Here is a 62200-nt window from a genome sequence, read left to right as displayed (position 1 = left end):
GTCGATGTTTGCTAATTCATTTTTTTTTGGAATTTTCAGCTCTTGGCACTTCTGCTTTTCCCTGCGCTTCACCATTTTTTTGTAACCACTGACGCTTTTAATGGCGCCGAGGGTCGGCTCGCACTTTTCTTTACCGTCAATCACGAAATCTATATTCACCTCCTTCAAGTACTTGAGTTTTTGCAGCGTCGTTTTGATGGAATCTTCGTTAACGCCGATCAGCTTCTCATGAACACATTCTTTTTGTCTTTGTTCCTTATACACATGGCTCACAAAACTCACCAGCTCGTTCAGCTTTAAGGGGAAAATGTTCTCCGGCACCGTCTGCGACTTGGCGTGCAGCAAGTAGTTCCTGACGCCCGTCAAATCGTTCAGTTTACCTTCAGTCATACAGAAATGGTCGGAGCCGCCTTTGATGTTCCTCAGATAAGAAACGAGGTTGGATACGTCATAGAAGCTCGCTCCGGCTCCTTCGTACGTTATGATCCAGCCGGTGGTCATGTAGATGCACGCAAGGATCCACTGATCTTTTTCTTCGTCCCGGTCTCTTTCTTTGTCCATGATGTTCCTGGTGTGCAGCAGCGGCAGCATCCTCATTTTCTCAGTTGTTTTATCATCTCCAAAACGCTTTTCCAAATACTCGAAAAACGGCTCCAGCTTTGCCGAAAGACCGGCGCATTTTGATGTGTGTTTCTCGTAGGAGGGTAAATTCTTGCTCTCCTTCATCATATTTTTCATGTTGTCGTGCGTTTTTTCTAAAAATTTGTTATCCTCTTCGTTAAAATCTACCGGTTGTACTTTTTTCACAAAATTCTCATACTCATCTTTGACCAGTTGTTCTACGAGCGGCCGGATCCATTCCGTTACAACCTCAACTCCCAGCGCGAGCTTGAACCACCGGTCGAAGCCTTCCATGGCGAAAGCTTCCCTGTAAAATTCCCTGTGGTCCTCTGCAGTCAGACCTTTTTCGTCGCAATTCTGGATCATCTTTTCATCTAATTCTTTAACCTCGATGTTTTCCATCCTCAAAACGCTGTCAAGCGAGTGGCGCCGATCGGTGCCCTTGTAGGGGGTTTCATTTTTGTAGTCTTTCTCGCTGCAGTGGCTCGGAGACGGGGACGGCTTGCATGTTAAATGCTGCTGGTTAAATTCTATGTAGATGTTATTTAATTCTAATTCTTTGACGTTAAACCAAATACTTATGAGATTGTTTGAATTATTTGAGACCCCTGGCCGTTCAGGCTCATTGTTACCCACGCTTTGCTGCTCCTTAAATTGAATTTGAATGTTACCTCCCATATTTTTATTCCCATTACCGTTTTTGTTGTCAGCAGCTCTGCTTCCGTTTGCACCGGCTATGTTTTGATCGGTTTGTTGATTGGTGGCCAAAGGTTTTGGGCCTGCAGCAGTTACAGTAGCTTTGGTTTTCTGATTGTCAACACCATTGCCTTGTGGTTCACTGACAGCCCTATTGCCATTTGCGTTGGTTGTCTTTTGCTTAACCGAAGCAGCATGTGCAGAAGGAACATCCGTAATCACGTCAACATTGTTGTTCTCTGCTTTATCGGCAGATCCGCTGGTGACAACTTCAGTTTCATGGTTGACCTTTTTAACTTTGAACAAAGAAATAAGCTGTTCACCGATCGACGATCGTCGGCGCTCCTTCCTGATGACCTTGGAAGTTTGCGTCTCCTGAAACAACCCTCTTCCGGACTCGTCGGCTTCGTTGTTTTGCCTCTCCATTTCAACGGTGCTTTTATCTTTTAACGATACTAAAGTGATGTGGACTCACGAAGAAACACTAAGATACAAATATAGCTTTTCTAAATTAATGGTTTTTAAAAACTCGATAACAGAAAATTTATAAGCATATAATGATGTCACAGTTCTTCGTAAAAACGAAATTAGAGCTTTTAAATTTCGGTGTAAGAATTGAAAAAAATGCAGTTTTGTATGCTATCAAAAATTGTATTACTGCGGTCAGCGAAGTCAAAATTCTGCAGGCCATGAGCTATTTTTGAGTTAAAAGCAACAAAAAAGTTTTAGTAAAAGCTGACAGTTAGGCTCTCAATTAAATAAAAACTCTCTACTGAGGTGCACTGTTACTGCATACTAAGAAGAAATAAAAAAAATACAATTTTTGTTGTTAGAGGTCGGCAACTTTTCGTAAGTAACAGGCCAAATTTATTTAAAAAAGTTTTTTACGGGACATAATAAAAACAAAATAATTTCAGAAGCTACAATATTTAAAACGAATACTTTAAAAGTTATATAAATGCAAATGTGTGATAAAAATAATTTAAAGTAAGCATCAGTTAGAAGCATGAAAAGCTATAATTTATTATTTTTTTATAAAAAGAACTTATTTCTAGTGCTACAAAAGCATTTTAGCTAAAAAGCATGCCGCAGGTCAAAAGCTTCTACTTAGCAGGTCAAATTTAGCCAGCGGTTTACCGACCTTTGTTCTGTTTAATATCATGGTTTTTAATTCACGTAAAGTTTACTTTCATCCGCGTAAACAGTAACTGAAAAAATGTTAAACAATACATAGAATTTATATTTTTTATCAATTACACAGTGGGCTGAAAACGGGGATCAAGCGGCCATTGACATAAAACTGTCATAAAAATCATTATAATACAATTCAAAGTTACACTTAGTGTTACAATAAGAATAATGTTTGTTTTTATTTAAAAAATAGTTAAAATTTTTACTTCTAGTGAAACTTTAAAGAAAGAAACTTAAAAAAAAGAAAATAATAATTGGCTCCCTCAAGATAGTTACATTTACTCCCATTTTAGTTTAAATATGAATGAATTTTCAATATCAAGCCGGGTGAAAATATACTCTAAATACAGTTTATTTCTAATTTAAGGCTGATCTTTGTATATCAAAGTTTGTATTATTAATAACGTTACATTTGTACTAGTTTATCAAAAGAAAAAAACCTTAAACATTTTGAACAATAAAAACATTTATTCGTTGCAAAACAGTGCAAAAAACAAAATAATTTAGCCTGTGACTAAAAAAAAGTACTTTAAGTTTACTAGAAAATATAAGTCATATGTAAGTTCTTAAAACTTCTTTGAAATTAAGTTTCTAAAATAAATAAAACACTCTATTCAGTAGCACAAAGCATATGTAACAACGTTTCCCGTTCTGAACTACATGATGAAATTTTTTCATTTAGCTGCAAACAACTTCGCACAGTATGTCCAACTTCTTTACAACAAGTGCAATTCAGTCTGTCTTAAGTGTTGTTAACATCGTAGTCACTCTTGTCCCATAATCGATTTAAACAGTCTGTTAAATTTTCATACTGAGAAGTTTTCCTTAAAAAGCTCATTCTGTACTGTCTTAGAAACTTGTTGTTAGCTTCCAATCCACTTTCGGTGTAGTTTAGCAAACCTCTACCGTTGTTTTGCTCAATTAGTTCAGCACTATGTGCAAGAACAGTATGCGCAGTTGGTGTAAAGCGAATCCATTTAACCGACATGACCAGCATCATTGTTTTTTGACATAAAACTGAGTTTTTCTCTACATTAATCTTTTTTTTTGAACAGTTTTTGGTTTTTGAAAAGTTCGTATATTTCGATGCTAGTTAAACTATCCATATTACTGCTAGGTTTGAATAAGTTATAGTGATAAATCTACAAAAAATATGTTACTTAATCAGATGCAATACTCTGGCTATATTGTATCATAAATAAAAACACTATTTTTACAAAAACTACTATAATAACTTCAATAATAGTACTACAAAACCTTAAATTTGCTAAAATAGTAAAAAAAACTATTTCAATAATTAAAACATATGCTAAGCTACCATGTTTTGACCAATACTAACTGTTCTCATCATTCTTGGAGCTTAAATGATCTGTAAACAAAAGTAAGTGAATCTATACACATTAAGAACCTTCTAGAACATACAAAATGGTCTTTTTTGTCATAGTGAAAAACCAGGGATAGGATATTATATCAATTTTTTAAACAGAAATATCGCTTGTAAAAACCTAAAAAAATAGTTATATTCCACATGATATATTTATCTGTAAATTTGTATATAGATTCCTTGTCATTTTTACTAAATTATTTAAAAAAATATTATGTTGGTTCTAAGGTGGTAAATTGAGAAAATTAACCCTGAAGAATACCCTAAATTGCCAGAAAATCATCAATGAATTTTCCGCTAGAGTAGAAGATTTTTTAAAAAAGAAATAATATACTTTTACATTTAAATATTCAAAGAATTTTGACTTTTTTCAATTAACACTAAACCAAAGAAATGAAAAAAAAAAAAAAAAAAGTGTTTGTATAAAAGCTTTTAATGTGTTTTTTAACAGTAGATGTAGACCTTAATTTTGACAAAAGTTTAAGCATTTTTCGAGGCTTTTTTAAACTTAAAAAAAGCTAACTTTGGCTACAATTAAGCTTACATAACTTTTAGTATACTTTAAACAGAACAGTTTTTAAAAGACGAAACCCCGCTCTAAACAATTTAAAAAAAATCTTGCTTTAACTGCTTAGTCGCGAAAATAGTCAATGGCCACTTGCCAGCCCACTGTGCGTTATATACTATATTTAAAAAGCTAAAATAGTGTTTACTTGTAGTTTTATTGTACAAGTTTTAGAGAAAAGAAAAAAAATAGTACAGCATCCTCTTAAAAACCTATTTATATATTTTGAATAAGGCTGCTTATCAAATTTTGATATTGAGGGTTTTTACAATAGAATACGACCTTTTAAAATGTTTAGAACTTTCAAATTGTTTAAAAAGCGTTATTAAATACATAAACTTTTTTTTAAAACTGCTTAGTTGGAATATTCCTTTACTGTAACGATACAAAGTAAGTGAAACAAACTTTATTAGTTTTTTCTATACAACTTTTTTTAATGTAATTTACTTTTACCAACGTGGCTTAAACGTTTTAGTGTTACATAACATATTTGTCCGATGAATCAATATGTCAGTTTTATTCATAACGATAAGTTAAACTTATAATAGTTATAGTAAAAGTTAACAAAAAATTACTAAATGTTATTAAATTAACTTGTATTTTTTTTATAGAATCTTTTATTACTACAGCTAAGTTTTACTAAGAAGATATCAATTTATGTAAAAAAATAAAAATAAACGCTTATTCATTTTATGACAGTTTATTGCATCTTTTTTAAGCTAAACAACTTTCTATCAAAAATAAGCAAAATCAAGAACAATTGTTATTGATAGCCTTATTCATATAAACTACAATAATAAAGTTTAAGTATTTTGCGGTAAATGTTCACTTTAAATTATTTTTACAATGCTGAACACATTAATCCTTTAACGAACATTAAATGAATTAGAGAAAATGACAAAATTTGTGGTGCCTAAATTCAGAATTACTTCAAGCTTTTTGAGGTTCTATAAACACTCTTAGAAGTTTCATTTATTAACTATGATAAAAAGTATCTTAGTTTATTCAGTTGCTGTACTTTTATTAAAAATGTTGTAGAAGTTAACAAAACTTTCCTAGGGGGCTGACTTTATGCAAAAAATGATAATCAAAAAAAATAAAATAAGGTATTTAAGAGGTAAACTAGTAAAAAATCTTAATAGCTAAGTTCTGCATTTATGAATATACACCAACTGACACGTTTTATACTATTTTCTTTTCAATTTTGAATAAAAGATTTTAGTGCCAAACTTATAAGACGAATATGCAGCAAAAAAGAATTTTTTTGCGGGAAATGTGAGTGCAATAGGTGTTAGTAATGTTTACACAACCATAAAACTTTTGTGGAAAGCTTGCCGCTTTATTGCAGCTTTTGTTTGACTCAACCGAAGTATTTATAATAGTTGAAACTATCTGATGATAAAAAGCTTTTAGTACATTAAAAACTATTATTTTGTTAATTTCAAAGAAAATAGATTTACATGTTTTTTATAAATGCCATTTGAGTAAACTGCTATTTTGGAAATTTAACAACTAAGAAAGTAGTTAGCTTCAGTTTTTAAAAGTTTATAGTTTTAATGGTAGACCAAGATTTATTTATAAAATAAAAGTTCCCTACAAATCTTAAAATGTAAATTAATATGAATATTTTTTTTTGAGTTATATTTTTGTTAAAAAAAAGCTTAATAAAAAATGTAATTAAAAACTTGATTTATACGGAACAATATTAAGTTTTGAATACAGAGTGAAAGACAAACCGTAAAAATCAATTATACTTTTTAGGGTAACTTTTAATATAAAGAGTATGGAAATACAAACTAAACTAAAGTAAAATGAGTATAAGTCTGAGAAAGTAGAATATGTTCTACCTTATATTCGAAATACAATGCGCATAACGAGATAAAGTATACCGCTACGAGAAAAATTAGTTTATTTAGTATTAAATAATTTTCATACACCTAGTATTTGAAAAAAGAAAGAAATTAAATTCTATAACATCTTTTTAGGAAAATAAATTAAAATTGTAGTTCTTGGATTAATTTTCTATATTTACAGACAAACTTGAGTGTTAAAACAACTACTAACTTATCCTTAAATTTTAAATAACTAAATTACAAATAGTTTAAGAAAAAGTTTTTTAAGTGTTATAAAAGCTTAGAAGAGGCTGAAAACCCCTTCTTAATATTTAAAGTTACAAAACTGATCAAAGCCTAAGATATATAGCAAGCCGTACTTTACCCCATTTATTGAAAAAGATTCAGAATAATATTTTATGATATAAATTGTTAGTGTCTTTTCCTTATTTCTTTTTAGATAGAACACTAAGGTATAATTGCAAAAAAAAGAAAGTGAGATAGTTGTTTGTTTGAATATTAGCATGGAGATAAAAAAAACTTGATAATAGATTGAAATAAAATATGTAGAAAGCTTTATCTAACTAATCGAAAAGATATAAATAAAAATTACAGCCTATATTTGATCGACTACTGTTTAAATGTTTTTGTAATTAATTTTCCAGTAAATAAAATAAAACAAGTTTAGAACCAAACTTTAATTTTAACAAAACATCAAACGAATAAGAAACTTCCTACATTTAAAAAGAAAAACTTTAAACAGATTCCTTTCAAAATCCAGCCTGTGTTTAGTTAAAAGTTTAAAAACATTTATATACTAAATTGAAAGCATAACATTTTATCTTTGATAGTTATAATAGTTAACAAAATTAAAATATTAAACTTTAAAGTTAAGAATACTCTACAATTTATTTTAATTTAATCTATAGATTTGAAAACGTGATTTTAAAAAGTTTGCTTTTTAATTAAATGAGAACACAATTGAAGAAGAAAAATAATATGATATATACACAGATAAAGAAAATAAAGAATTATAAAAACATTTATTTTGTTATATAACTAGTATATACCAGTTGTAAACTAAGGATTGTTAAGTGTCTCTGGATTAAAAAAAGTTTGATTTAGCAACATTTAATTTTTTTAACATTTTATTTATTATCCTAACACTTACTTTTAAAACCTCTGTAGCACGGTGTTAAAAACCTTTTTAGCCAAGAGTAAAGATAAATACTTCAAACATTACATAAGTAAAGCTGTTCACCAACAGTAATAAAAGTGACATAAAGTTTTGTGCAGGTTAAAACTAACATTTGAAATAACTATCTAAAGTACTAACGTTATCAAACAAATTTATTTAACATTTTATTTCTTTATAGATCTTAACGTTTGATTACTAAACAAAAACTTTATAAAAAAATTAAAAGCTAGACTTGATTTTTCTATTTTTAGATGAGTAAAATTTCTTTTTTGCGCTAATACTATAAACTTTTCCTTAAACCAAACGCGAGTCGTGGTAACTTTTAAAAAACCTCATAATAAAATTTGAACAGCTTTTTCACGAAGAAAAGATTTGAGTCTATTTGTTTTAACTAAACTTTGTATGAAAAATGCACCCCTAAAGTATACTACCACACATTTAAAAAGGGCCGGTATATATATACTGAAACTAATAATCACCTCTATGATTTCCTTCAAAAAGCTACCAAGAACATTGATTCATTACGGTCAAACGAGACACAAAAAAAATTATTATACCTTAACCCTCATTTTCAAACTAAACTGCATAAAGGTATCATAAAAAACCCCCTTACTGAAACTTTCGCTTCTTCCGCTGGTGGGTCTTCTGGTGGGTCTTCAGGTTGCCGTTGGAGTAAAACTTCTTCCCGCACTCGCCACAACTGTACCTCGGCTCGTAGTGCAGCTTCTTGTGCGCGTTCAGCCGGTATACGTTCTTGAAGTCCCTCCTTCTGTCCTCCGGGCAGATGTCGCACATAAACTTCTCGCCTTTGCTGTCTTCACCGGCCCTCCTCTTAGGGGTGATTTTCCTCTTTGCCCTCTTGCTGGTGCCTCCAGCGGCCGCTTTCTTACCGCCGACATCGCTCTTCTTAGTCAACACTTCCTGGGACTCGGCCTCCTTCTTGATGTTGTTCAGCTTCTCAACGATGTTTTCCCGCGTTTTTTCGCTCGCCCCTTGACCCGGCTGGCTCAGGAGCGGTATGTTTTTGAACTTTTTGCTGCACGTCTTGCACAGCGACGGCCTCTCGCCCTCTATCGGTTCGTCCGGCAGGAAGACCTGAAGAAAAACCCCTTTTGTTTGAATATTTTTTAACAAACAAAAATCTGAATCAAAACAAGTATTAATAAAAACACCGATACATAGTGAAATGAGCTACAGTTGTATGTTTCTACAAAACCTTCTTGCATATGGAGCAGGTCGATTCACCAATGACTTCTTCCCCTTCCTGTTCCTCGTGCTGCTTGAGGTGTTTTTTGAAAGGCTTCGATCGGATGTACTTCTTCTTACAGATCTTGCACTCGAACTTGGTCCTGTCCCGATGCGTTTCCTGCAGTTCTGCGAAAAAAATGTTGTTTTTTTTTTATGGTAACTTTGAAAGAGCATGTTAAATTTGGTTGTTTTTCGTTTTGAGGTGAATGTAATGTAAAATAATCAATAGCTTGTTAAGATTAAACACTGGTGGATTTCACTGCTGTTTTTATATAGCTTAAAATGCATGTTTTACTTATAAAGAAAAATAAGTAACTTTGTTGTATCAATATTTGTAAATTACATCCTGAAACACTTATTTGATGACGTTTAGAAGCATTTAAACTATTGCTTTTTTTATAATAACAAAATACTATTCTGATGAGATAACATTTAAAATGACCACTTGTAAAACTAGTAATTTTTCCGGTGCTTTTTTCAGGCTGATGTTGGCCGACAATCGAAAGTTTATCTACATTGCTGGTTTTACCCCTGGTAACTCCTGTTGTAAAGATGGTACTCATAAAGCATATAACAAATTGTTTATAAAACAAATATTTTTTATAGCTTATCATGCAGGGGCGCCGCGTAGGATGGAGCAAATACTCCACCTAAAAAACTTATTATAAAACTGTTAAAGTTTTCATTTTCCAACAAACTTTGCTTACAAACTACATGTTGTAAATGCAGTGTTTTTATCTTTCTAAATTATTTTTTTAAAATATCAATTTTAGGGATTTTTTAAACGCTTGTAAACAAAAATACCACGCCTCGCCACCGCTACACTGCTTCAACCAAAGATTTTACAACGCAATAAAAATTTAAACATGACGAAAATAACAACGAAAACCAGCTGTTTGATATCAGATGAAGACAACTGAAAATATTTCTCACAGCAAAAACTATAAAATAAACATTATCTAAAAGTTCCAACTTTTTACGCTCGAAGCTGTGGCTTGCGTGGCGGGAGGCACCGTGAACGAATCGAACGGCACCACGGTGGTTTCGCTCAGCTTGAAGTTGAACTGGCTTGCTGCAGCGGAACAACCTGATAAGAAAACAATTGAAAATATACAATGAACCATATCTTGTGGGTGATTTAAATTTTACAAGAATAGTTTTTGTTGTTTTTTTTTTTTATAAAAAACTGTTAAAATTCGCCACTGAAGCAAACAAACTTTAGAATAAGAAAGATGACCTGCATCAAATTTTAAACTATTTAAAATAACCATATTAAAGTTAACAATGACTTTTTTAGAAAATTCGTATAAAACTTAACTGGTGGTGTATCATAAGCATCTTACTACATTTTTATGTATATTTAAGTTTACGCTTAAACATAAAACTAGTTAAAAATCATCACTAACTTATTAAGTGTACTAAAAACATGGGTAACTTAATAGAATCTAAAAAGTAATTAAAAAATATGTACAAAATAAAAGAAGAAGTTTTCAAAAAGTATTAGCAAAACCATCAAAAAATTTTAGAAATTTTATGCCTTTGACTTCAATAGATAAGTTATTAAGCAATTTGTTTAGGACATCATGATTTTAAAAAGTCATAAAATATATAAAACTACGAACACAATTAAAAATTAAACTCAAAAACACTTATTTTTTCTATATTAAAAAACTTAGTTTGACAATACTTGTCTTATAGTTTTTAACTCATTGTTGTTGCGGCTATTTACTGGTGTAAAATTCTTTTCTCAAAACTATAACAATGCATTGCTTAAAACGGTACATATTTTAAAACATTTAAACACGGTTTGTTGAAAAAAACATACAGTACAAACAGTTATGCTTTGATAAAAGATTTTGTAAAAAAATATGTACGTATAATGTTAAATTCTGCATTAAAGTTTAAGAAAAAATCAAGATACTGCTAATTTTACGAGAAAAAATTTAGAAACATTATTTTTAATCAATTCTAAAAAACATCAAAAAACCAATGATGCAATATACAAAAACAGACTAAGAAAGCACATTTGATATTAGAACTTCATTAAAAAATTCTCACTATTTTTTTTGCCAATTTAAACTGACTGTGAACTATATTTTTGTATTAACAGCTCTACTAGCGTAATAAATTTTTAACTTTTATAAAACTCAGAACAATCAATAAGATTTCCTATTTGGTATTTATAAATCATCTCATGCTATCAAAAAACATAAATGAGTAGTACTCTCAGAATTTCAAGCTTTAAGTTGTAACGTTTTAACAAACACTTACTGCTTATACCGGGCTTCGAAACTTGGCTGGGAAAAGATGTTTTGGGTACAATGTAGATCGGATAGTTTGTTCCACCGCTAGTTTGCTTCGTTGCCATTGCTGTTTTAAATTGTGTGCTGGTTAATAATAACAAAGAAAAAAAGTTGATATTTGATACATTTTTCAATTTATCTTGGGAGCTGTGCTTAGATCACATTAACAAAACAGAAAAGTTTATATTATGGAAGCAAACGTATTCATTTCACTTTTTAAGGAAATACAGTATATTATTACTTTTAACTGAATAGTTGAATATCGTATTGAAACTTAAAACCAGAGTTTCATATTAAAACTTACTTAATTTACTAGCTAGTAATAACTAACCCACTTTTTTAGTTAAAAACTTTTAGTTACAGATAAAAAATTATTTTCAAAATACAAAGCTCGGAAGATTTTATTAAACATATAACAGGACTTCTACTTTATGAGGCAAAATCACCTGAGTCACTATAAAATGGCCTAATTTTACTAAAAAACTTGTTTAAAAGTTGCCATTCACTCTTTATCATAGAATAATATACTTATAAAATGTTAAACTATTAACACCAAGACTGTAAGTATACGCTTTTACTTCTGATTTACTAATTAAAATTAAATTCAATTTATTTCTATGTACTTAAATTAATTGCTAATATTATCATCATTATTTTCAAATTTATCAATCAAATAAAAACTGAAATGTTTTATAAAAGGAGATAAAACCGCAAGACACGAAATTTTAGCAAGTTATTGAAAAAAAAACATTACACAATTATAAAAGTTAAACAGAAAAATACATATTACCTATTAACTAACACAACATTGAAAACTTAATCGACTCAATCTAGTTTGAGTTCTAGAAAAATAGCCTGAAATTTTCAAAACTTTGACAAAGCTTGATTGTATGGTAAACTTGGTATAAATATTTAAAAAAAATACTGGAAAAGATATATTTGTTTCTAATACTATTTTTAATAGACATACATTGCTTCAATAAGATTATATTAAGTGACTCAGACTAAATATTGAATCTTACAGGATAAAAGCATCTAATACAATTATTTGATTTACATCAGGGCCAAAAGTAGAAAAAACATAAAGAGTTTGGGAAAGAGGGAATAACTATTTATGACCACAATATAAATTTCAAAAAAAAAAGAATTAAGTACAGTTTTAAAGTTGTGAAAAAATTATTTTATTTTTAAAGCATTATATAAACTGGATTTTCTCATAAGCTTTTATTTTTTAAGATTTTTCGCTTTGTTGTGTTTTGTAGTTAATAAATTTATCATTTAATTGTACTAGCTTTACTTACTAATTTTTATGCTTATTATTTGGTTTTTGTAATGTTATTTTAAGTGAACAATTTAATAAAAATGTGTTATAAACCTACCTAAATTATTTAGGTTTAACACTAATTTTAGTTTTTAATTATAGGCGATGACTTATGAAACATGATAAGATTGATTGAAAAATGTGTATCTGTTACAAAAGGGAACTTTAGTTAATATCAAAAATAATTAGTGTAAAAAGAATAATATAGAAATTCTTTTCTTGTTTCCTGTATGTAACTACTACTTGAGCATTGCAATGGTAGGTTATTTTTTTATTTCCTCAAAGTATTTATTAAATCTTTCTTTTGCATTTGTGCTTACAAAGCAGAACACAAAACTAAATTTAATTCAATGATCAAAATTTTAGAGATTTTTTTTTACAATTTTAATTCCTGGCTATTATATGTACTAATTTATCCTATAATTGTATAATCATTAGAGTTAAAAACTTGACTTTTCAAACTTGTATTTTAAAGCAAATAGCTATGAGTTATTTTTAATTTCAATAAGACACAGTAAAAAAAGTATTTTAAAATAATTAAATTCGAAAAATATGCTAAACTTAATAGCGTTACTAAGAATAATGTTTTACAAAGAATTGTTTAAAATCTAGTCATTTTTATCGGATTATATTGTGTTACCTTAAAAACTTCAAAACTAAAAATAAAATAACCGTATAACTAAAAATTGAGTTTATGTTTAGGTTTAAGTACAAAAAGCACGAGTTAAAGTATATTAAAAAAAACACATATTTGAAAATATCAAAATTATTGATAAAAATTTCAGTCTTATTTTATATATGTTTTTTCTTGTAAAACATAAGACTTTCTTTATTTTCTTGGTATTTTTATGCATATTTATTTCTGCCGATTTCCAACCTAATACTTACTAGATGAGTGTCAACACATTGAATGTTCATATAAATGTAATTAAGCTTTTTCCATGAAACTTTTTTTTTTATATTACTATTTAAGAAAAATTAACGACTTATACATTTATACAAAACTTTAATTTCTTTTCACAGTGTAATCTTAAGTCAAGGCAATAAGCGTAGGAGTAAACTTTTTACTTGTGCTCTTACAGTGTTTTTAAGTTTTCAATTTTACTGACTGTAAATATTAAAACAAAAAATAAACTGTATAGGGTTTGTTATCACCTATATGCATAGATCTTGATGAAAACTGCTTGTTTAATGAAAATATTTACAAACAAAGTTTGCAATTATTTTTGAACAACAAGCATGCATTCTATTTTCTTAACTCAACATTATGGAGTATTTCACAAAAATAAGCTCAATAACTTTTTTTCAAAGTGTAGATAAATTAGGCGAATTTTGTTTTCAATAGTTTTTAACAAGATTTTCTAGACACATAAAAGTGGTTTAACTCAGTAAATAATGTTTCTACCATCAATATTAAACAATTTCAATGGGGTCAAGGTGCAAAATTATTTAAGATAAAAATTCAAAGGATGCACCCTGCTGTATATATGCCAAAAACATTATCATTTATATTAAGGTCCTGTTAAGGTGTTTAATAAACTTTAAGTTTTTTAAGTAAACTTTTATATAGTTATTTGCCTTAATTATAAAAGAATGCTCAATTTACTGGGATGTAAAGAGCTTATTTAAATAGATTTATGCAAATTATATATTTGATTTGCGACCGGTTATATTAATATTAATTCAATTCCTTTTTGAAAACTAGTACCAGTTTTACCTAGTTATACTCTTACATGCTTGAATTTTCGAATATGCAACATTTTATTTTTTGTTTATATTTTTTACGCATGAATAAGTTTCCAAATAACAGTATAAATAACTAACATTGTTATGTACAGTTTAATATTTTATTTTTGCTTGAAAAGGTCGCAATTTTTTGCCACAGAAACCGGTCGCGAATAAAATATATAATTTGCATAAATCTATTTAAGTAAACTTTTAAAATATTATCCGATAAAAAAAATTAACTAAAGTAGTATTTACTTTCTTTATATATGTACAGGGTTGCCAAATGTTTTGGCAAACTTTTTCCAGATTTTTAAGATTACACGTTTTAGTTTTAGAGTCTATTTTCAGCTTAGAATTAAATTCAAGGTAAGAACTGTGTTCACTATCATAACGACATTGAAAAGATATCTTTAAGCTTCTTTAAATGTGCATTTTAATTTAAAAAATTTGATGATCACAAATTTTTTTATCTATATGATAAATTTTTTTCTGTCAAATCAAAATGTTTCTACTTAACATGTAAAAATTATTTAAAGTTCCTGATTTTTCAAAATTTTTTAGTGATTTTTGTTCAAAATTCCATGTTTTTTCAGTTTTTTTTAGCCTAAATTGTCCAATTCCAGGTTTTTCCAGGAGTCAAGGTTTTTTGGCAACCCTGTATGTATTCAAATTTTAATAGCATTTCAACAAGGACTTAATCTTATAAAAAACTGAGTTTTTATAATTATATTTGCAGGGAGAATTATTATTAAAAACAGTAAATAACAGACAAAGAAAAAATACCAAGTACAATGTTAATTTTGAGAAATAGCAACTCTAGTAAGGTCATAGAACTTTCCAACAATAAGCTTAATAAAAAGAAGTTAATTGATAAGTGTTACTAAAAACTTTATTTTTGTTTTAATTGATTTTGTGGTCATCCTGTATTTATTAATTACTTAATAAAATAATTTTGCAGCTTTAGATTTTTTGTTTGTAATTTCGGCTTTTTAGAAAAAATAACAATAATTAAATTTTCTAACAATTCACTTCATAAAACAATTTCCTAAGTATATTTTTACTACAAACAGGGTTGCCACTCTTCAAGCCAAAAAATCTTCCCTGAGTGACCAAAAATTTCCCTGAGTAACCTTAAATTTCCCTGAGTTTCCCTGAGTATTTTTCAAATCTTAAAAACAATTTTTTCTCTTCTAACACAAATTATTAATACCTCATTCTCATTTTTCTTCTTTAATAATAAAAGGAAGGTTGTATGTGTATGCTTCTGCATTAAATTTATGAAAAAAACTGTTTTCAAAAACTCAATCTTAAAAGGTTTAAACCAATTAAAAATTAAAAACTAAATTTTTGCACAACTTTGTGTAAACTTGTTAGTTAACTTTCTACATAAAAGAATAAAGTTTAATTTGTTTGACATTTTAATTGACAAAATTTAATTATACTATAATAATAATTTCACATGAAGAACTCACTTAAATGCATACATAATAACTTCATTATGACTTGTATGTCTTTCCTAGCAACTGTTCTGAATGCAGTAAATAAAACTTAAAAGCTTAACATTATTGTAAAAAAACTTGCAAAAAGAAAGTTTAAAGAAATAGCTAAAGAAATATCTCATATCAAAGTACAACTTAATACCTAACAACTGATACAAAATAATCTAAAATTAAATTTTTTTTTATGTCTTTTAGATGTTCATACACAATATATTTTAAATAACTGAAAACATAATTTTGATTTTAAAACAATTTCACATTACCTAATAAAAAAATCTTAATACTGTTTTTTTAAGTATGCAATTTCTAAATCAATAGTTTTAATTTTATTTTCAAGTTTATTTGCGTTGTCCTTAGCAGCTATTCCTCTTGCTAATAATTCTTTCATTGCTTCTAAATCAGACTGTTTGTTGGCATCTGCAGTATATTTGTCATAGTCTTCATTCAAACATTTGAGTTGCTTTGTAAGTTTACTTTTTTGTTCTCCTAACTTGCTCAAAGCATCACCTTTATTTAGAACATTTTTAGCAAAGCGCTGTTGCTCAAGATATGCCAAATATTAGGCCCTAGAAGATTTTACAAGTTTTAACAATTCAGAACTTAGTTCAACTGTGCTTGGTTCTAGACTGTTTGCATATAGATGATCTTTGATCATTCTTCGGGACCTTATTGTCATCTCTCCCATATTAGTTGATATTACTTCCTTATTTAAGCTAAAGTCCCGTTCAACACTTGCCTGGCCATTGTTAAGCACAAAAACAGCCTCAAGGACTCTTGTTAAATCTTTATACTTGCTTTGGATATCGAGTGTGTCAAAATAAAAGGTGTCTAAACTGTGACTTCTTTCAAGAAAATTTTCAAAAAGTATTTGAGTGTTAGAAGAACTTAACAAATCAATGTATTGATTAATGCTGTCATCACCTTCTTTTGCTTTTAGTATCTTCATGCTGACAAGTTGTTGGACCAACCTTAAAAAGTTTCTGACACAACGGTCTTTACCCATTTCAATTAGACATGCCAGATTTAAAACAGCAGCCCTTCTTAAAAAGTTCAAACCAACAGTCATTCTTGTTTTAATTTTTTTTATTATAGCAAATATAAAAAGTTTACATTCATTGTGAAATGACTTGAACAAAGTGTTAGAAACTTTACCTTGATTTAGCAAATCTTGAATTAAAGTAGAAGCAGCACAATACAGAAGAAACTACATAAGTAACTAAAAATAAAAAGTTTATTAGAACTTTTCAATGAATAGTTAACAACAACTTTCATTTCTCTAAACTGTTTGATTTTACTTAAGTAAATATAAATTTAAAACTTAAAAAAACTACAATGTTAATACTAAGAATATTAAAGAACTAGCCGCAAGGCTAAAAAAAATCTAAATAACCACTTAAATAATAAAAATTACTACTTTTGAACAAAATATTGAAACTGGATTAACTAAACCTCATTCTAGATCTAGAAAAAAAATTTCCCTGAGATTTTCAAAAACCTCCCTGAAATTTAGAGAAAAAATCAAAACTTCCCTGAATTAAAAGAAAAATGCCAAAATTCCCTGAGATTCCCTGAGTTTCCCTGAGATTTTCTACAGTTTGAAAATTCCCTGAGATTTCCTGAGTGTGTGGCAACCCTGTACAAAATAAGTAAATGAAAATAATAAAAAGAAAAATATTATATCTTTATAAGTATACGTGAAATAATGACACTTTTTTATGTATATAACAATCACATTGTTATTTACAAACTATAAAAAAATCATAATAAACAAAATACTTGATAAAACAGAGCTGGAGGCTTGGGTCGAAGGACTTGTTGACAAAATGTATGCTTGAGAGGTATTTTCAACTGCACTATACTTTCCTGTGAGTAAAAAAATTGTTTCGAACTTTACAATGCTAAAAATATTTTTGTTTTCAATCCACTTACTGATGTTGGTGCTAGCAAGAACTTTTTTCCTTTTGTTCGGAACTACCTCCACACCATTGGAAGGAAATGGAACGAGTTCGCTTCCAAAAGCCACTAGGTTAGTTTTATTGATAACTTTACTGCAATTACCTGTTTTGAGAGAAAATAAGTTGTAAGATAAAGCTTAGACACTTTTCACTATAAAACGTAAAAAGTTTGTTGTATTTGTTGTAGTTTAAAAAATAAAACAAAATTAAAACAATGATAGCCAAAATGTAAATCTAAATGGCCTTAGTTTAGTTAGGTATTTTTATTTTTAACTTGCTTTTAAAATAAATAAAATTCAAGTATTTTTATTTCGAAGGTTTACAACTATTTAATAACTGACAATTTAAATTTCAATATTTAAAGTTCTGATGAAATGATTTATTATTAGTAATCTCTTCTTATAATTTTCTTTTCTTACAATATAATTTGAAAAAACTTTTGGCTTTTTTTTTTTGAAATAAATTGTTGATATATAGCTAAAATAAATATTTAAATTTACTAAGTTATGAGTACTTTTAGATTTCTTAGCAACTATTTATTTTATACATAAATTATAAACATAATCATTAGTAATTGGATTATTTTTAACTTTAAGTTATTTTTTGAGATACGGTACGTTAAAATATCATACGAATACAAATTATTGAAACTTGTTTTATCCCGTAAGTGTATTCAAAAGTTAATTTATAACAACAAACTTACTTGTACTATTAGAGCTATACATTTCGTTAGGGTTATTTTGAGGCACAAGACAAATTTGGCTTGAAGTTTTTTCGCCAAAACTAACCTGGTTGCTTGTAACTCCTGAATAACAATTTACATTAACACTAACTCATTCCAGATAAAACAGTACAAAAACTACTTACTACCGCTGGTACGAGAACCAATGTTTTGATTGTTTCTTGTACCAAAGTTCTTTTCATTATGTAACCTGATTTTGTTGCCAGTTAAGTCAATATTGAATTGATTTTCAGCTTCTACTACGGAAGAAGTCGCTGCAGTTAATTATTTTTAAACAATGGAATTAGGATTGCTACATCTACATAATAAGTGATAACTGGTGAATACTACTTAATGGAGTATAAGCTTTTTTTCTTAGTGTTAAAAAAAATAAAAACAAATTATATTAAACATATTTTTTTATCATAAAAAAAAATTGGTTAAGTAAAAATTTATCTGCTGAAGTTTATTGAAAATATTTAAATAGTTTTCAATTTGTTACTAAATTTAAATTGGATCAATACAGTACTAAATCTTTTTTTTTAATTAAACATGTCATATGTACTTAAGCCGAAAACTAAAAATATTTATAAAATAACTATAAGTTGAATGAAAGCATTAAAAAAATACTAAAATTTTATACTATTTTTATTTTATATGTTATATATATTTTGATACGATAATTACTGTAGCATTTTAACTATAATAATTATATATCTATTATTAATTTATAGTGAACAGATTTAAAGTAAATATATATTAGTTAATTTGGCTAAATAACATATTTATATTATGTACTTTTTATTAGGTTTGTTTTATAAGAGTTTTAAACTAAAGTAGAAATTTTTAAGTTAATATAGTTAGTATTTTAAATGTATATACCCTAAAACTAAGTCTTAAAAGATAGAAAAAGTTAAAGTTTATTTGCTGTTATCAAAACACTAAACTAAACCTCTTGTTCTACCTTTATCAACTGTAACTACTTTTGACTTTGAAACACCATTTGATTTACTCTTACTGTTGCAAACTGAACTTGAATTGTTTAAGTCAAAGGGTTCAGTTTTTATGGAACACAATCCAGTTATTCTACTACTCTCACTGTTGCTATTCCGGTGATCAACTATTGCATCTGTTAAGAATTTTTTTTTAATTGTACATAAAATATTCAAATTGCACACATGTTTTGCATAAATAGCTACCTTTTCTTTTGGTAACACTTTTTGAATTTGGTCGCAACTCCCCATTAGGCTCTGCAGGTACAATTTCTTTTGGATCATTAGTAAAGCAATCTTGTGGCTCTTGTTTGACATGTATTAAAGTGGCGTTTTTCGATTTTTGAATGGGTGGTTCTTGACCATCGTTTGTAGAATCTAAAACATATAAATGTTGAACACATTCTAAGCAAACTTGTTTAAATATTAACTAACCAGCTTTGCTAGATACAAACTTATCAGCTTTGTTTGCAAGGCCTTTACCGGTTGGTGCGGAACTTTTTTGTAGCAAACTTTCAACATGTGTATTAGTATTTCTATCTAAAGAAGTAAGCAACAGAAGGGTGGTCCTCAGTTGTTTGCATTCCTCTGAAAGTTTATCGTTTTCAGTTGTTAGAACTCTATTTCTCAACTTTAGGTCGTCAACTTTATTTTGAAGTACTACCTTTTCAGAAGTTTGCCTTTCTATTATTTCTCTTAAACTAGAAAACAATGTATCAGCTTGGTCTAAATCCTTTGAAGAACCTATTCAAATTAGACTGATTTTATACATTTAAAATAACAAAAAAAAATTAACACATGCCATGTAAGAAAGGTTATAATTATTATCTTATTGTTTATTGTGCAATTTTGGACTCAGGTATCAAAACCTAAGCCATTTAAACAGGACTAAAATGAGAAAATAAAAGTAAAATACATTTATATTCAACTAAAACAAACATAAAAAAATATCAAACAAAGCTAAGATTATAAAAAAACTAACTTAGATAAGGAGATAACTTAGTACATACAAACACATTTGTACAAAATTGAAAAAAAATTAATTAAAATTATTAGTCTGTTAGGGGGGAGGTGTAGGAAAATAAAACTAATTAATATTCAGGGTTGCCAAATGTTCTTGGCAAATTTTCTCCAGGTTTTTAAAAGTACACATTTTGGCGTCTATTCTTAGTTTTAAGTTAAGTTTAAGGTAAGAAACTGTGTTAAGTAGTATGGAAACATTGAAAAGATACTGTAAAGCTACTTTAAATGTGTTTTTAATAAAAAAATTTCTTGATGATAACAAAAAATTTTATCTGTATGATAGATTTTTTGTGTCAAATTTAACTTTACTACTGAACATGTTAAAACTGTTAAAAATTCCAGGTTTTTTTTTCCATAATTTCTCGAAATCTAGGTTTTTTCAGATTTTAGGCAACTCTAAATACTACAAATAGAAAAATGAAGAAATCAGTAGTTAATTTTAATGAGATAATTATTATAAAAACACATTTTTAAGTTTTATTTATATTTTTCTGTATTGTGTGTCCTGTTTAAGACAAAATATTTCCGATATTTACACTATTTAAATTAGATCTTTTTAGTTTTAAGCAAAAATGTTTCACCCTCTCACACGCACCATACCACATCCTGCGGTAACTTGTTCTACATAGTCTTTGCTCTATGAAAAAATGAACCTTGCCACTGACTGTTGTTAAAATTATGTTAACATCTTAATTTCTATTGTTTCCTTTTAACTGATATTTATTATGGGAAAAACTGAAAAATTGAGTGAAATAAACCATAAACTTGCCATTTATATTTTTTATAAACCATAAATAAATTAAACTAGCATCTTCTATATTCTAGAGATTTCAATTCAAGTTTAACCAATCTATCATTGTATGATCTATGTTACAATGACTACATATAAAGCGGGTAAAACTTCTTTGCACAGACTAAATTTTTTAATGTTGTTTTCTATAAAACTTTTTAGAACTTTTATACTCAAAAAAGTACTTACTTTTATTGGTAGTTACCTCTGCTCCAAGATTTTTCATTTTAACCTTGAACTATTAAAAATTTAGCATTTCTAAAAACGTTATAACTGATTAATGGTTTTTAAAATAAATTTTTAAAAAGCAATAACTAAAGTATCTTAAAACAATATCTTATATAAAAATCATATTTGATAATGTATCTGAGTTTACTTTAAACCAGAGAGGGTTCTTTTAAGCTGATGCATTGCATTATTATATTTATTGTTAAATTGAAAACCAAATTTCAGCTCAGAAAAACACCAACAAAGCTCTTTATCTCTAAAAACTTTTTAGTTTCTTTATAAAAACTGATTGACATTTTAACTTTTTACTTTCATATAAAAACAAATGTTAAATTTTTTAAAAACGAATTCTTACTCACCCAATGTAATTAAATACTATCAGATCACATTGTTTTTAATAAGATAAAAATTTATATATTTAAAATGTATGGCTAATTAGGTGTATAAGGGCTGAGTACCATAAACTTCCTTAAATTCAGCTATTTGTCATTTCTTAAATTTAAATTTTAAATTTATCTGTAGCTTTCCATAACCTGCATTGATAAACATAAATGAAACATTATAGGTAGTTTTAACTTCTTTAAAACCACTTTGATATTATTATGTAACGCATCTGGTGTCCAAATAGTGTTTTCTTAAAAATATGTTACTGAGAATTCTATACAACTATATTTTACAGGACACAAAAATAGAAAGTTTTTTATTTTATTTTAGTCTCATTTTTTATATTGTTAACTGAGTTGTAATCAAACTGATCTGATTCTAGTTTAATTTATTTTCTTTTGCTTATTACTGTACATATGTGCATGTATTTTGTCAGTTTCAAGCTCATGTTCAAATAAAAGTGCTTTATTTTTCTAAAATTCTGAGCCCAGAATAGGTGGAAACTTTAAAACAAAAACTTTTAACTTTCTTAACTACTTATAATAAATTGTGGTCTTATTTGATTAACTTTAAGGAATTAAGTTTTACACTTTTTCATTTCCTAAAAATTCAAAATTAATTAAACAAGTAGTTTTGATAGTATAATTTAATTTTTATAAAATTTGTTCAAATAACAATGATAGTGTAAATTAGATATTTTATTCACTACCAGGTTTCGCTAATGAAATAATCTGACCTTGTCAAGTATAATAAAATTGTATTTCATTATATTTGACAAGGTCTGAATTTTTCCAACTCAAATCTGGTAGTGAATAAAATATTTTATTTGCACTTATATCATTATTTAAATAAGCTCTTTACATTACAGTACATTGAGCAATATTTTTCAGTAAAGACAAATAACTATATAATATTCATAAAAATAAGTTTTGTTAATTTCAAACTCTAAAAAAATTATTTATACCAAGTCATCTGTGTTTCTTAAATCTTCTAAGCTTTTTTGACTACTAATAATACTTTGTAAAACAACCAAATAATTGGTTTTGTATACGAAATAAAAGTAGAAATAGTCAATTGTCTGTATATAAGTTATTTTTATATTATGAAGTTTTTATTTTATTACAAAGATGTTATTATATTTCAGATCTGTGTATTAAGCATTTAAACAGAGTTGTCACTAAAGTTTCAAAAAAATGTCAAGTAAAATTTATAAATTCAAAAACTTTATCTCCTAGACTTTTTTCTTAGAATTTATTCTGGATAAAGGTTAAGAAAAATTTTAAAGGATGTCTAATGGGACATTAGAATAACAATCAACTTGTTAAATTGTGATCTGTGTGATCTTGACTGCTTAGACTGTATTTCTGTTGCTGGAGAATATCAATTTAATGATTCCCAAATTAGACATTTTTTTCTCTAGTTTTACAACTGACCATGTGTACTCAAGTTTTTTTGTTAATGTGGAAAGCAATATGTAATGGATATTTTTTTTAAGAAGAAAATCTGCACCTAATACAAAGCATAAACCATAAATTGGGCTTGATGGTACATTAATACTTTAAAGGTATAAGGGGTTCCGACATTTTTTTTTATTAAAAATAACATTGGCTCTTAAATAAAAGCTTTAAGTACAAACTACGAGCCAATTTTTATAAAGTAAAAAAATATTATTTAACTTTTGAGATTTTGATAAGTTAGTATAAATTTTCCGATACAAACGTATGGACTGCAAACTTTTTGAAGTCATTTTTATTGGAAATTCAAAAAAATCATTTCAAATCTATCTTCTCCTTTATTTGTTGAGCTAGAGACCTCAAACTTACAGAAAATGTTCCTTTTATAATCTAAAAGACTTTAAATGTTGTGATTTTAAAATCATAAAAATTCTAGATAAAAAAAAAAACAAAAAAGTAGGTGGTTTATTTTTTATAAAAAAAAATATTTTTCATAAATAAAAAAATTCCTGCATTAAACATTTTTTAAACTTAATAATAAACTTTCTGTGAAAATTTGATGAAGATTGGTAAAAAAATGAAGGAGAAGATTAATTTTTTTAAAGTAGTCTTTGTTTTGCTTTTTTGGTTTGTGCCTTTCATTAGGAACCTATTGAGATCACCGACTTCAATCGCTTATATCTTAAGAATTATTTTGAATTTTTTTAAGCTGTTAAAAATATCTTATAGCTCAGATAAAAGTCTATTAAATAAGATCAACTTGTAAAAATCAAAGTTTACCTCCCTATGCCCAGAAGTATCTTATGAGATATGGTAATTTTTAACAAACTTTTTTTAGGAACATATAGACTACATTATTTTCATCATTAATTTTGATAGATTTTGAAAAACTCAATATAAATTAATCTTCTTCTGTAATGCTTAAATAACTTTAAATGAAAAAAATATCACACAGTATAAAATATTTTTTCTGTAACAATTTTATAACTAAAAAAAATTAACTAAAATTGCATACAATAAGCTTTTTAATTAACGGCAAATACTTTTTAAACTTCTGCCAAAGGGGAGATTGTGAAAATAAGTTTAGAAAACCCTAGTTTGATAGATGTTGTATATTTTTAAATAAAATATTTAAAGGTACTTTTAGTAAAACAGTATTTTTTCATACTCAAAATAAAACCTGAACCAAAAACTAAAAGCTAAATAAAGGGTAACTAAGGGTTATTATTTCAGTTATATACTTCAACTAAACATGCAATTTAGAACAAAAAAAATGTTTCATTTAAAAATTGGTGATCTACTTAATCTGTTTTCCAAACTGAGATTTCGCTCGTTTTGGTTATCATTTAAAATCAATATCGGACGGATCCTTATCTAGTAAATTTAAACTTATAATGTCAAATTACAGTTAAAATTTAGCCTTAATTTTTTCGACTGGCATTTAATGGTGTGAACCAAGTTTAAAAAATAAGAATATCTGCAGTTGTTTTTGTTACAGCATGAATTTAGTTTTTACTCTTCATCACTTACATTTATCTTTTGCAGGCAGCATTTTGCCAAACCCTGTTTAATAGCAATGTTTCTAAATATTTGTTTACGTACAGTTTACATCAAGTACAATTTGTCAAAGTCCTAACATACTTTTTTTTTTTATTGAACTTTTTGATACAAATTTAGTGTGTAGTTAATTATATTTATTGATATATACTTTTTCTTTCTACATAAATAAATATAACTCTTTTTAATTAATTTGTTCCAGTTCTGAATTTTAGGTTGGATCAGAATCTGTGCAAAATATGGCAGGGCCCAGCCAAATCTAGATATCTGCAAAAAATTCAGTTCCATAATTTGGATTTGGTATATTAATACTTAAAAGTATATAAAGTTGTTAGCAAAATTATAGACATTATAACAAGCACTTAAAAATATCAAACAAAATAGTAGAAAAACATGGAAAATTAATCACAATTGTTTATACTTAATGAATAACTTATTTGTGCTTTGGTTATTGCAATTTTAAAGATTGAATAAAAATGTTGTTAACTATTTCTCTTTTATCTTATTTTTCTTAAATTATTGGCTTGTGGTGTCTGAGAAGTTGAGTATGCTTCTTTTATAGAATGAGACTGCATAAGAAGCAGCACGGTTTTAAGAAAAATAGTATTTTTAAACTATCTGTTAAATAATGACTGTGAAGAATAAATTTAAATAATAAAAACTTTTAAATTTTTGAAGTTAGTGTCAAGGAGTCAAGATTTTAGCAAAATTGTAGCTTAAAATTAAAATTAAATTTAAATAAGTATAGAAGAAAAGTTATGCCAGTTGGTGCAACGTTAGATCAAGCTTTGATATCTTAAAAATGTTTAGAAAAATAAAAGTTTTATGTTAAATTCTAACTAGTAAATGATGAGCATACATTTTTTACCAGTTTGTAACTTAATTTACCATGATATTTTTGTTCATTTAGTTTGATATTTGTCTACTTAATTTGGAAACATCTGATGGTGAGTTTACTTTTTTTGCTGTAATTGCATAAGTAGAATTTGATGAGTTATTTTGTTTATTTTATAATGTCTGCAGATACTGCCTAGGGATTTGAGCTTTTTGATTTTTCACACATTTTAGTTTAATGATGAGATTTAAAATCCATAGGGAGGTTTGCCATGTTTTTTACAAGTTGATCTTGTTTTATAGAGTTTTTACTAAGTTCAAGTTTCTTTTTACTGTTTTAGAATATTCAAATAAGTTTTTGAGATATCACTGGTCAAAGTCTGGCTGCATAACAAGTTCCCTATAGAAGTGAAAACTAAAACAGCAAAAAAAGACTATTTTATTTAAAATCTTTCTCTTCCTAAATTTTTCAAGCAATCTTCTTCAAGCTTTAACAGTCTAATCTTTATACAATAACAAAAAAAACGCTACTTTAAACTTCAAAAATTTTTAAGTAAAAATACCTTCTTTTTTTCAAACACTTTTTTTTAGATATTTGTAAATTTTATTTTTTTTTTTTTATTATTAAAACTCTAAGTAAATTTTTTTTTATATAATGTAATAAACATTTCCTAAAAATTTGAAGAAGATTGCTTGAAAAATGATGAAAAAAATATATTTTTAGTGATTTTTTAATTTTCCAAGTTTCCAGTTTGAGACTAATTTTTTTCTACCTTAAGTAAAAATAAAAAAGCTAATGAGCTTTTTTGTTTAGTATAGGATGGCAACTAGTTTTTTTTGAAAAAACTCCTTTTTTTGGATTATACTAGTACCAGCTTTCTTGCTTCGTTTTAATGAAAAAATTGTAGTCATAAAAATGTAAAAATGAGAGTTTTAAAAAACTAATTGAGCAAGTAATTTCTGCTAAAAAAGATAGTTCTTTTTTACTGGAAAATTCAGAATGTACAGTGTACAATATAGGTCCTTTTTAAGTAGTTGTAGACAAGATTTATATAAAATTCTTAAATCAGTCCAGGACACAGTCAGTTTTTTATATGTTATTTTTCTTCTCCATCAATAATTAGATAAAATCAAAAGACAGTTTTTTATTATCAATAATTAAATTTATTGCATATTAGTTTAATTCAAAACGCTTTCAGACAAAAATATGTCTTCAGTAAACTTATGATAAACCCAGTAAATTTATAGTACAGTGCTTATTCACTTTTCCGGACATGTTAGGCAAGAATTTTTTTTAAACATGTCCAGATAACCAAAATTCCAGATAAGTAAAAAAAACAATTATTTTCCTATAAGTATTATGGTAAAAACAAATACATAGTAATTGTTAGTACTATATAATAAATAATAAATAGTAAAAGCTAAAGTTATTAATTTATTTTTTTCTAAGGTAGAAAAACATCAGACTTACCAACCCTCTGCAATAATAAATGTTTTTTGAGGGTCAAGCAAGTAACTGTCATTTGTTCTTCCACCTGCCCTAACTATTAATTTTTAAAAAGATTAATTTCTATTTAAGAGAAAATATAAAATAAATTTATCTTTAAAAACAAAAAATAATGTAAACCTATCTCTTTAAATGAAAAAAAAAGTTAAACAAAGAAAATAAAACAGACATGAAGAAAATAAAAAAAGGTATAGAATTTATAAAATCTCTTAAAATTTTCTTACAGCATGAAAGCTTAAATATTTGTATCCTATGAAAATGTTAGTGTTTAATATTGAAAATGTTTGAGTTTTCTTTTGACCAAAACCGTCCGGATAAGTGAAGTCGGGATAAGTGAAGAAGCACTGTAATGCTTTAAATACACTAAACAGAACAATAAATAAACAAATGTGTTTGTAACTGTACGTTTAACAACATTTCTGCAAAAAAATTGAACTAAAGAATAGTTTATGTAAGAGTGCTTTGTCTGATTTTTTTTTGGTGAAAAAATGGTATGCTGAAAAAGGTATACTGAAAAATAAATTGTGTTATTGTGCTGTAAAGCTTTGAAGTGATTAAGTAGAAATCTATTTTTATTTTCCTAGATCATATTTAAAATTATAGCTTTTCTAGGCATAAGTATCACTAAGATATTTTGTTATGCAATTCTTAATGTGTTTTATTTTAAAATATCTGAACATTTTTTTTGCATTTATTTATCTTATCTATGTTTCAAAACTTTACATACATTTTTTTAAGTTAATCCATGCTTTTTGTCAAAATTGCGTGGCCTGATAGTTTAGGGTCCAAACGACAGCTTATAAAACTCTCTAAGATGAATGTTGCAACATCAAAACCCATTGCCTACACATATACTAAAAAAAATCAAGAGTTTAAACATTTTTTCAAGTTTACTAAATTCAAGCTTTTTTTGTTATAACTTTCAAAAATCAAACTTTTTTCAGGTTTCTAGATAAAATGAAATAAAAATTAATATAAATTCATGTTAGTACTATAAATTACTACCTGAAAAACTTCAAAACTGAAAACTATTTACTTTTATCCTTAATGTGTGGGTAAAAGTTACAAGGGCATGCAAAAGTTAGCCCATCTATTAGTTTAATGAATTTGTTTATAATAAATGTACTTAATTCTATAACTTGATTAAAAGTGTTTACAGTTTTACAAACATAAACCTAGGCTGAGTTTTTTTGTAAGTTTTCTGATATTTTCAAAACCCCTCATACTAGCCTTATATAATCTGATTTAGTTTTGTAGTTTTTTTGCTTCTTGATAATTTTGATAACTTAAAAAACTAACTTTAACATAAAAAAAAGTTTGAAACAAAACTTACTCTCCCCTCTGCAACAACAAATATTTTCTGGAATTGGAAAATTTCCATAACAATTTTTTCCAAGCTCTATAGTGTTGTTTTTTGTAAAGACTTTTCAATTTATATTAAACACTTTCTTCAAATTGAGTATCACTAATAATAAATAAAGCTTAAAATATGAACTATTTTTGTAATTTTAAAGCAAGCTTTTATTTTGAACATGTTTTTACTATTTGGTTTTAATCTTACATCATTGAACTATTTCAGTTTTCAAAATTATTTTTTTTTGTATATGTGTTGGTTATGAGTTTCAATTTTGCAACGTTCAACTCAGTGAGTTTTTAAAGCCATCATTAGGACCCAATGCCAAACAATAGCCACACATTAAGGATATTCTTGCCTTTTAAAAGTTCATTGTGATAGTAGTAACAATTATTGATAATTTTAGATAACTTGTAGTAGGTTAAAGCTTAAAACGACTAGTTGATATTGGACAATGTTAAATACTTTGCTTCTTGTTGGATCAACAGATTGAAGCATATTTTAAGTTTAGGAAGTAAATTCGTAGTAAAAATGGGAAAAACCCTAGTAAGACGAAGAATGCAAACATTATTTTTACAAAAGTTCTCCGTATTAATTTACATTCTACTGAATAAGAATTTATTTACAACTAAACATCTCTATTAACAAAGTAAATACATTGTTTATGACGGAATTCTTAAAACAAGGTACTTGGTTTTGTATATAAACATATTGATAAATACAGTAAGGCTATGATTCTACTTTGCCCAGAAAATGTTTATCTTTGCTAAGAGTAGGGTAAAGTTTGAGACTGATTTTTTTTTATCAGAAGAAAAATATGAAGTATTAAACTTTAGTAAAGTAAATTATTTATAGTAATTATTTTTAAAGGAACAGTTTGATACGATATAACTTATCAAGAAACTTCATAGTTCATTAAGGGCAATAAAAAAAGTTTAATTGCCAAACATAACAAACAAAACTAATGCCCACCTCTAAGCAACAAATATGCTTATAGAAAAATCTGAAGCGCTGATCTAGTATAGTAAAAAGAAATATTAGTTTTATAAAATTAACTACAAGCTTATGAATTATAAACATCTTAAAATAAAAACATAAGAAAATATTAGACTTAATAAGATAAATACTGATAATTATAAAACGTATAAAGCAAAAAATAAAAAATAAAAGTGATATGTTTTGTTAAGTTACAGTTCTCAGACCTTCTATGAGGAAATTACTAATGATCAAATTGTATTAGTACTGAACAGCTATTCTTAAAAGAGATTTTGTTGTTATTGTTGAAATCAAGCAGATATTAGTTAAATGTATGTTTTCATTAAATTAATTAAACTTTTGTAGTTTTAACGAAGTAGTTATCATAAAATTACATAATATAACTATGGTAATTAAAGTTTATATGTGGTGTGCGACTCGATAATAATTATATTAGTCAAATAAATTTACATTTTTGTGATTTTATTAAATAATTCTCTCAAAAGTTTAATAAATATCTCAAAACAAAATACAGAGTAATGGTATTTTTACATACTAAACATTTGTTTTTAAATTAAAGCTATTTTACTCTAGTTAAGAAGTTTAAAAATACAGTAGTAAAAGATATCAATATAGAATACCAAAGTACATATAGTATTTATATTTTGATCTAGTTTTTATAATCTCACAAAAATTTTAAAATATTTGTTTTGAAACTCAAACAGTTAATAAGTTTCACTGCAGAACGAATTTTTAAACTGCGATTGTTATTCAAGTAGAAATTCTATTCATATAGAATAGAGATTCATCTTAAATTTGAACCGCAGTTTGATAACCCGTTCAGCGGTGAAACTTGGTAAGTGTTTTTAGTTTATAATGAACATTTTTCAGTATACAAATTTTGATATTAAATTGACTCCTTTTTTAAACCTGTTTCAAAAACGTATTTAACTTACCTGGATAGGACATTAAAACTAGTCCTGGGCAAGACATTAAAAGGTATCCGTGGTGTGCGACATGATAACCGAAAGGTTCTTCGTGCACCACGTCCTAGGACCAAATATTTTAAGTGTTTTTTCTCGTTTTATAAACTATATATATAATACCTAATAATCTGTATTTGTAACAACAAACTTTAAAACTATAAACTACGCACTATAGTTCTTAACCACTTAATGTTAGTCCTTTAATCATAAGTTATCGTTGAAAAAAAGTAAATCTTTGTGTATTTGTAGTGTTTTTGTTTAACAATGAAAAAAATAATGCTATCAAAAACTCCTTATAGGAATTTTTATACAATATTTTTGCGTTTTTAGCCGAAAATGATCATACGTGATATGATATGCTCAAAGGATTTGGTTTGTGTGAGAAAAGTACAGGACAGTTTAATTAATAGAAAAATAAAATAGCTTGGTATGCAACACAAATATGAAACATTTAATAAATAAGTTTGTTTATTTATGAAACTTGAGTTAAGTTTACAAAAGATAAATTTTCTTGTGAAATAGAATTATTTGATTAGCTATCAAAATAATCACTACTGTTTATTAAAGTTAAACTGAGAATACATTATTAAACTTTTGTTACAAAAGAGCTCAATTTATTTTTTTGCTTTTTTTTTGAACTTAATAGTATGTCGCGAATCAGACATATTTTCTGTTTGTTAGTGACCTGGATCCAACCGGTTGGCCGTACATTGCCCACCTCTAAGCTAACAGATAGTAAACAAAAGAAGACTACAAGGAATTCTCTTTCCACTTAAAAACCGTTTAGTGATTTACAATCAAGACAATCTAAAATACGTTTTTTTATGATAATTAAAAAAAATAATAGTCGTTTTAAAAGTGTTATTTTATGTTACCTTTGTAGCTATACTCTATAAATTGTGTAAAACTATTAGTTTTAGCCATATAATAATGTCTTGAAAGTGCACAAAACTCTAAAATTAAATAAATAAATCTAATTAATTAACTAATCTTAATAAAAATAAGTATAATAATCTTAAAACTTAATTGTACAACTAAAGTGGTCTTGATGCTATAAATACACTTAGTGACAATTAGTATATATTATTGAGTTGATACTGTTTTTAATTGTTTTAAAGTAATTTAAAACTGTTTTAATTATGGTGAAACAATGTATTAGTTAGACCGTTGTAAAAGTCAATTGCGAGTATTAAACTTAAGTGTTTTATATGTAGCAACCTTATCAACAGATGTTATTTCAATTACTTTCTTAACAAAACCATTTTAAACTTTTGATTCTTGTATAAAGTATAAAATACTAGCACAAATTGCTTAAATCTATTTTTTAAATTATTTAGTATAAAAAAGTTTCGCTAAATAAGCTTATTAGATTTTAAATATATGCTTTATTGGAATAAAATAGAGGGTTAAAAAAATATAAAATTTTCAAGATTGTTAATTAGTGTGTAACTATAAATACTTAACTTTATTATTTTACAAAGCAAAGTTTACAGTTAAAATTTTAATTTTTTTTTTGTGTTATAAGAAATAGTTTATTAATAAAAGTAAGTAAAATGGTAAATAAGTATGAGCATTCTAGACAAACTAATCATAATTTCACCCATTTTGCCTATTACTGACAATTTAGATATAAATGTTGTTATCCTGTTAAAAAAGTCAAAAAAAAAATTTAAGTTTATGGTATATAAATAATTGTAAAAATTTCAATTGCTTACTTAAATCCTTAAATGGGATATTATTTAGTAAGACCTAAGTAGAATAGAAAGTTTACTTAGAAAACAGAATGTTATGTTATTGTAAATGTTTTTAGAAATTAAGCTCAATGTAAGAAGCTTATGTATAAAAAAATTATCTTAAGCAAGGTTTCCTAATTTTTTTAAAAGGCCCCTTTAAAAAATTAAAAAGGCTATGGCCCCTCCAAAAAGATTTCTCAAAAAACTAACATTAAAAATGCCTGTTTTTTAAATTTTTATTTGCTCTTCATCATCAACTCAAGAATATCTAGTGGTAAGTTTCAAGTTATGGCCTTGTGGCCCCTTTACTGCCCATGGCTTTTAATTTTTACTTTTGAAAACCCTGATCTAATTTGATTAAGTAAAGTAATAAACTGTGAATAAATTTAATACATTTGAAAATTTTTTTACAACTTTTTTAGATTTAAACAGAATAGACAGATTTTGTTTTTAGCTCTACTTTTATAGTTCTTTATAAAAAATATATATTTACTAAATTCTACAAAGGTGACTACATAAATGACTTATGAATTTACAAGTTCATTTCTGGTAAGGTAACTTTTTTTAAAGTTCAGGTATTGTTTGCTCAACAATAAGAGAAAACCACTCAAAAACTTTGATCTAAGGACCTGCTGTAAGTAGAAAGGTTTAAGATATTTGTACTTTTAAACTTCTATATAAACCCTACTAGTTGTTGAGTTAAAAAATACTTAGTAAGCAGTAATGAAATTGAAAAGCACTTTTAATTTTATTTATTAGTTTAGGCACTTAATCAATATTTTTCATTAAACTTAAAAAAAAACCTTTGCAACATAAAACTTAAAACAATTCAAGTTTTTCTCAAAAATTTACTTTTAAATGAAATTTTTAAGCTGACAGGTTTTTTTAAAAGTTAGTTTAATTAGATGAAACCATAGTTTTATTGTTATTAGTTGCTTTATTCTTCTAAAGCTTTTATTTCTATCCTTTTAAAATAATTTTGTAAACTTTTTTGACCACACTTTGTATTTGGTTTTATATCTTTGATATGCTAAACAGATTTTTTTCAGTTAACAAGTTAAAATATATTTCAGTTCTCTATTCAAATTTAAAAGTAATCGTTAAGTATTAAACCTCAGTTTATTTTTCAGTTCAGGTTGAAGTGTTTTGAAAAACGAGTAATTTCATTTGATTAGCTAATTGTTTTTAAGTAAGTAGTGTTGATCTCTATAAAATAAGTACTTAAAATTACTTCATAAACCTATACTTTCTTTGTTTGAATGTGTAAACAGGTTAGTTTAATTAAAGCTAGCTTAAGTCAAAATTAACTAACTAAACTTAAAGTTGAAGTGGTTAGTAAAGCAGAGTTACCAGAATTCTAGAAGTAAAAATGTCTGAAAGCTAATATTCTTCTTTTTTTTTAACTTTAATATTATGCTTGAGTATTTATGTGGCAATGTGCTGTAAAAATTCTGCAAACTATCGGTAGAGGTTATCTTGGATAAAACTTCAGTTATCCACATGTTGTGTTTTGAATTTTACTCCAATAAAATGTTGTGTTTTTAATTTTGTTTTAGTAGGTATAAAACTTTTTATAGTAGTATTACATTTTTACTTACGAAAAAAAAACTAATAAATATACTAAAGTAGTAAGATTTGACTTATTTTATTAACGATACGATGATTAACAAAATACATATTAGATTGCTATGATTTATTTATAGTGCGAAATGTGAATTATGAACACTTTAATCAAAGTTTTTGGCGGTGAGTCTATCGATACACAGTTTGGTTTTAGTCTTTTAGTTTTAGTCATTTGTATTTTAGTCATTTCATTTTCAAGTTGCATCAGTGAAGGTAGTAGTTAAAAAAAAAGAATAAATTAATAGGTTTATTTAAAAATAAATAATTTAGAATTTTCAATTACATGAAAATTAGCTAGTTTAGATAAGTTATACTATTAATAAACAAAATAAAGTTATTTCAATTAAGAAAAAAATGTTTAGTGCTTAAAATTTTCATCAGAATAAAACAAAAAAACTCTATTTGTTTTAATTAAACATTAATTAACTGCTTGAAAAGCAATTAGTTTGAAAGAAACAAGCTAAGAATCAGTAATGGTATAACTAGATCAATTGAGAATTAAAGTCTTGTATTTAAATTTGCCATCAGAGACCAAAATATAAAATTCTGTTTATTGTTTAAGTAAATATTATATTTCAAACATTTCTTACTTAAATAGTACATGACTGCCACACACTCAGAGTAGTTTGAAATGATAGAAAATATCAAGTAAACTAAAGCTATGGTTTTTTTTTAAAGCTATATTTATTTTTTATTTTATTTTTAAATTGAGTTTCAATTGATTCTATTAAAATGTTTACTATAATAAATTAGTTTGCCATTTTTATGTGATTCAACTAGTTTCATTAATCAGATTAAAATTTTTACAAAGGTAAAGTTGTAAAACTTAATTCCTTGAAAAACTTAACAAACAATTTTGAAGTTAGTACAAAGCTAACAGTTGAAATGAAAACATCAATTTCAAATGAATATATAAGATTGAGAACTATAAATGCAGGGTTGCCACTTTACCTGGAATCCTGGAAAAACTGGAATTTGACTATTTAGGAAAAAAACCTGGAAAAACCTGGAATTCTAACAATATTAACATGTTCAATAGTAAAATTTCGATTTGATTCAAAAAATCTATCATATAAATAAAAAAATTTCGTCTTCATCAAAATGTTTTTTATTAAAAAAGCATATTTAAAGTAGCTTTACAATATCTTTTCAATGTTTTTATACTATTTAACACAGTTTCTAACCTTAAACTTAATTAAAACTAAAAATTGAACCAAAATGTGTATTTTTAAAAACCTGGAATAAATTTGCAACCCTGTAAATGATTAAAGTAGAAAAACTTGAATTAAAAAAAAAGGGATATGGAGCTAAAAAGTTTGTGAAATCTGCCTTATCTTATAGTATAACTTGATTTAGCTGAAAAGTACTAGCATCATGTTCAGGGTTGCCACTTTACCTGGAAACCTGGAAAAACCTTATAATACCTGGAATTTGACAATTTTGGCAAAAATAACCTGAAAAACTTGGAATTTGAGAAATTTTGAAAAAAAACCTGGAAAAACCTGGAATTTTGAATAAAAAACCTGGATTTTTTAATAATTTTAACATTTTCAGTAGTAAAATTTCGATTTGAAACAAAAATTCTATCTTATAAATAGGATTGTCATCATTAAATTTTTTTTTTATAAAAAAAAAAGATTTAAAGTAACTTTACAGTATCTTTTCAATGTTTTTATACTATTTAACACAGTTGCTTTAATAGAAATTAGCTTAAAGCTAAAAATAGACCCAAAAATGTGTACTTTTAAAAACCTGGAAGAAATTTAGAAAACCTGGAAAAATTTTTGAAAAAGCGAGTGGCAACCCTGTATGTTATAAAAAAGCACATTCTCTCACATTTTATAGATAATTAAAGCACTTATATTTTTATTAGCATTACAATTTAAAACTTAATAATAACTATGAAAAAATAAAAACATTGATTTTGCATATATTTAAACATATGTACTTTGTACACACTGATAAAAAATATTTGAACACTGGCCTAAAGACACTTGCACCAAATATATAATAATTTTCTTAAGAAGCTTTAGCTGACTCATGCTAGATTTTTTTTTATTGCATTGGATTTGTAGTCAAGCATAAAACAAAAAAATCTTTCTTGGTTTAAACAACGAGTTAATAAAAGAGTTGTATAATAAGTATTTTAGTTTGCACAATGTTTTTTTTTGCAAAAGTCTTTTATGCTTAGCGTTAGAAGATAGATTTCTTATTTAATAAATGATTTTTTACCTAATTCGTACTATACAGCTTAAATTGAAGCAGAAGGATTAATACAATTAAAAATTTGGTTAAATGGTTTGAAGATTTAAATTTCTGATTTCAAAACTAGTAAGTATGTAATTGATTTTTTTCAAGCTTTCATCATTCTTTATTTAAATATATTTTGTGACAATATTTTTGTAATTTTTTGTACAATTTCTATTCAGGAATATTTAAATGGTAATAAAAGGTTCTGGGTCGGAAGAGAGTTTCAACTCGTTAGTTGACTCTCTGAACAAAAATTTGAAGGAAAGACTTCGTATAAACGAAAATGTTGATGAAATAACCAGAAAGCTGAGAAACTTCAACATGGAAAAAGAAGAAAATTGCTTCTCTCGAAATGGTATTTTTAATACCTTTTTATTGTAGTTCAAACTTTATTTATTTTAAATTACTTACTTTTTTTTCAACAGCATATGTAGAAAGAGCTCCACCAAGCCAAGGCAATAAAGGTTAGCATATAATCGAAATGTAACTTACCGTAAACACTTAAAAAATTATCAAGGACACCATAAAGTTTATATATTTAAAATTTAAAACAAAGTTGAAAGAACTTTACCATCATAACATAAGGTTTTTAATTCGAGAAAAACCTTACTTCTTTTGTATTTACAGTTATCTGTAACTATTCTCTTAAATTACACAATTAAAAATAATGATATATCTTATAAAATAAAGTTAAACTTTCATAAAATAATGTACAGTAATAAAATCATATTAAAAGCTTCAGTATAAAATTTATGCATCAATATATTTTACAACAGTTTATTTTAATATTATTTTTGAGCTGTATCTGTTAGCTAAAGCTTATAACCATAGTGATTTGTTTTTTTCTCTCTTGGTTGGACACTAGCATTGTAATACTTTTACTTGTTCAAGTTGTATTTAAAGTTTAGAAAATGTTTTTACTTTCAGTAAGCAAAAACTTCTAATAATTTTCCTTACAATATTTAGATTTTTAGCTACAGAAAAAATTTAAAATAAAAATTATAAAAAGTTCGTTTTTTTTTACTATTTTTGTTGAATTTATACTTTGTAAGTGATGCGCGTAAGATGTTTGCAAGTAAGTTTGGTAAAAAAAAAATAATAAGAGCTGTTATTAACGATTTTAAGGAAGCTTATTATTTTTCTATTAAAAAAGACAAAAATTCTTATAGATAATGTGAGTGAGGAAGACTCTACGGATTACACTGATCACGGTTTTGGAAGATTGCTTATAGATGAAGGTTTGCTTTTGTTTCTTATATTACAATACGTTACTGCTATACATAACTCATTGATATTTTGTTTAAATTTTATTTATATATTTACTTTTGATTTTTTGCTACAAAATACAATTTATAGGAAAAGTAAACAATTTATTCTTTACTTATATAATTCTAATGCTTCTATTAAAAATTAAAAGTTTCAATGCTGACAAATCCTGATTAAAGAAATTTCCAAATTTTGACAGATTACGATGAAAAGAACGGCAGTCTTATGGACAGTTCAATGAGCAAATACAACATCTACGACGGCAGCTTGAAAGAGTCTGCAAAGTATCCACTCAGCAGCGACCAATCCAAGAGTTCAGAAGGTTCCATGTTCCCCGGTGCTTTACCCTCAAAACCTCTGTCGAGAGCGGAATCAAACCTGTTTGAAGCACAAGCGAAAAAAGACACCCAAGTCGAAAGCTACTGGGACAAGCAGAGGAAAGGAAACAAGTCGCAAGTTGTTCGGCCTTCACCACTCAAGTTCAACGCATCTGTTTTCCCCGGCTATACGCCTACAACAATTTTAAAACCCCCTCATATCAAACGTGACGTATTTAATCCTTCAAGAACCACTGGTGCGTTTAAAAGCTATTCTGAACAAGATAAGCCAAGTACTTCCGCTTGTGTTCCTCATCCAACATTAGACTTATGTGTTGCTAATGCTAAATTTCGATCACCAATTGACTGTTCCAATAAAATTTCGGACGTCTTGAAATATGGTGGTGCGAGTCAGCTCAAAAAACTTTTGGTTGGTAAAACGGTTGTGCCACAAAAAGATGTAAATACCGGTCGCCGTACAGCAGTTTTACCCACGAATCATCAGCCGACTTGCCCAAAACCTTCCGGCTTCTGCTTTCCGGTGGCTTCTTGCTCGAAAGCTGCTAAAAAACCTGTTGAAGTGGTCGACCTGACGAAGGACGACGAACCCGCACCCAAAGTCATGAGAACCGGTATGACGTCACAGAGCAATTCGGCGACTTTTTATGCGGTTCCAAGCAAGGTCAGAGACGCTTTGCAACCGACCCGCCCAGTTGCGTACATGTTCTGCCAGAGAAAATATATTGTGGGAGCACTTGATTGTGGTTGGAATTGGAACAATGTGTTGCAGCAGTTTTGCTCTTACAACCCAGCATCTCGTCAGTTTGATTAAGTCACTTGTACACTAAATTTAAAAGTCTATATTCAAACCGTGGCATCAAACATTTTCTAGTTTGATATAAAACCTTGTAATTGGTACATAGATAACTTATATTTTTCAAAAATAATAAATTTATTTTATACTGTTATACATAGAAAATAAGATTTAAAATTTTCAAAGCTGCTGCATTTATATATATTTTGTTCTCTAACAGGCAAGTACAAATGCAAGCTGTGCGAGCATGAGGACATGCTTATAGGGATGAGGAACCACCTTACGAGGATCCACCGCATCGTTGCTCCGGAAACCGACCCCAACAACCTTCCTGACGACCCCTTTACCTTCCAACAGAGGCACATCTACAGGACCCAGTACGGGTTGTTCGCAGATGCCAGGAACATGATAACAGGTATTACACATGCTTTTTTTATTCAATTATATCATATATAAACTATTTTTATTATGACGTAGCTCTCTAAAAAGTTTGTTTCAGTTTTGCGCCCTGTAGACAGCTTGAAGTATTTTCGATAATTGAGTTTTCCGAAACAGTTTTGCACGATTTTAAGCAAAAGATTACATTAAGTAAAAAATTATGTCAATGAGTGTGTGAAGTTTAAACTAAAATAATTGATTTTAACAACTCCGTGCTTTTAAGATGATTGGTTCCTACTTTAAATAGAAATGATTGAATAAAATTTAAAATTATTTACACCTCTTCAAAAAATATTAACAGGCCACCAAGAGTTGTTGTGCAAGATGTGCGATTTCAAAACGAGTTCAAGCGTTCAACAAATGCACTACCATCTGAAGACCTCACACAAGTGTACGCCGGAAAATATGCTCTATTGGATTTAGTGATTCGTTTCTAGTTCAAAAACTTCAGTGCTTGTTTTTTTTTAGCTTTGTAACAAAAGCAATAAGAACGAATATAGCTATGAAGGACCTAGGATAAAAAATTTTGAGCAACTTTTTTGTCGTTCAATAAACAATATATACGAGTTTTTTTTTAGTTTTTATTTAAGATATATTTGTCAGTATTTTAGTTTAAGTACTAAAGTTATACTAAATAATAGTTTTTATTTTTTGTTTTCTAACGATAAAATAATTTTACACTGTTTATATTTAACTAGTAGCTTAAGTTAAAAAGTTAATAAATATTGTTAAGGAAAGAAAAATGGTTACAAAAACTTTATTTTTAAGGATAATTTTTAAAACAACTTTACAAAAAAGACACTTTAGTGTCAACATCCATGCAGATTATTGAGTTTTTATAAGGTTGTACTTTAGACGAACTAAATTATTATGATACGAAAAACTGTTTAATAAAAAAAGTAGCACTAATATAACTAAAAAAACGGTAAACACTTAAAAAGTTTATAACTTGAGTAAAAAAATGAATACTTCGCTTCAATTACAAAGGTCGGAAAAAAACGGCCCGTGGGCATGCTTTTGTTGTTAATGGGATGCGGCCTGCGGAAGGTAAAATTCAGCCTGCAAAGCAAAACACCAGATAATCTGGAGCTTGAAATAAAAAAAGTATTTGGCATCTTTCAAGGGAGGTTTGGAATTTATACTGGATATTTCAGGGAAGCCTTATGAATAGGAAGTACTAAAACTGCAGCCAGAATATATTTACTAAATTCAATTTTGCCCGCAACACTAAATGCCTGCTAACCCCTGGTTTAGTATGAATAAATCTTGTTAACTTTTAATAAGACTTTTTTTAATGATACTTGAATAAGTAATGCTTCATGATAAAGAAAAGTCTAGTTTTATTGCTCTTTGCGTAACAAAAGTGTTAAAAAAGTGGAGTGTGTTAATACTCTATACTTTTTATTCTAAAAAAAGTATCAATCAACTATTCCAAAATTAGAATTTTTAATTTTTATTTTAAATAAGCTAAATTATCCTTTCAAACTTATAGTATGTTTTATTTTTTCAAAAATACATTAGTTACTCTTAAAGTCATAAGTATCAACTTCTTTAAAAAAGTTAATGTGAGATACCAACTAAAACTACTTACCTTGTCAGTTCCTTTTATATGGTTTAAAGTTTTTTTTTATTCCCAAAAAATACTTTTTTTGTTGTAATGCGTTACTCTAAACAAACACTTAAGCTTTAAAAACACTTTGTTTTCGAAATAACAAATTTAATACAAAAAAATACATTTAATGCTGGAATCTTGAGAGCATTATAAACTGGCGGAAAAATTAGTAAAAGTGCAAAAAAGTTTCCAATTGAAAATTATTTCTCATTTTTACTATGTAGTATAGTATTTGGTGGAAAGCACTTTGCTCATGTGACTATTTTGTTGTAAACAACAAGCATGTGATTTCTTCTATTATCCCAGTTGCTGTGAAAATTGTTTTTTCAAGTGTATACTTCATTTAAACAAACAATATAACAATTTTAAAGTCATAAAGTGCAAAATAATAGTTTTTGAATAAGTTTAAGATAAACGAAAAAGTTAGAGTTAAGTATATGTTTATACTTTTTGATGGTTAATACTTTTTTGAAGCTGCTACTTGTAAATTAAAAATCATATTTTTTGAAAGTGCATGTTTTGTTTTGTTTACAAACTGACTGTGCTATCGTTTAATTTTATTAGCAATTAAATAATTGTACGTGATAAAACGTGATGATTTATTCAAACTGTACAATATATAATTGGTCTAATTTTTTATAGATAACACTTTATTTACTGAAAGTTAATAAGCTTAGAAACAAAATATTTGTGCTTGCAATGTTAAAGTTTAACTAAACAATCTTTTTATTTTAATTTAGTTAAATTGTGATTTTGTTTTACATATAAATATCTTCGTAAAACCACTTATCAACTCTTATTAATATTTCAAACTTACTAAAAATAAAAACTTACTGTTGTTCATAAACCAACTTAGACGTGCCAAAATCTTAAAAAAGAGATTTAAAGCCTCAAAAAAAGATTACTAAGTATTTTTACAAGGAAATTAAGTTTATAAAAAAAAACACTTTTTATCTAAAACTATTTTTTTTATTAGCACAACTATACAATTTAAATTATAATATTATATTATTTTAAGCTGTTATTTTGTTAGTCATAAAAATAAGAATATTTTAGTAAAATATTAATCATGCTTCAAAATGAGTTTGAAACAACTTTAGTCTTTTTTAAAATAATGCTGAACGTATTACATCTCAATCATCGGTGAGTTTATTCGGCCAACAAACACACTGACCATTTTTGTTTTAGAATGCATATTCAAATACAGGTTAACAGGGTTCATGTTTACTACAACTTCTTGAGATTAATTTAACAATTAGTGGAGGAAGAAGGCGTTTACGCCCACAGTTATGGTCCAATAAGCCTGGTCATCAGGCTAAAAATATATTTTAATGTTTTTCATACAACTTTTAATTTTGAACTATATTAAAATTGTTAACCAAAAAAATGTAACTTAAACTAACAAAACATTTTTTATATATTTGAGATTAAGGTAAGCACCTGTTTTCAAATCTATTGATAATAAATGAGCCAACATTTTTTTGATAATAGTTGAAGAGGCAGAGTTGACAAAAAAACTTGGAGTCCTGGAAAAACCTGGAAGTCAATAAATTAAAAAATAAGCTTAGAATTTTGAACAAAATCACTAAAAAACTTAAAAAAACTAGTAATCTAAAACAATATTTACATATTTAACAATGAAATTTTATTAAAATCTAAAAAATCTATTGCATACCAAAAAGTTATTTATGTATCATTTAAAAAAAATACTCTTAATAATTTTATGTTATCAATTTAGAGGCTTGTGATTTTACTTGGATACCTGGAAAAACCTGGAATTTAAAAATCTTGGCAAAAACTCCTGGATAAAGCTAAAGTATTATATTTATTGAAACAGACCTAGACAACACTTGGAATTTAAAAAAAAAAAAACAGAATAATTTAATAAAAAAAAAAAATTTGAATAGAAAAAAAACCTGTTAGTTAATAATTTTATTTTTATAGTTTAGATTTTAACAAAATACATTTAAAATATCATTAAGTATTATAAATGTTATTTTATTTTTATTATTACTGGTTTTCAAATTAAATTTTTCCATTTAAAAAAAACAAAAAAAACATCAAATACCTTGAAGAAAATCAAAAACCTAGAAGAAGTTTCTTAAATACCAGTGGCAAAAAAATTAGTATAAAGACTATTAAAAATAATTATGAAAATATAGAGTTTATACTTTATTTACAATCAGTATAATTATATATACTTCACACTATAGTCCATTGACTTTAGAAAATAAAAAATTTCAATTCTAAATTACAACTTAAATTTATTTGCTTATACTTGAAATTAAAAAAATTTCAGTAATAGCCATATTTAAGAATGAAACAATACAAAAAAGTTAACCAAAAATAAGCAGTCTTTATTACTGGTTGCAGTGACAGTCTATCACAGCTTGAACTTTATTACATTGTTTAAATTGTTTGTTCTTATCCTTGCAAAGTAAGTAAAATTTACTGCATGAATAAAAACTTAAAGCTAAGAACTTACATATTATAAAATAGGACACTTTTGTACAAAATACACTCTTAGAAAGGTATGTATTCGTGTTAGTTATGTCAGGTACGTGTTAAGTACACATTGAATCTTGAAATAAACAAAACAGAAACATATTAAGATGTACTTTACACGGTTTAGTACTTAAGGTTGTGGGTGCATACTTAATGGGGATGTGTATTTTATGTTGCTTTTTACTTGTGCAAAAGTTTTCTTGTGCAAAATTTACAGCTACCCTACATAGTATGCCTCAAGTTGGTTGGGTTCTTTGAATTTCTGTTTTATTTTTATAAAAGATCAAAAGCTTATTTGTATATTTGTTGTCAATTACTCCTTCTAATGTATAAAACATATTTAAAAGGTTCCCAAACTTCATTAAAAAACTCATAAAAAACATCATAAAGCTAATTTTTTGCTTATTTATCAATCATATAAATAGGATAGTTACAAAGTTATATTGTGATTTTAAATTTATCTTTCAAATAAATATAAAGAAAAATAGTAATTTATAAGTATTTTTTTTGTTTCAAAAACATATCTAATTATTTATTAGATTCAAAAATATTTTTGCTTATTTATCAATCATATAAATAGGATAGTTACAAAGTTATATTGTGATTTTAAATTTATCTTTCAAATAAATATAAAGAAAAATAGTAATTTATAAGTATTTTTTTTGTTTCAAAAACATATCTAAAAACTAATTAATATTTGCAGTTGGTTTTTTTTTTGTTGTCAAACCAAAAAAGTTGCCTTTTGAACATAAAAATCAATGGAAAGTTGGCAAGGTGGTAATCTCAATACAAGTTTAAACGATTGTTTTGATAACCTTACATTACGTGAAGCTGAAATAAATAATGTGAGTTTTTTTGTTGTTGCTAAGCTAGCCAGTATGTAAGTTTTTAAAACTGTAAATGCTTAAATAATGTTTTTGTTTTTTTAAACATTCTAGCATAAAAAAAAAAACATCAATAGCAATTCATATGGGTTTTGATAAAAGAAGAAAAGTATAAAAAATAATGAATTTACTAGAGTGTTTAGTGTATGTTTCATAACTTAATTTTATTGCTTAAATAATCAGTACATGCTTATGTGAATGTTGTACAACTTTTAAACTTTGATGTAAAATAAAAGTTTATTTATACATATATGATCCACAGTTGTTGAGTGAAAACATTGATGTACCCAATGGATCACAACTGTTGAATTTGGACACACTCACAACTCCACAGAACAACTCCCCAACAACAAACCTGCTTGGCAATGATTACCATAGCAACCAGTCCAGCGGCTCATCTGCTTTCAGGCACTTTTTAGGAAATTCAAACCATTTAAGCAATGCTTTGTTCGATAGTGCAGTGCTGAACCCGCAAAATAACAACAACATAGCTGGTTACAATTACAATGGTAGCAACATGCACAATGATGGTAGCAACGGTTACCATAGCAGTTTGGGCAGCAAAAACATGATGGGTAACAATGGCAATGTTCATAGTAGTAGTTTGACTTCTAATGATTCAACAATGTGCAAACTACATTCCCAATATTTCAGCCAGTTTTGCAAAGATTGTAATAAGGTAATTAGTTTATGTTATAGAAAACCATTTTCTAAGAAAAAAAAATGTTGATTTATCTAACTTTGTGTAGTTATAGTAAATTTCAAATTTGCTTACAGGTTATTAATAGTTCAGTATTTTTGATCTAGTAGTAAATTATGTAAGAAAATACTTTTAAAGAATGTAATTAAACATTTAATTAGTTTGTTTCAATGATTCGTAAAAAAAAATCAATAATTGTATTTGTATACAACAAAGCACAATTTACAAAGTTTAATTAATCATCTTTAATTATAATTTTCTTTTTTTATCAACTTCAGCAAATTTAAAAATCAGTAGTATAATTAGTACCAAACTAAAAAAACAATTATTTCAGTTGGTATGTCCACTATGCACGAGAAACGAGCATGCCTACCACAGCATAGATTCCTTAAAAGACACATTCAAAACAACAAAAGTAAATGTCATGCTCACAAGAAATGGAGCCATGTTAGTTGAAAATTTTAAAATTTTAAAAATTATTTTGATCTTCTATCTTAATTTATATTTTTTAAAGTAATTTGTTGTAAAACATCATTTACAAAGCAAAAAAGTTCAGTGTAACTTTAAGAGAGAAAAAAGTTATATACAGTCACCTCCTGCAAATCTACGCACTTGTTTGGTTATGCACTCTCGTTTAGTTACTCATTCTATAATTCTCAAAAGCTCAGAAAAATATTAAAAAATAATCTTAAATTTTCTACAATTATTGTGTGTATTTATTTATAACAACAAAATTATTTTTTATTCATTTCAATAAGTTTAAAGTAAATATTAATAAAAACGAAAGAGGAGATAGATTTTTGATAAAATTGAGATTTTTACATTTTTCGTTTGTGCTTTCCATAAGTAATCTTTTGAACTGTAAGGCTTTCTTCTTTATAATTTAGTTGTCTTAGCTGCCCCTTCATACCTATAAATCAAACAAGGTACAATCTTAAATTCCTCCCAATATTTCTGACACAAGGTTTCATTTCAAATCAATAAATCTCTTCTTGTAGCTAATTTGTTCCTTGCCTAACTTATACCAAATTGTCTTGACTCTTAAAAAAATCTTTCTCTTATACCATTCAAGACAAGTTTAATCTTAGGTTGGAAAGGGAAGAAGTAGAAAAAAATATTATGTATTCACATAAAAAAGTATTTTAAACTTTTCACATATATGTACAATTATGAAAAATATTTTTGTAAGCTCAAAAAAGAGTTTAGTTCTATCCAAGCTGTATTTAATCAATCGTATTATAAGAAAGCAGCTAATAAAGCAGGTGTTTTGCTACCTCTCGTTTTTTCTGTAAACACAATGTACGTATAGGTGACTGTACCTAATATTAATTTAATATTCACTACTTGTAAACAAATGGTGTAAAAGTATATTTTAATCTTATAAAGTTTTACTTACTATTCAAGTACTCTAGTTTTTAATTTATTATATAGTTTTATATAGTTAAGCTAAACTTAAAGTATAAACTATTTTACTCTAAGAAAAGTTACAGTTTGTTATTAGTTACTTAGATTTATTTTATATTTGTGATTTAGAAATAATACTACTACAAACTTATAGTAATATGATGAAAATTGTTATTTGATAAACAGATATTGTGTATAGTTATGTTATAGAATATACTTTATTGTATAAAAAACTGATTCAGGTGTTTAACATTTCCAAATAACAATTTTTTTAATATAATTTAAAAACGTTTTATAACTCACAAAATAAACGTGTAAGTTTATAGTTTGATTAAAGTGTATATATATATACTTTAAAGTTATATTAAGAAATTTGTCATTTGGAAATGTTAAAGACCTGAATCAGTTTTTTATACAATAAAGTCTATATGTAACTGTTTTACCACTTGAACTTACTTAATGCAATAAGTACACAAAAACTAGTTCATATTAATTTATTAGCTTATGTTATTTTAGGTTATTCAAACATGTACCACAAAGTATTTATGCATAGTTTGTTTAGTGCTTCCTTTTTTTTTGTTGCAGTTTGTTTTTATTAGTAGTAACAAAAATCTCGACAAAGTAAAAGTTTACTTTTCACGTTATAAATACACAATTTTTACGAGTTGAAAACCAAGCAGTCGTTAAAGTGTTAAAAATATAATTTAATTTAAAGTTATTTACAAAACAGTAAGCTGAGAAAATCTGATTAGTAGCAACTTAATTCTCGACAAAGCAAAAGTTTACTTTCATGTTTTAAATACACAAGTTTTTGTAGTTGAAAACCACGCAGTCATATACTTAAAAAAATCAAACTCAGCTTCAATTTAAAGTTATTTACAAAACAGTAAGCTGAGAAAATCTGATTAGTAGCAACTTCATTCTCGACAAAGCAAAAGTTTGCTTTTCATATTTGAAATACACAAGTTTTTGTAATTGAAAACCAAGAATTCATATACTTAAAAAAAATCAAACTCAGCTTACATTTAAAGTCGTTTACGAAACAGAGAGCTGGTAAAGTCTTTAAACAAGTCGAAGAGCGAAGTGCAGTTGACGGAGAAGCAGCTCAGCTTCAACTCGATCAAGCAGAAGAAGCTTATTGCTGAGACGGCGAGGATACTGCATGTGCAAGTACAACAAATGGAACAAAAAGCTCTTAAAGAAATTGAGTCAATAGAGAAGGTTTGTTTGAAGTTTTTTACTCAAAATTAAGTTTTCACTTCTAATCCTGCTAATTTTTTGTCTTTCAAATGATCTAATTATTCAATATGTGCAATTATATTACTAACAACTAGTTTGTTTTAAAATAGAGTAAACTGGAAATTCTTGAAAAACAAACTGAAACAATAGATGCAACTTGTGTTGATGTGGAAAAAATTTTGAGCAAATTGCAAAACATTCTCAATGTTAATGACTTCACTGTTAATCTGTTTTCAGGTTTGTTTACACTTTGAAATTTTCTGAATATTTTTGTGAATTTAGACTTAAATTGTCAAATTCTATAAAGAGATTTTTGAGCTATTAAAGTGGTGTATTAGTGTTTAAAATAAGAGTTTTTGTAAATATCTTTCCACAATAAAGTAGGGGTAGGGAATACAGCACATTTTTTTGGTCATATTGTAATATTCATTCAAGTCCATATGATTTGTATGTTTTTTTGCTTTATTAAGAAGATTCTATAAAAAAAGTTCAAAAAAAAAATTATGCTTGCAGCTTAAAAAACTAATTTCAACCCCAAAAATCACATACTTTTCGAATTTTTGACTTAAACAGTAATAAAATTACTTAAACATGTCCTAGACTTATAATTTATGTCATAAATGAAAGCTTATACTTATCGACATATATTTAAAGACATATTAAGTGCTTTTGATGTATAATGACGTCATAATCACCCTAAATATGCAAAATTTGTCTGTAAATTGTAGGGATAGGGAGTACAGCACATTTTTTAGGTCATATTGTAAAATTCAAATAAGTAAATATGATTTAAATGTGTTTTGCTTAGTTAAAAAGTACCAAATTTTTTTTAAATAGTTTTGCAAAAAAAAAGTGGCTGCCCAAAAAACTGATTTCAACCCCAAAAATCACATATTTTTTGATTTTTGGGTAGCAACTTTTTTCTTTGCAAAATTATAAAAAAAAATTTAGACTCTTTTTAACTTAGCAAAAACAAAACCGAATTATATTTACTTAGTTGAATTTTACAATATGACCTAAAAAATGTGCTGTACTCCCTACTCCTACATTTTACAGACAAATTTTGCATACTTAGGGTAATTATGACGTCACAATACATCAAAAGTAGTCAATATGTCTTTAAATATATGTTGATAAGTATACCACTTTCATTTAAGACATAAGTTATAAGTCTAGGACATGTATAATTGATTTTATTATTGTTTTAGTCAAAAAATCAAAAAGTATGTGATTTTTGGGGTTGAAATTAGTTTTTTAAGCTGCAAGCATGCTATTTTTTTGAATTTTTTTTTTCAGATTCTTCTTACTAAAGGAAAGACACATACAAATCATATGGGCTCATAAGTCCAGCAAACATCACCCAAGTACTCCCTACCCCTAAATAAAGTTAATTAACCATTTTTAATATTATAAAAAGATCCTTTTATTTAATTATTTTTAGCCTGAATAATATTTTTTATAAAAAAGTGTTCTACATTATAGTAAGTTCTTAAATAGCATGTAACTACATCAAATTTTTATTCACGTGAAAGTATGTAAATAAACTAGAAATAGAAGAGTTTAATAGCAGTTATACTGTTTACAAAAGCAAAAAATATAAACAAAAAAATAAAATTTAATTAATTGTAATGAAAAAAAATAGAGTACCAAAGATGTCAGAGCAACTTGGCGTCCCTGAGAAAACTGGACTGTTACCGTGCCAACGAAGACTCGGAAATCATCTTCTGCCCCAACAACAATCGCCTAGTGACAGTTGGGGACGTTGTCAGCTCAGTTTTGGCGAAAAACTGCAAGGTTGCCAGGGAAGGTGGTAACAGTTGCCATGCAATTTGCGGGGCGCTTCTTTACTTTGTAGTGCATGTAAAGTAAGTATTAAATTAAGTGATCAGAAAATGTTGATAATAATAAGTTTTGAAATTGATGCAAGTTTTTTATATTTCAATACTTTTTTTTTCAAAATTTTTTTTATTACAGTATACAAAATTTATACAAAAATACTAACTATTTATACTTAAATTACATTATACAGGATTGACAAAAAACTTGGAAACCTGGAAAAATCTGAAATTTGACAAATTAGGCTAAAAATCTAGAAAACTTGGAATTTGAGAAATTTTGAAAACAAACCTGGAAAAACCTTTAATTTTTAGCAATTTCAACATTTTAAGTAGTAAAATTTCGATTTGACACAAAAAATCTATCATATAGATAAAATTGTTGTTATCATCCAATATTTTTTTATTAAAAAAACACATTTAGAGTAGCTTTACAATATCTTTTCAGTGTTTTTATACTATTTAACCCAGTTTATTACCTTAAACTTAACTTTAAACTAAAAACAGACTCAAAAATGTGTACTTATAAAAACCTGGAGAAAACTTTGAAAACCTGGAGAAAATTTGCCATAAACATTTGACAACCCTGAATATAATAAAATTATACTAAAATTACGTTATTTACTGAAACTTGATGTTTTTCACTAAAATTATAATAAATGTCGACTTGTTTCACAGAGACCACCTGGGAAAGGCGAAGTCCAACTACAATCTGAGCAAGTTCGTTGCCACGGTTTCGGGACCGGGTGACAACCAGGAGTTCAGGTGCGCCCTCCAGAGGAGCCCCAGTTTGAACAACGTCATCCTTTTCAACTTCAAGCTGCTGCAGGAAGGTTTTTGATTTATTTTAATAAAAATGTTTTACTGACAAAGATAATTGTAGCATCTTTATTTATCAGTTTTTATTGAAAATTAATATAAAATATCAAGTTCATTAAAAAACACACATAAAAGTTTAATAATTTTCGCATAAAAATTTTATTATTTATATTATAAGAAAAGTTATAAGCTTATGTTTCAAAGTATATTTATAAATAGAATGATTATAACATCTGTTTTCAAAGTTTTTAGTATACTATGGGTTCTTAATTAAATTTTAAATATAAAATGTACGCAATAGTTTAATCTTCTATGTCATTAGAAGCCATCCAAGCATTTTACTTTTATCTTTGTTGTTGTTTACTCTGCAATAAAAATAACAAATTCAGGAAAGCACCTGGTCAGAGTGCGGTGCAGGGGCGTTGACGTGGGGAACTCCCCTTACTTGATAGAGGCGAGGAGGGCGGTGGAGTACAAGCAGAGGGTGGGCAGGGTGGTGCTGGGTGGGGAGGGAGAAATGGACGGGCAAGTTTGCAGGCCGTGGGGAATCACCACCGATCACATGGTTTGTTTGAATTTCCAGGGTTGAAATGATAACATGACATGTATATATATGTTTATCTTTAAAAAAATTCACATTTCAAAAAGTAGTATATATATTTAAATAAACTAAAATCTACTTACGTAAGTTTAGTTGTTAAGATTATTCCACTAAAGTTTTGTTTTCTTTGTGCTTTTTCTAATCAAATCATACAATTAAATTATATTTGGGTTTGACTGAGGAGTTCAATCATTCTACTTTTTATAAAAATGCAACATTGTTTTATGATAATTTCACGGATTAATAAATTTGTGATTTTTATCCTTGAATTCAAGTTAAGTCATTTGATAGTTACTATTGAAGTAAGTTAAAAGTATATTGAGTTAAAAAGAAAAAAAAAATAGCTTAAAAAAGTTCATTTTCTTTTTTTACAGGTTTTTTGTTTATTTATGTTTGTATAGTTTTGTTGTTCAACCTTTTTAGACAATAAACTATAACGTTCAACTTATTTTTGTTAGCAAGTTAAAATACTAAAAAATTATCATGAGTTTGTCAGAATTTAGATTTTTTATAAATTTTAAATTAAATTAATCTTTCATTTTTCACAGACAGGAAAAGTAAGATTAAAAATGTTCTGTGATTAGAAAGTTTAAATTAGTGCATGGTAAAGTTTGTTCTCACGTTTCGACCTTGGATTAGTAATTACATTTAATTTACGAAAGTACACTTAATAAAAAAAAATTTAGGTATTATTACTAAACGGTATTGAAAAATTTTTGAAAACACATACAGGTTTTTGCAAATATTTTGTTTTTCAAAATGCCTGTGTAATTTTCAAAACCATTTTTAATAAAGTACTACTATTAATTAGTTTAAATAAGACAAGTTATGCTTTTGTGATTAATGTTTATGTTTTATCCAGATTGAACCTTAGTTTTAAGTTTGCTAGTCACATTTTTACTGTTTAGAAGATCCTTTTTAAAAGTACATTTTTCTCAGAATTAACTTGAAAGTAAAATCAAGCTCTTTAAGATAAAGTTTACGTTAAAATTTAGCGAAAATCGCTTTATTAAACAAATCAATTAAGAAGCTGATTGAAGTTAATCTGTTTAATGTGAAAAGTTCAGTTTGTGCAGATATCAAGTGGATTTTTTTTATTGTGGTTTGAATTTGTGCTCTTTTTGCTACTTTTAACGTTTGTTGCTGAGTTGTGTGTTGAAGTGGGTTGTTGAATTTTGTTTTGTCATTTGTTATGTTACAAATAAATTATTGTATTTTGTTATACTTTGTTTTGTGATTTTACCTGTACTCTAACTAGGTTGTTGTATGCAAAGATAGCCTTAAAGTTTTTTTGGGTTTTAAGTTTGAGGCGTGTTTCAAATACAATTGTTAACTTTTAATAGCTTATGTATTACTAACAATTGAAAGTATTAATTATAAACCTAAATTTTAGATTTAAAATAACTTCATTTAATAAAATCATATTTCAAATGCATGAATAAGTTTTAGTTTTTATAATATAACCAACATTTTACTGTTATATTATATATTTTGCAAGGTCAGATTTTACCTCACTGATACCGGTAATACGTAGAATAATAAGTTAGTACATTTACTTAATAAAACTGTATTTAAATACTGAATAGAAGGAAAATTATTTATAAGTTATTTAAATTCATAACCACATTTATCATGTTTTTTTTTATAATTTACGGTATTTAAAAACTTTTAGCTACTTAAGCAAGTTTATTTAATACTTTGCTGTTTTTAATACTTTACCAGTCAGCTAGGTTCATAAAAACCACAAACAAAAACTTAATGGTTTTCAATATTACATTTTATTAGTTTACTGGTTGAATTTTATACAATACTTGTTTGCAACATTCTCAAATAAAATAACTGTATTCTTAATAAACTGCATAAAACTGTCTGGTGATTTACTTAATCATTAAGGCTTTTTTGAAATTTTAAAATAGTTGGTTATTATATATATCTAACGTAAAAAATCAAAAAACCTTATAAGAGTTTTTAAATTATATTTATCTAGTTTATAGTTGTCTTATTAGTAGTTAAATTCCAACAAGTTTGAACTGCACAATTAAAAATATCACCCTGTTTTTTAAAATTAAACATGTAGTTTTAAATCTAATTGCCTTCTTTTCAAATGCAAACAGCCAAAAATATTTTAAAATAATTTCCCAGGGTCACATAATAATAGCGGACAGGTCCAACCACCGCATCCAAGTGTTCTCGAGCGAGGGGAATTTTCTGCACAAGTTCGGCCGGCTGGGCAGCGAAGCGGGAATGCTCAACCGGCCGGCGGGTGTCGCTGTTGACGACAGGAGAAACGTCGTGGTTGCGGATAAAGACAACCACCGGGTTCAGGTTTGTGAATAAGTTCGAATAAAATCGACCAGTAATTTTCAATGAGTTACTTTTATTTTGTTTTTGTTAGTTTAAATAATGATTAAATGCAATTTACTGCCCACACTTTGGTGTCAAACAAATTCAACTCCCAACCCAATTTCCAACGCAGGTGTTCACTTTCGAGGGGAGGTTCGTGCTGCAGTTCGGCGGGCACGGATCGCGACCGGGTCAGTTCAACTACCCGTGGGACGTGGCGGTGAGCAAGGACGGGAGCAGGCTGGCGGTCACCGACACCAGGAACCACCGCGTGCAGGTGTTCGATAGAAACGGCAGGTTCATCGCCAAGTACGGGTTCGATTCCGCCCGTTAGTTTCGTTGTTTTGTTTTAAGAATGACAATCGAAGCTCTCAGCTTGCATCCGGGGAAAATAATTACAAATTTACTGATTTGTGAGTTTATTTGTGCAAAAAGTTTCACTCAATTAATAATTAATATGAGTTAAAGAATGTTTTGTAAATAAATTCACGAATCAATAAATTTTATGTTGGTTTTTTATTAAAATACAGTTTTTCTGATTGTTTTTGAACGGTGTTTGTTTGTGCGGTTGAAAAAGTATAGTTTGGTTATTTTAGTAAAGCAGGTCTTTTTAATCAACCTAATTTAAAAGAGTGCAGTTGACTTTTATAACTATACTTTTACAATCAGTTTAGAGAAATACTGAATACATTTTATAAAACCACGCTTGTATAATATTTATGGTGTAATATTCACTCCTTACACCATAAATACCTGACCAGAAATTATTTTACTATGCACAGAATGTTTAATATTAAGGAAATGTTTTCTGATAAGGTTCTATTGAAAAGAACTAACTATACCATAAATTAACAATTTTTACAGCCTTATTTGGGACACGTTCGAAATCCACCCGAACAAAATCCACCTGATCAGAATCCACCCAGTCAAATTCGAGAACCGCTTACCGATCGAGGGTAAGGCTTAAGGGTAACAGTGATAGTAAAAAAAAAAAATAATAAATAAAGGAAAGTTGGGTGGATTTTGAACGCCGGTGGAATTTGAACACGGGTAGATTTTGATTGTTTACCGCCTTATTTATATTACAATGCTTCCAAACCGTAACAAATATAACCTTTAAATTTTTTTTTTTCATAATGTGCACAGTAATTTTTTTAAAATAATTTTCTGTGCGCAGCTTTTGCACAGGTTTACACAACACTAACACTGTTGAACTTTTGTTAAAACCCCCACACATGTCATTCAGTCCTCACACTGGCACAATTTAAACACAGTGGACCGCAGAAGGTACTTCGACGCGCCGCGCGGAGTGGCGTGGTTGGCCGACGGGAGGCTGGCGGTCACCGACTTCAACCTGCACAGGGTGGTCATCGTGGAAGCGAACATGCAGCAGGCCAGGTTCGTGGGGGGAGAAGGCGGAAACTACCTGCAGTTCCGGAGGCCGCAGGTTCGTGTAATAACGTGTGCTTGTACCACGGTTTCAGTTAACAATTGCCATAAAACCTTGCTTGTTTGTAAATGTCACTGAACACAGAAATCTTCTTCTTGAGTACGCATTTTGAACGCAGCCCGAAAGTGCGTGCCTAAGAAATGCGTACTCATCAAAAAGATTACTGTGCTTATTTGCTATATAAGTAATGTTTAGTATTCATCTGTTGACACGTTTGAAGGCCACAGGTTTGAATAAAGTTTTTGCTTACTTTAGCATTCTAAATTAGAGTGATTCTAAAGAACTACATAAGCGTTATTAATACTTTAACTGAGTTGAGTTTAATTCAGGATTAATTAGTAATACTTTTGTTTCATAAGTTATATCTTAAAACTAAATAAAATAAATTACCAACTCAGGGTATAGCAGTTGATCAGCACGGGAACATCGTCGTAGCAGATTCCAGGAACTCTAGGGTTCAGGTATTCTCCGATCCGGGGACGCACCTGGTGACCGTGTTCGACCGGGTTACCATGACGAACCACCAGCAGGTTGCCATGGATACCGCGCAAGTTATGGACCGACCCGCCGGCGTGGCGGTTTCGCCCAACGGTGAAATTGTGGTTATCGATTTCGGTAATTCCCGGGTTGTCTCTTTCTGATCAGTTTGATAAAAAAAATTGGTAAACAGACATTTATCTCCGGAAAAAAAGTGTTCGTTTTATAAGTTAAATTTAGAGAAACAGTATTGTTTTGCCTTTATCAGAAAGCTATGATAAAATTATTTTTACTTGTTGATGCATACGAGATATCTTGTGTTTTGCAAAGTTGTAATGCTTCCTTTTAATCATTGAACTACCTTTGTGAGATGTTTTAAAGTAACAATTATGATAACTTTCTAAAAGTTACAAAGTTACTGGTTATTTTAAGCAAGATTGTCATAGGAATATTTCCAATCACAACTGTTAAGCTAAAGGTACTAATTTTTCATATTTCTTTGAGCTTTATCTTCCTCTGACGCTTCTACGTTTGACCTCGCGTTTCAAACGTTCCAAAAAATTAAAAGATTCAAAATCGCTATGAAAAAACAAAAGTACCTCTGAGTTGAAACTTGCAAAGTTACTCGCCATTTTTTGATGTATCGTTCTCTTTCTGATACCTCTTTCTCCATTTTTATTTGTGACGTCTTCTACCTCGCAAAAAAAATTATACTCACCTGACTTTTTTGCTGATTTCGTTACGACTCTGCGTTTGAGTTCGACTTAAATTTTAGCTTTGTGACGTCACAGAACTTGACTTTTGAAGACCATGATCTCGGGAGGGTCTCTTTAGGCTTAAAAACAAAATACCGTTGTCACCTCTTACACAGTGTAGTGTGCATGTTTTCTCTTGATAACTTGAAATTGTTCTACTTATTTTAAAAGGTTGTTTGATGGCACGCTGCTTGGTAAGCTTGGTTGTGAAAGTCCAAAGATTAAATTATGTTATCATTTATAAAAATCATTTTACACTTGTTAAGAGTCATGTATACTAGTTTGGTTATGAATAGACACAATAGACAGCCACAAATGTGTAATGCGTTTTAAAATCACAACAACATGTAAATTGTTATCAAAATGTTTTCGGTAAGTTTTAAGAAAACCATGTTTTTTCAACGAAACTGTTTAACTTACAGTTAACAGATTTATTATAAAAAGATTAATAACTGAGTCTTTGATTAATGATAGTGTTATATTTGTAAGTTCAGGCCAAAATAATAACAGCAATAACTATTACAATAATAAATAAAGTTAAATATAAATTCTTGAATATTTTAAGGAAAACTTGAAAATATAAATAATCTATTTACATTAAAGTAAAGAATACTTATTAAATATAATTATGTATACAATATTTATATTTTTAGAAGTTACGGTTGTTTAAAAAAGCTTAAGTGTTTATAGAAAAGATTAAAAATTGTAGTAAATTAAATTAGTTAGACAATACAAAAATTATACAAATGTCTTCATCATATTAGTACTTATATAGTTATTTTTTTATAATCTACTTTGTAATATTATATTATAAGTGCTATTGAATTTGTTTTTTGTTTTTATTAAAGTTTAATTTTGAATTTAAAGTAATTGTACTGGAAATTTTATATATATCAAAAATTATCTTTAGGCATAAATTAGCCATCTGGAAAAAAAGCTCATTCCAAATAGTTTTATTACGTTATATTCACCTACACTATATGATAAAACACTATATAGTAAATTAATAATAAGAAATGTAGTATAATAAAAACTATATATACTTACTTACCTCTGGTTTCAAGTTTTATAAAAAGTTAAAAGTGTAGAGTTCAAGTTGATTCTTTTAAACAAGTGACTTTTTTGAGTTTAAAAGAGAAAGCATGCTTTATTTTTCGTCTTACATAAAGTAAAAACAAGTCTATCTCATGAAAAGCAAACTGCCTCACACGTGAGAAAATAGCTCGTTAAAAAGTATCTTTACAAAAACTAAATAGTTTAGAGGCGTAGCTTCATCGATGTATGTGAATTTCTACCTCACGAAAGTTATAGATGTACAATTGATTAGAAAGCGTCCTTTAGTATATATGAGTTGTATTATTAATTACTAATTAAGTTGTAACTGTTTGAGATGTGCTTAAAAGTACACTTAAATAAACATATCAAGATTATTGTTTTTATTTTACATTATCGTTCTCTTGTGTCAAAATTAGCAAGCTGAAAGCATTTTTTTGGCGAATACAATATCGAACTCATCATAAACACTTTTAGCTGCTTCTTACGCTAGACAGTTTGATGTTATTAACATGTAAAATTTTTACTTTGTTGTTTTTGTCTTGAAGATATAAAACTAATGAAAAGTTTTTAAATCTGTTTAACTGACTTGAATTGTTGTTACATTAGAATTTTTACTGTTTAAAATGAAGTTTTGTTAATTTTTGATGAAGTTGATTATATCGAAAAGTTTATTTTTAATTACTGTTGATTTTATGTGCTAGATGTGGTTTGTCATTTGTTTTGTTATTTGTTTGAAAATTGTAAAACATGTTTTTTAGAAACTTGCAGTTTAAAATTTCAAAGTTATCAAGACAAACTTTTTTTTGTCTAATTTCAATAGAGTAATTAAGTACTTAAGTAAGTACTTTTTTGAAATTATAATTTAGTTTATTAATGAAAAGTATAAATTTAACTTTCTGCAACTAGTTTTATGTTCATTGATTTTGTTTATAATTTAGTTCGTAGTGATTGTAGGGTTTGTTGTGTTGCTGTAGTTGAAAACTAATTTGCTTTTATTGTATGTGTGATATCTTTAAGAAAATACTTGTTGTACTTGAAAAATTGTGTTTTAAAGTTTTTGACATTTTTTAAAATTGAAGAGTTTCTTATGAGAAAAAATTGTTTTTTTTTATAAACAACCATAGATTGACATATAGTTGTCATCATTGAAAATAGTATTTTAGAATTAAATGTATCAAGAAAATTTTACAGCATGAAAAAATGTGTTTAAGTACTTAATTAAGTTTTACATAATTAATTTTAAACTCGAATATAATTAATAAAGAATAAATTGTCAAATTTGTAATGTGTATCTATAGCTATAAATCGGTTTAAAAACTTATACCCTCTTATTTATAAAACCACAAAAATATCAATATTTTACATCTGTAAATGTATTAAAGTTATTAGGTTTGTTAAATACTTATTTGACTTTTATATTTTTTAATACCAAGGTCTAATTTAGTTGTTTTAGTTAAGCAAATATATATGTAATTCATATTATTTATAAAAGTATGTCAAGTGTTGTAAAAAAAACTTAATTATAATAACTTAGTTTGATTTAGTTAAGTTTTTATTTTTTTTCTGTTAAGAGTTTTCTACATTTACCATTCGAAAGCACAGTGGTTTTACTATCTTTTAAGTTGGAAGATGTTCCGAACTAAAAAAGTAAGTACATTTAAATAAAATTGTTTTGCCGAAGTTAACTATTGCTTAGTATAGTAGTTTAGTGCTATTAAAAAAAATTAACTGTGTACAGAAAAAATAGCTTTTTAGATCGACTAGTTAAAATTTACTTTCGGCTAAAGCTAAAGTTTTTGAATGGATATTGGTGTTGAATTTTACCCAGTCTAAATCAGGGTTTTCCAAATACATCGATTGTATTTCTATTTCAGATTAGAAAATAAAACCTGGTTTTATTGATAAACTTAGCTTAATATTTCATTTAAGCCAATTCTTTCTTATAATAAGTTTAAGTGAAAAAAAGCAATTTAAATATATCAAGTAATTTAAGAGAGTTTTTATTGTTTAAATTATAAAGAAAATTGTTACACTTACTAGGTGTTTCTTCATTATTCTCAAAATTTATAAGAGTTCTAACAACTCCAATATTTTTTTTAAACTATACAATTAGCAGAAATTATGACTTTATTTTAATTGAAATTAAAAGTGACTACTGAATAACTACATAACTGAAACATTAGGAAAATAAATTTTGTCATGGAAATAAGTTTTGTTGTACTGTTTAAACAAGATTAGCAGCAGTTTAGTTTAAGTAAATATTTCTAAATAAAGACTAAAAGTAATCAAAAAACTAATATTAATAAAACGGACGTACAGGCATTGTACATAAACTTAATGAAGTTTTTTTGAGGAAGAAAAAGTTCAGTTTGCTACCGTTTTTTAATAAATAACAAATTCTTACTTAAAAACCTCTTGTTAGATAAATTTGTTCAATCCTGGTGCTATAAAAACCTTAATTAATCAAAATAACTTGAACATGACTTAAACTTTAACCACAGCATAAAAATGTATATGTATTCTATGTATATACTTAATATTAATAAATACCTAATGAATTTTACGACATTAAAATTATCAAAAGCATTTTATGTTGACAAATTATTATTGATAAGGTTTTTAGAACATTTTTTTTTCAAAAACTAAAAGAAAAATTTAAGCCCCTAACAACAAAAAAAAGAGTTGAAAAATTGTAATTGTTTGTTGAACGACAAAAAAAAAACCATAAAATATTTGGTCCAAAGACTTTATGTAAGAAGAAACCTTTGGGTTATAAAGTCTTTTACCACTTGGGTATTGTTTAACGTCATTGTCCAAGAAAAGTCTTTTTTTTAGGAAAATTGAGTCTTTTATTTTATACATCACTATATATAAAACCAGACTTACTTTACAAAAAAAAAACAATAAAAAAAACTCAAGTTTAGTTATTGATACTTATTCTCTACTAAAGATGTTTCCTTATCAAATAATTGTTTTTTAATGACAAAAAGAAGTCTAGTCATAGGACCTGGTGTACTAGAAAATCTTTCGGTTATCGACTCGCACACACTTGAATACAGTTTAATGTCTTGTCTAAGACTGTCTTTTTTAAAATGAGGAATGTCTATAAAGTGAGACAAATTACATTACTTTTCAAAAACTTATCACAGAAAAAATAGCTTGTATTTTTGAAGAGAAACATTTAAACACTTTGGATCTATTAAAAAATGGGGGACCTTCAAATAATTAGCATATTTCAAAACAAGATTTATCTTATATAGATATATAGTTTATATATATAATTTATTAAGAAAACGCGATTTAAAAATTCAAGAACATATGTTTCATAAAGATAAAAAAGATTGTCTTTAATCTTCACCTAGTTCAATTTAAAATAAAAAGCATAACTGTAAAACTTTGGTAAACAGAAAATCGCAATTTCCTAACAAATCATTTAAAAGCCCTTCAAGTGGGCTCTGTAGAAAGTGATTAAGTTTAAATAATCACCTTATTTTCTATATATATATATAGACATAATCAAAAAAATTGAAATTTTGAAAGTTAATAAATCAGAATCTCTAAACAAAAGAAACAAATTACAATTTATCTAAAAACTATGTTAATAATTTTGTCTAAAATCCGCTATCTATTCTATTATTACGTAATACCTAATTTTGTATAATTTTATTGCTGTACTTACAAGTTTGCTTTTCATTGAATACAATTTGGCTGAAGACGCGTATTAAACGCAGAAACAGCTGTCCCAAGCAAAAGTTTATTTTGTGTATTTTAGTTCTATATATACATATATATATACCTTCATCCCTAAGCCACCTTACACAAAAATGTGAAAAAATAAATCAAAAAAAGTTTTTGATAATTGAAATAAATAAAAAATATACAATTTCTTCGCAGGGTTTTGAAGCTCTTAAAGATGTATATCACATTACAAATTTAGATCAAAAAATTTTAGTCTAAAAGTAGTAATGAGTTGTTAAACTTAAATTAAGTAAGAGCTGGTTTTTCTACGTTTACTATTCAGTTCGTTTGCACGTACTGTCTTAGAATTTATTAAAAAACAAAACTATTACTTTCATTAATTTGAAAAAAAAAATTCATTTTGATAAGAAAAAAATTTAAAGAAAATTAAAAAAAAAATTATGTTGTAAAACAGCACTTCTTGAATTTTCTACTTTTGTACCTCGTGCTAAACCAATTTGAAATCCACAAGGCTGGAGCATCACAACTATTATTAATATGAATAAAGTAAGTTAGTTTTTAATAACAGTAAATTTTACTCAAAGATTAAAAAAAAAACTTTGTTACAGCCTTTTAAAGTTTGATCTTAGTTTTATCTAAGAACTTTAGTTTTAAGCAGAACTAAATAGTATTAGTATCATAGATTGAACTTTATCGAAATCTTTAAACATTTTAGAACTCTAAATTATTGAATTAGTTTATTTATTGAGCAATTTTATTACAATAAAAATTTAAAAATTTTACAAACCTAAACTTGCAGAATTTTTTTTAACATCAAACCTTTTTTAAACAATTTCCCTAAAGTTTGTAGTGTTTTTAATTTTTTTAGATTAGTTTTAAAAACCTTATTTACCTTGTTAAAATAAAACTAAATAAAAACTAAAAACGATAAAAGTTTGATTAAAAAAAAATCTATACTGAACAGATTGTCGTGATTAAAAGCTAAAACAGAGATCTTTTAGCTGTGTTTTAACGAAGTCATAGGTGGTTGAAACCAGTAAATGTTATTAAAATTATTTTTTTAAATGTGCTTCAAAAAAGAGGTGGACTTGAAGTACTGGTCTGGCCCGCCACTTATTTTATAAAATGAGAACAGTTTGTTAAGAACAAACAACTTTGAACTTTCTAACGAGAAATATTGTGAAATGTACTTTAAATATCATTTTCATTACAAAGTATTCATTATTATACTATTTATAAAAAAATAAAAATAAAAATAAATGATGACTTTACTGCAGTTTGCTTTAATTTATTTTAAGTTTTATAGTAAATTTTACAAAATTACTCGGCCCGTTGAAACATTGTTTTAATAAGTTCGACCCGCAAAAGATTTTTTCTCGTAAGTCTGGATGGTCAACTAGAAATTTTTCATACCCTTACTCAAAGACTCAATTCAAGTTTATCAAAAAAAAACAATTATTTTCCATTTTTATTGAACCAAAAAATCATCCTGCTCATTTCAGTACTTTTTAACATCTAAAGAATTGAAATTATTGCTGGTTGAAAAATTACTATTTACATATCTTTATGTTATAAAGGTTGTGTTCTTTTTTAAGTCTTTTCATTTTTATTTTACAAAAGAACTTATAACCATAAAAACGGTTTGAATTTTTTAACGTACTTACATTGAAAATTAAATAAAATGTAATTCATATCATTCTATACAACCAAATGAAAATCGATATAAACTATCTAGAACTAATTTTTAAAAAAACAAAGGTAATAAACAAAAACTACTAGTGAAAATTACCATTTAAACTGTATAAATACAAAAGAATTTAAACATACCAAGCAGCACTGAAGCACATTCAAACTTTTTAAAAAGTTCAAAATTGTACTATCTTCCATATAAATTATTTTTAACTGTAATTCATTCAATAGCTTTACTTTTCAATTTACTTATACTACTAAAAATAAGTAGTTGTCAGAATAATTTGTTCAACTTTAATAGAGACTTATAAGAAAATTTCAAATAAATTTACCATAATTTAAACT

The 62200-nt window shown here is 27.1% G+C and overlaps 1 protein-coding gene and 1 pseudogene across 4 annotated transcripts; one reads left to right on the top strand and one right to left on the bottom strand.

The window, feature by feature from the left end:
- Positions 1-7234: 7234 nt before the first annotated feature.
- On the bottom strand, positions 7235-28423 carry LOC145829314 (uncharacterized). Of its 3 annotated transcripts, none has more exons than XM_082937077.1 (14): positions 28365-28423; positions 21257-21325; positions 19690-19998; positions 19462-19632; positions 19215-19391; positions 18409-18537; positions 18245-18346; positions 17516-17644; positions 17363-17449; positions 11007-11105; positions 9709-9822; positions 9178-9276; positions 8704-8861; positions 7235-8582 (listed from the first exon to the last, which is right to left on the bottom strand). In XM_082937077.1, exons 2-14 carry the CDS (start codon positions 21291-21293, stop codon positions 8097-8099), a joined length of 2097 nt encoding a protein of 698 aa, XP_082793203.1. In that variant the 5' UTR covers positions 21294-21325; positions 28365-28423; the 3' UTR covers positions 7235-8096. The 3 variants fall into 3 exon arrangements, with proteins under 3 accessions (XP_082793203.1, XP_082793204.1, XP_082793205.1); XM_082937078.1 differs by having other exon boundaries at positions 9181-9276; XM_082937079.1 differs by having other exon boundaries at positions 19227-19391.
- A 15205-nt stretch (positions 28424-43628) lies between these two features.
- LOC145830265 (uncharacterized) lies at positions 43629-56881 on the top strand (annotated as a pseudogene). Its single transcript, XR_014369635.1, has 12 exons — positions 43629-43749; positions 44051-44467; positions 44823-44935; positions 46939-47113; positions 47242-47368; positions 48774-48996; positions 49645-49799; positions 50175-50350; positions 52529-52711; positions 52863-53062; positions 54014-54176; positions 54578-56881. The product of XR_014369635.1 is annotated as an uncharacterized LOC145830265 (transcript).
- Positions 56882-62200: the final 5319 nt, after the last annotated feature.

Source organism: Thalia democratica, chromosome 2 (assembly GCF_965202585.1).
Source record: "Thalia democratica chromosome 2, ktThaDemo2.hap1.1, whole genome shotgun sequence".
Taxonomy (NCBI): domain Eukaryota; kingdom Metazoa; phylum Chordata; class Thaliacea; order Salpida; family Salpidae; genus Thalia; species Thalia democratica.
Note: the sequence above shows the minus strand (reverse complement) of the source record. Positions and strands in the feature narration are given on the sequence as shown.

Bases quoted from the DNA above. Each gene is read 5' to 3' on its own strand.
- LOC145829314 (XM_082937077.1), bottom strand. From the start codon at position 21,293: ATGAAAAATCTTGGAGCAGAGGTAACTACCAATAAAA. The intron at 19,392-19,461 runs GTAGCTATTTAT...AATTCTTAACAG, and splicing joins AAGTGTTACCAAAAGAAAAG to ATGCAATAGTTGATCACCGG. The intron at 9,277-9,708 runs GTTGGAACTTTT...TCTTTACAACAG, and splicing joins CACAGCTTCGAGCGTAAAAA to GAGTTACCAGGGGTAAAACC.